The 72,089-nt window shown below is 36.0% G+C and overlaps 1 protein-coding gene across 1 annotated transcript; it reads left to right on the top strand.

Moving 5' to 3' along the window:
- The first annotated feature begins 16,215 nt into the window (after positions 1-16,215).
- On the top strand, positions 16,216-51,890 carry LOC149785716 (atrial natriuretic peptide receptor 1-like). The gene is made up of 11 exons (XM_089979586.1): positions 16,216-16,288; positions 21,497-21,659; positions 24,271-24,423; positions 26,745-26,913; positions 28,921-29,067; positions 29,906-30,029; positions 34,098-34,166; positions 37,802-37,976; positions 40,115-40,213; positions 40,508-40,599; positions 49,039-51,890. The coding sequence occupies exons 1-11, from the start codon at positions 16,226-16,228 to the stop codon at positions 49,087-49,089; spliced, it is 1,305 nt and encodes a 434-aa protein (XP_089835712.1). The 5' UTR covers positions 16,216-16,225; the 3' UTR covers positions 49,090-51,890.
- Positions 51,891-72,089: the final 20,199 nt, after the last annotated feature.

Raw genomic sequence — 72,089 nt, 5'->3', positions numbered from 1 at the left:
ATATTTTATTTATCTATATAACGATGCGTTATCATGTTGTTATAAATTAGGCATGCAAAATTATCTTTGCCGGCGGCATTAAGACCAATCCGCACTTGACAAAACCGTATTTTTCGGCATATAAGTCTATGCGGATTATATGTCGAATTTACTAATTTTGTAAATTTTCCATCCTTCGTCCATATATAAGCCGATTCGGAGTATAAGACGAGGCCAGGTCAATAACTTGGCTTCGTATTTTACATTAATAACTTCCAGTTTAATGAATATTAATGTTATCACTGTATGATGTTCCATATTACCAGCAATTGTGAAATTGCATCACCGATGATAACATGCTTGTGATTTTACTCCTGTACAAGGCACTGCTATATTCCAATATCAATTGACACAGCTGAATAAACAGTCAATGCTTGTTTTAATTATGCCATCCATTGCAATAAGAGCCACATGGCTGTGCATGCTATGTACATGTTAATTAAAAGTCTAAAGCTTTAACCTGATTATTCCAGTTGAAACCAGTCTTGAGTGCAAGATTCAACGGATGACATACACTCAGTGAGGCTAACAACAGGGAAATGAGGCTATCCATAGAGAAATCAGAAATGTAAAGAAAATTAAGAGACATCATCATCATCTTTATTTCCTTCCATGGAAGATTACATGATATAAGAATAAATCATCTGAATACAATCAATAAATATTTAAAAAAAAAATTCTATATTAGAATACAAATTCTTACACAATATCAATCAACAAAGTGTTCGTCAACTCATAAGTTGCAAGTTTCAGTACCTTATTTACAGAAGATAGCTGCACACTGCATGACAAAGTATGCTGCATACAGGACGAATAGCTTGGAGTTTTCTTTGTCGATTACTCCTGATGATAACCTTTTACCTAAAAGATATTGTAGTTGCAGCTCATCTTCTGCATTAAATAACGTAATGTGCAGGCTCAGGGGAAATTTATCAGTAAGGAAATCCCAGAAAGAATTTCGAAAGTTCGACATATAAGGACAACTAACACAACAATGAAGTATCAAGTCTGTATAAACATTCCCACATCTAATACACATATCAAGCTGTGTTTGTGGAACAGCAGCCCATAGTTTAGCTACATATGTAAATGCCTTAGTGTATTGTCTGGTTTTAGCCGACTGCCACACTGAGGCAGGTCGTAAGTATTCGTGTATCGAAGAGAATCTATCAAAATCTGCTTGATTAGACATACGAACTCTCCAGAGGCTATTTTCAAGACCAACAATTTTTTACCTTACAATTTCTTTCCAATTATGTTTATCTGGAATTTCAGAATGATGTAAATAATCAGTTAGATACCCGATCAAGTCAAACTTCTTTGAGGTATAATAAAAATTTGAAATTAACCCGCAGCTTGACATGCATCCGCTCAAAATGAAGTGAAATAACGCAACGTTAAACACACGTTTAGTATGTACATCGTTAGGCATCAAACACAATCTGCGCTGATGTCCATCCTAGCATTCCCAGGGCAATGTCTGATCTTGTATGTATTGGAAAACCTTGTAAATGTTTGGCAAAATACCTCAGAGTTTTATCCAATAAAGCGAGGTCACTTTTTGAAATGTGACACCATAATTCACTTCCATAAAACATTGAAGGGAAAATTACCTTTTTAATTACATTTGCAGCAACCAAAGGATTTAAACCATTCGGTTTAATGCCAATACCAAACAGACCGTGAAAAGATTTTTTCTCTTTCTTGCATGCATCGAGTATTGCGTCAGGCGACGTCAGCTTTGAGTTAATCCGGTGACCGGCAAACATGACGGGCCAAGATACCATTTCATATTGGTATAATTCTTGTATTGGGGTACGAAAATGACAATGTATGACTTTGTGACACTAAGCTCGAATCGCCACTTATTACTGTAGTCGTATGCTATATCTAACAGCTTTTGTAGATTGCTAGGATATATAGCCAAAAGTGAAATATCATCAGCTAGGGTTGGATTTCCCACAGCTAAGGATCCAATCTTTGCTACAAATCCACTATTTTCTAACTGTAGCAGCAAGTCATTCATTTATAAATATTGTGTACATCAAGGTTGACAAAACACCCCGTTGTCTCACTCCTTGGCCAATTGAGAACCAATCTGAAAATTGCCCATTTACAAGAACTTTACTCTGTAAATTTGTATACATGTTAAAAAATATCAAAAGGGATTTACCCGTAATTCCCAACGTGAATAATTTAAAAAGCAGTCCTTCGTGCCACACGGTATCAAATGCCTTTTTTGTATCAAGAAAATCAGCAAAACCCCGTGAACCCATGTTTACATTATATTTTACTGATTGCAACAGCACAAAACTCGCTGTTGTGCAGCCTAAACCTTTTTGGTAACCATGTTGTTGTGAACTGGGTATACTAGAATTAGTATCTTTGAGCCAAGTTACCAAACGTTCATGAATAATTTTCTCAAAGGTTTTGTAGATAACAGGCAGTAAAGTAACAGGCCTGTAACTTTCGAGGGAGTTCTTTGATTTTCTGTTACCTTTGTACAGTGGTATTACTAACCCTTTTTTGCAATCTACAGGTATGTAAGATTGATCAATCATCCGAGTAAATAAAATTGTCATACAAACGATGAGGTAGTCGCTGCCATAGATCAAATGTTCATTGCAAATTTGATCATGGCCCGATGCTTTTGATTTCTTTAGACCTTTAATGATTTCTCTTACTTCGTTTAAACTGATACTGGTCTGTAAGGCCTCGATATGGCTTACTTCGTCCTGTAGACCCCGATTTAATTCTCTCTCTATAAATTCATAAAAGTTTCCGTCAAAACTATGGTTTAAATTCGGCCTGTGAATGTCCTCATAGTATCTGGCAAAGCCATTTGCGATGGAATCATCATCACGGACACAAACTCCATCAGTTGATAGTTCCTGACAAAAATTTATATTGTTCCCTCTCTTAATGTTGATCATTTTCCAAAAGTGTCTTACATCGCATTCATGTGCTTTTTCAATTTCTTCATACACCTCCCCCATATATTTTTCCACAGCCAGTTTTTGAACGTTTCTAAAGTCTCTCTTCTTATCTTTATATTCTCTGTAAGAATTAAATTGACTACCCCTCGGTCTTCCCTCATTTATCCAAGTATACCTAGCATGTCTTTGAAGTTTATGTGCTTCTTTGAGTTCATTTGACCAATATGGTTTGGCATGATAATTGAATTTAGACTTTGGAAGCGCGATGTCGCTTGACTGCTGTATTGCATTAACAATGTGCTGGTAAAAGCTATCAACATTGTCCGAAATAGTATCTATATCTAAAGTTTTCAGGCGAAGGTCCAGCTCAGATTGATAGTTTTTCAAGATATCAGCGTTTAATTTATTCCAGGCTATGTTGTTTCTCTTCATAGACTGTCTGAAGTCTCTCCCACAGGTCACTGTACGAAGGGAAGTAAGGATAGGGAGGTGGTCAGATATCACGTGCTCTTCATGATCTGAAACAATGTGCACACTTCGTAATCTACCTATGCATTGATCCGACAGTACAAAATGATCAATCATCGTTCTTGCTGGGGTGAACGTATAACGGGAACCAGTGCATATTATTAAATGCCCAGCACTCACTAGATTATTATATCGCAAGAACTCATGAAATACTCTATCTTTGTAATCTCTGAAAGTGTCTGGTTCAGCTACTGCACTGAAATCACCAGTAAAATACACGTCCCCCAGCTGTGAGTACTGATCATAGAGATTTTGAATCAACTCAATTTGCGCTTTGTAACAATCTATGCCATATAATAGGGTCGGCATATATACACAAAACATATATACATTTTGCATATCGGGAAATTTGAATTCTATGCCAACAACTCTGTCACTATTAACTTCATCTATAATAGGGTCGGCATATATACACAAAAAATATATACATTTTGCATATCGGGAAATTTGAATTCTATGCCAACAACTCTGTCACTATTAACTTCATCTATAAAGGTAGCATATCTCATGACAAACGTTTTGCAGAAGATTGCAACTCCTCCTTTACCACATTTTATTAACGTACTATTAGAGGAAATATCCTCTGCCTTAGCAGTGCATTTATAATCAGAACGAATAGTATCGCTAAATGGAAGTATGTGCTGTAATAGTTTATGTTCAGTTACGCAAGCTACATCAACATTATATTTATCCAGCATTGCACTAAAGCTAAGAGCAGAGGACATAATTCCTCTAACATTCCAGGTCAGTATATTAAGATTCATATTAACTTGCAATATAGGCATATTAATACTTATGCATCGTGAAAGCAGGACTAAAATGACAAAGATGACAAAACACATTAACTTACGACAGAACATAATGGCAAATTTATGAACAATTAACTGTCACCCTAGTCACGGAATATCGCATCCTGCACTTTCATTTGCCTCCTGATCGCGATTGCTAAACCTGTCTCGCCAAGATTGATTCCCATACCACCTTCTTACATAAACACCTTTTGGCCATGTCACATCATTTCCAACAGTGTTGCAGTCTGAATTATATACAGTCAGCTTGGCCGATAGACAATTACGTCTACTGTGGATAAACTTCATGGATAACGGATCTATATCGTATTCTTTCAAGAATTTACCGAGGCCTTCAGCAGTAGATTTGACGCCAATGCCACCCACATAAAAGCGCCTTGTTCTACGTCTAACTACACCTTCAAATACAACATTCTCATTATTGTCATCAACATCCTCATGTCCAACAATAATCTCTGAACCTATTTCTAAACCTGATTTACCAAATGATCTAGGTCTTTCTACCTGATTCCCAATAACGGTAGGTATCTTGCTAGGAGGGGTTTTCAAGTCAATACCTTTCACATTACTGTTGCTAGTAATCGGATGCCTAACGTTCTCTATCCTGGTCGAAGTCGAAGTCCCCTGTTCAGAAAGCCGTTCGGTGTGGGTTAACAGTTTATTTTGATTCCGAATGGGTGTGCGTACAACATTTGTCACATTAGGATGAACATTGGCTTTTTAAATCTGTGGGATATTTCCATCGAAGGGGGCGATATGTCTTCTATCGAAAGTCTGTGAAATTATATCCGAACTTTTTGAAACCAGAGTTTGCAGAGCACTGACCCCACTCTTTTCCAAAGTTGGTTGGGCCGTTACGCCGGTTCGTGACTCCACTGCCATTGTACCTGGTGTAGAGTCGTCAGCCTCAACCGACACGGGAGACAAACAGTTGGACACTGCAGTTCTGTTCTGAGATTCACTTGATAGGCAGCAGTGTGTATCGCAACCAGTTTTGTTAGAGTTGATCAAGACGGGAGATGAACAGTTAGACACATGAATCTTGTTCTGAGCAGCAATTGATGGAGAGCGTTGATTACCACATCCATTGGGACTACATGATAGGTTACTTACAGCTGGACTATTCGTGCGAACGACATCCGCATAAGACATGGGTTTACTCAAAGATTTCATCAGCTTAACTCTAAGTTGCTCGGTGATGGTGTGGAGAGTTTCATTTTCTTTCATCAACACGCTTTGAGTAGTTTTCAGTGACTTAATCTCATTACGGAGCAGTTCTATTGTTTGAGATTGTGCCTGTACCTTATTGTTTACATCAGCACGGAATGCATTAAGGTCATTCATAGTCACCAATGTGATTTGGGTTGCCTTCAGAGATATAATCTCTTCTCTGAGCGAAACAACAGTTTGTTGTAGATGACCGCAATCACTCTTGATTTCCGCTAGCGAGAGTGTTGCTGAATTAATCACTTGTTCTGCTTACCCTGAGCTATGTTCATCGTCATGTTCACAATGTTCAGCTTGTACATTAGGGTTTGATTTCTTCTTGCTAAAAATAGAATCGATCTCGCAAGGATCCCCTTTTGTAAATATAGCTAAAGAATAACAATCCCTTGCATATTTTATTAAACTACTTACACCATTTCTGTTCTTTCTAACAACCAAATATCCAGACGGACAGCCAGGAAAACCTCGTGCTCTACTAAATAAAACTGACCTATACCAGGTTACAATATCTTCACCGTCGTGTAAAACCTCTAGCAATTTCTCAATATACATGTCTCTGGGTAGATTATCTAGTTCCTGATCAAGTCTTCTAATATAGTCCTGATTGGGAACCTGAGATATGACATCTTGATATGTTGGGCTGTTACAACGGTGATTCGAATCTTGGGCATCTCTGTCAAAACATGTATTGTCAACATTCTGTGTACTCGTGTACTGAGGTTGCGAGCATAGATCTGCCTTGTTTGCATTGTCAGGCTCATCACTCACCAAATCTGCATCATAAAAAGCATTTAAACCACAATTCCCATGTACAGTAGTACAATCACCTTCATTTTCTGTTTCCAGTTCAGTATATTTCTTCCTGGAGCGAGTCTCATAAACAGAATTATCCATGATTTGCACATAAGCACTGCAACGTCCATCTGACCAGTCTTCTTGGTATTATTTCTTTGCTTTTGTTTTCCTGTTCCTTTATTCTATTTTAATTGGTGATGGTGGTGGCCGCACTCGGTAGAACTTTTAAAATTATACACCAAGCCGGTTTTACACAGTAAACAAATCAAGCAAACTGAGAGATAGTTTTCAAACTTGACGTTATGGGAATGACGTGACTAAAATAAACAACGTTAGTTTACATATGACAGTTTGTCATTCTATGTAATTCTGAATATATTTAAAGGATATTGAAACAATCGTCACAAAAACCTTACACAATTCTCTCTCGGCAACATGGTGTAATATTCGATAACAACACTGTATCCATTTCCGAAGGAACTTCAGTAAAATTTGCAATAATATCAGAGCTAAAAAAAGTACGTTTGTTCGCTGTGACGTCAGGAAGATGGCCATAGAGAAATCAGAAATGTGAAGAAAATTAAGAGACAGAAAACAGAAAAGTTACAAACGAAAAATAAATAAAAATTATTTTTATTATACTTTAACATATCTATGAAGTGCTGTATCAAATTTACACAAATGAAGAGTTTTATAATACATATTATTTAACATGTCAATTATAATTGAAAGCACATCGATGTTGTAATTCATTTTATTACCTGTAGTAGAACTGTTCCACATTCTAATTAAGAAAATAATGATTAAGAGTTCGCTTAATCATCTCCAGTATCTGAAAATCCCTCGAAGTCTTCGTTTTCTATATTGGAATGGAAAATTGCGGCTGTCTTAGGGCTCATATCATTGGAAATGTTCTCATTATCGTCTGTCTCCATCTCATCATTCTCGTCTGGTTTCTCTATCCCGCTGACAATTTCTGCTTTAGAAAAGCCATTCACAATAGCCGATTTAGGAACCCTGTCCCATGCATCCTTATCCTAATGTGAAACCTGAGAATATGTAGCGCGCCGTATACGTCCCGTGTTTCTGAAGCTGTGCTCGCCTGCCGTCATCCAGTGTTCCCACAACTTCCGTTCCTCAGCTTTGAAACAGCGATTAATGGAAATGTCTAATGGTAGTAATAACTTTGTCATGCCATCTGGTATGATGCCTAACGATGTCTTCTTGTTTTCAACCTTCATCTTTGTATCGGCACTGATGTGTGCATGCATATAATCCATAATGAGGAAAGACTTCTTAGTGAGGAAAAATGCAAAAAAGAGCAATAATATCGTATTGCCATTTTGTTTTTGTTTTTTACAAAAATTAATAATTAATTGTTGGTGAAAAAATACAACGATTGATGCGTAAGCTCTCTTATTGTCATTACAATATCTACTGGTGTTTATTAACAAATGGACAAAGATTCGGAAGCCCCTCGATGTTTTCTTATACAACAAAAATTACATATCAGTACATGCTAAAGTGAAGACCACAGACCCTTGGTCAAGTAGTCTTATTGTTTCATTATAGTCATACAAACGTAAAATATCAAATCCTTGCCATTTTCTATCGTAAATCTGAAAGTCACGGACTCCGTTAAATCGATTCGTACATATACATATACTATATTTTAAGTGTTTGTTCAGTTTTGACTTGGATATAATTAACGTTTTATTGCAAATATATTCTACGATATACCCCTCTATTATCTTTATTGGTGAATTAGAATAACAAGTAATGCGTATGACCGCTTGTCCTTATAACAAATTCTGTATGGACAATGGCTTCAAAAGCACATTAACATATTTTCATTTCCCTAAAGAGAGCCTCATTTTCCTATTGTCTGCCTCGCTAATTTGACTTATTCTGTCGATTCTTGCCCTCATTCTGGTTTCAACTGGAATAACGAAAGTGCTAAACATGTTTAATTAACTAGCAATAACAACGTAACTAGAGGGCGCTTCATTCGGACCAAGTGCCACCATCATGCTATTTTTATACAGAGAGGGTACCCCTCTTTACAGGGCTCCCATTCTTTTAACTTTGATTGGATAATTTCATGAATAGCGGGAACATTTTACTTGATAACCTGTGTAAAGGAAACCATTTGGCTTTTCTTTAAACTATACGTTATTAGTAAGAAATTGATACGGCTCTGAGAATATTTTCATGAAAAATCCGCAAAACGTGTGGATCATGGAGGGTTTCACGCGGGAGAGGTTTTATGTATGCATCTAAATATAGAATGTGCCAATAATATTGTGGTACTTATCTTCATTTCGTGCGAGTAGGGTTGTATTATAACATACTCTCCGTCTCATCTTCAACCGGAAATGTGTGTCAGTTCTCTCCCATAAGCACCTGGTAGAGGTAGCAACCAGTCTGACGTATTATCAGTAAAGTACAACGAAATATGTCACAACATTAAATCACCTTATCAGTATAACCGCTACCTGTAACCAGCAGTTTGTTTTTATTATTACTGCTACAAAAAAGTATAAAATCTGCTTGATAGCTTTGGATATGAAAGTAACATAGTAGTAAAAAAAGATTAATACAAATGTACTGGTTAGAGACCAATTCTCGCTGCGTACCAATTATCGCCATAGTAATAATGACTGGCGACCGCACGCGAAGTTTCGGTTCCTGTTTAGAAAATAAGAAGATTGATTTAAGCTGACAAGTCCGAGCGAAAATAAGCATTAGTTAAGTGCATTAAGTAAAGAAACTAACCTAAATCCCCACTTTAGCCCCTTACGCCTCCATTTTCTGACGTGAGGAGTCACGTGGTGCAATTAGCATAAATAGGTCACAAGAACTACGTCATAAAACCATACGCTTTTATAGCAGACGCTGTAAATGAGAATTACAACATTTCTACAATAAAGCATTCTCAATTAAGCGTTTTTCTTTTTCCATACGTATCCAAAAATTCAACAAATAGTATGGCTGCAGCATTCATCTCTAATTTATTATCAGATCTTGTTAACACAATTCCACTACCAGTCCACTACCAGTCTCTAGACTCCATATTTTGCTTGCAAAGAAAGATCACGGTCCAATAGCCAGGGAGCATTGATTTTATTTGTTTTAGAAAATATTACACTGAAAAACAATTGTTACACTTCTATGGAACCGCTTGCATTATTACTATCAGCACGAAAGCAACTATCAATTATCCCAGGCCAAATCAATTAATTTATAAACTATTGAAACTAAATATTTACTATTTTGGGATAATTAAAAAATAACCAACCTCTAAATTGGAATTTAATATATGTTTTATTTATCTTTCTTTTGCTTATCAAAAATGTATATGAAACAGCTAAGAAAATAAAAACAACCAGTCAGCTGACAAATAATCCTTAGTCAACATATTAAGGCGTCTAGAAGGTGTTTTCCACGGCACATTGTTTTATTGGATTTTACTTTGAGATGTATTACATTTTTGTGCTTCATTATACTTCATTGCCGCAGTTTGAATAATTCATGAGAAAGAGAAATGATAATTTTTTTTCTCAAATAAATCAAACAAGCAACATGAAAACTGTCAAGAAAAATAACATTTTCTGGTGAATGTTACCTACAATAGTAAAGACAAGAAATAAATGACTCAATTTTTTTTAGCAATGCTAAAGAGGTATAGAATGGAAGAACTTCAATCTGCTGTGTCATCTGTAAAGCAGAAGAGGCTCACTATTTCACAAGCATTTAAGGAATTCCAAGTCCTTAGAGAAAACTGTAGAAGACCATGTCAAGGGGAAGGTACAAGAAAAGGCCCCTGGAAGACGTCTGATGTTAACAAGAAATGAAGAAACGTCCATGGTCAGTTATATGAAGTATTCGACACAACAAGGTTTTCCACAGACCAGAAAAATTACCAGGCAATATGTAATTACCATCATGAAGCCAAATGGGCGCCATTCTCTATTTAACACGAATAAATGTCCCAGCGACAAATGGTTCTGAAAATTGTTTAAGAGACATCCTGAATTATCAGAGAAACCTGCTGAACCACAGGACCGAGGCAGGAACAAGATGTCAAACATGCATGTGATGAATCAATACTTCACTCTTCTTGAAGAAACACTACACATATTAGGAATAGACAAGAAATCGGATCAGAATTTCAACTGCGATGAAACAGGATTTAGTGGAAAAGAAAAAAGTAGTCAGAAAGTTATTGGTATCAAAGGCCAACACAGTTACCACCAATCTGTCACAACATCCGGTCACATCATTGCACATTTATGCATATATGCAAGTGGAAAAATCGTCCATCCTTTTTAGATTAGAGAAGAAAGCACAGCTTAAAGATAAAAAAGAGAAGAATAAATCAAGAAAATGTTTGGAAGGAAAGAAAAAGAAATCTAGCTCTGATTTAGCTATATGTGGTGTGTGCAAGTCTTCTGATTCACCAGTGGAAGAGTCTGATGATGAGAATGTTGAAGATGAAGCTAAGGATTTATTCTGAGTTCAGTGTTGCAAGTGTCCACAGTGGAACCACCAGTCCTGTATTGGAATATATGCTCATGAAGAGGATAACCTAAGCAAAGATGACACGGACTTCATCTGCAGTCTCTGCCTGAACAATGAAGAATAGTTATATTAGTGTTAATAAATAAATCAGTAATTATAGATTACTGCATTTGTATGGGAAAATATGAACGAGTTTTTCGGATGTAAATACTGCACGACCTTGGGAGTACAGTATATCCTTCCGACAAAACGAGTTCATATTTTCCCATACAAATGCAGTAACCTTTTCATTATATGCTCATTTTCTTATTCTACCTAATGCTTATTATATTAACAAAACACACTACAAGAAACAAAGTAACTGAATGTATGTCATATTCCAAACTAATTACACAAGCGCAGTATCATCATTACACAACAGTATTACTGCGCACATAACTTCGCCCAGATAAATTTGAACTTAGTCGCGCGCTCGACATAACTTTCGGAAAAAAATGGCGTGTCTAGTTAAAATTGAAATTTGGAGTCATGTTGTGAATAAATGCGCATTACAACAACATTTCCATTTGATCTGGAATGAATACACTTTGGTAATTTGTTCGATTCTACGAAATTGTGTGGTTATGGACTGGATTTATATGTGACAATACCACATGAAATCCATCGGACTGAAGAAGCGAGGGAGAAGCGTGTTGACAAATATGTTTCTGTTTCTGTCATTGAATATTTGAAGTCATAATGTGGGGAAAATATGAAGTCTTTCAATTGCAATTATCAAAAATACGCTATGGATTTTAATGCTTATTTCATGTTGAGTGCAGTAAGGAGGATGTAATTGCACTTATATTCGAAATTACAGTACAATTTTGAAATGTGTAATCAAGATTGAGAACCTATGGCATGACTCATGTAATTCGGATTTGAAGAACTAAGAAAGTACGTTTTGAGGAAATTCAGGATGTAAAACTGTAAGTATATTTTTTGCCATTCTTATTAACAGCTAAAGAAGACATTTTATGCCCTGTAACTTGTATGCTATTTATAAGGACCCTTTCTTGCGTCCGTTGTATACTGTAGCTAGCCTAAATGCGAAACATTGTATCAACAAAGTTAACGCATAATGTGCCAAAGCTGTTGGTATGTGGCAGTCCACGAAACTTCTGTTTTAGTTCATTCAGAAACAAATTTAAACAACCACAACGTAAAACGCCTCTTACGCGAGTGTACATGATTTGTTTACAAAACAAAAGTGCTGGCGTCTGCGTCCATTGTTTGTTCACAATAGAAAGTAGTTCCTTTATGCACGTGAATGCAATATGAACGTGTGCAATTTCATAAAATACTGAACGATTCTGACAATGTCAAGTTAACGGAGAAAAAAATGAGCATATAATAATACATTTTTATGCTACAATAATGACAATTTATAATTTCTTTAATGTTGTGTAGCTTTCATATTTTTTTCCAAAATTAGATGACACAGAATTCATCAGTATCCTGTGCTTAAACAATTAAAAATGATTTTATTATTGACAATAACAAAATCAGTAATACATTATTTATGAGGCAATAATGACAATTCGTAATAATTGGTTTGCTGGCGTTTTGTTGTTATACATTTTCTCCAGGTTATTATGTAAATATTCAAATAATTTTATTCTCCTTAAGTTTATAATTGTGTATTTACTTTCGTGGTTTCCTTGTTAATATTTGTTATAATTATTTATAATTAATCAGACAGCTAATTACACAAAACTGGGTCAAAAATGATGCGACTGCTTACCTCGCTGTTCACCGTGAAATGATAACAGACGAATTCTCGGCAGAAAAAACGCGTGTTACATACGTAATTATACGTGAAATTAAATATCTTCGAATCCTTAAAATTCATTATTTCGAGATATTTATTAAAAATGCAGAGAAGTAGACATTATTGTAACCTTTATATGTCACACAATGTTAAAAAAAATATCCATTTTTTTTCAACCGGTTAATAAGTATAATTACATGCATTCCTGTCAAAATTCGTAACAGGTAAAGAACATTAATTCTGAATTACAAAGCAACACAAAGTAAAAATTAATTAATGAGAAATAACTATATTTTCATTTAATGAAAGAGAAAACATAATCTAATAATCATGTGTGAGTAGATCATTAATTTTCAACATGTGGTGACAGTTGGTACTCCTCTCTGGTAAAGTTCATCACCAACACCGTGTTAATTAATGGTCCCCACAAACCATTCATGTTGCTGATTTCACATTTAACACAGGAAAAATAGTGTTAAAGGCCATGCTTTTATGTATTCTACTGCCAAGGAGCAAGTTCATGTCGGTAGTGGATGATTAAAAAAAAATATAAAAAATGGAATAAGTGGCGAGAATTGGTCTCCAACCAGTATACTTGTATCTTCAGAGATGAGATGTGATTGTTTTCTGTTTGAAGAATAAGACACCCCACCCTGTAATAATTTAAATGAAACATCCATACCCCCTGTATAAACATCTTCATTTGTCTGTGATTTTATTGTTATTTTACACTGTTGAAAAATAAAAGCAACTGTAAAATAAATAAATAAATAAATAAATAAATAAATAAATAAATAAATTTGCAAAGCATATGCATTATTGTATTTAACTTTTCAAAGGAAATATTAGAGAAAAATAAATATTTTATGTAAAACTTTTAGTCATAAAAACAATATTTTTAGATGAATTAGTTTAAAAAACTTCTAATACAGATAGGCATTTAAAAGGAACAAATACCTGGATTGTCTTGTTACATTGTCCTTATAGATTTTTTTGAACAGTAAGGAGGAAGATGTTACCAATCCCTTTTGTTTTTCACTTTCACATGAATAAAATAAGAATAAAAACAAGTGTTTACACACAATATGGCTTTTGAATTGGAAATACACTCATAATTGTTTGTGAGGAATTAAAGCTGCAAATTCTGGATTGGCCGAGGCACATTTCCCCAAATTTCCTTTTATATATCACACACATTTGTAAATAATGCCTCAAGAACAGTCTGGTTATATTCTCTAGTGACTGCTTCATTAATTAACCCCAAAAACTTTCCATCACTGGATTTGTTTTCAGTATATACACTTTACAAAAAATGCTCACTTTTTGGAGAATTCATTTTTGCAAGCAATAAAATAAGTTGTTTGCATTTGCGATGAGCAAAAGCTATGAAAAGGAGTATACTTTATTTGCTAATTTGTTATTTCTGATGTTTTGACCTTCTCAAAAATACCATATTTATTAACCTGAGATGACATTTTAAATTTGACCTGTTATCCCTATATTACCGTATAAATAACACTGCATAGCCATGTGGTTGTTGTGACAATGTACATCGTAATTAAAACAAGAATTAATTGTTGATTTAGAGGTGTTTATTGATAATGGAATATAGTAAGGTCGTAATACATGAGGATTATCACAATCGTCAAGTAACTCGAAATACCGTCTTTTCTCTTTTCAGAAGCTGAAAATAAAATCCGCCCTGAATAAATACAGTCTTGCACACAGAAAATTTTTCATCTCTCTCTCTCTCTCTCTCGCACACACACACACACACACACACACGCAATAAATAAAACGTATTTTTAAGTTCTTTATTTGATAATAAGATTATTGCTGCTGTAAAAATACTAGTTGCACTTAATTTCTTGAGAATATGGACTCGTATCGTTGCGTACAATTTACCAATAAATAACACCCTTAACTAATACATGTTCAAACCATCTTAATCATTCTGCTAGTCCTTCATGTAAGACCTCGACGCTGATATTTATGTTTTGACTTTTGTGCGCACTAAAACATAATAATATGTTATACGTCTTACATGTAGGACTATCATTTTGCCAACATTACACAACATAACAGCTACATATACTCTAAATACAGATAATTCTCCCTCTCTCTCTCTCTCATAACAACAAAAATCTTTTTTTTGAGTACTTTTATTTTTATTGTAATTAGATTCTTGAGTTGAGAGCAGAATGAAACAGAAAATATACGTTTACTTTATACGTTTGTACCGTTAGATTATTTGTCGAGTAGCGTGTGATCCGTAGAATTTGTTCAGGTACGATCCCTTTATTTTCCGTACACAGTCAGAACCGCAGGATGATAATTATTTATTTAACATATAATATTTCATACACTGAAATTAATATTTATTTCATAAACTTTGTCAAATACAATTATAAACAGATTCAGTAGAAAGCATAATCTACGGTATTTTATAAATAATCATATAACGCTCCAGTTAATATGGATTACATCCCTTAGTAGGATTGATTAGATCAATGAAAAAGCTATACCGGTAATCGCTCGCGTGTCTCCACTGGAAAATCAAATATCAATGGACCAGTTGCTAAAATGTGATCAGGAAGAATGAGGCAAGGTTAAAAAAGATGAATAAAACAAAATAATTTCATTTTTTTTTATAGGAACAAACAATTTTTTGAATTAGTACAGTGCACTATAGAGTATAGACCATAAGTGTGCCATGTGAATATTTTACCGGTAATTGTTTTCTTTTATTTCATGTTTGAGAAATAAGAAAATACACGCAGAATGCAAACTAAATGATGACGAAACTTATAAATATAAAAGCAGTCATATTAGTTTATAACAATTTACTGACATAGTAATTTAACAAGAATTTGAACTGCTATGTGACCTGTTTTCGATTATGCCGATTATAGAGCAATTTTAATAGCATACTAGGTACCGTAATCCATATATAAGTCGATACAGTTTCAATGACATAATCTGTATATAAGTCGATTCGGAGCATAAGACGAAGACCTGACTTTAAAGTAAAAAAAAGTATCGACTTATAGGCCGTAAAAACGTATACAGTAACCTTGGAAATGGTATACAGTATACAGACACTTTCAGAGGTAAAGATTTCTAGAGGTTCGCATATGGTCGTGGGTGGGAGTGCTATCAAATTTGTCTTTTTGGGATAGTCGGGCTGTAGTTGGGGGTTACATGTTCCCATCGCAGCTACAGTTCATTTGTATATTGGATCTTATATCATTAATTACAATCAATTCAAAGGCAAACGATCGATTTATATTATCTTTCCAAATGCACCTGATCTTTTGAAGATCATGTTTATCAATTAAGGATTACAGAAGACACGATAATACGGAGGAGTAAGTCTGAGAATTTATTAATGACAAAGTTTATTAGATGTACATGTATGCACAGAGCTATAGGTATGGTTAATTTTAACTTACTAATGTAGAATATGTTTCCATAATAATGACAGCAGATTTAATGTCTGCTTTGTTTGTATGACTTTTACAAGGTTTGACCAAAAACATGTTTCTTTTCAGCATATCTTGATGAATGAGCACATTAAACTAGACTGGTCCTTCAAAATTTCCCTTCTAATTGACATCGCCAAGGTAACAACAGTTTTTATTTTGGTACTTGTTTAATTTTTGCCTAAAGCTCCAAACTGGTATGTTATTTTCGGGTCATACTGTCTGAAAATTAATAGTAGGACAAATATTTACAACTTCAAGATATTGTTAAGCTAAATTGTAACGATGTTTTATGACACACGATGTTTCACACTAAATTGAAAGACGACACTAGTTGAATGCCTTACGTAGTGATGCTGGCAACCAGTCTCATGCGATAGATGGATTGATAGATATAAGACTGCCTTTAATCCAAGATGACCCGAGATGTGCTTCTTGTGCAGTTTAAATAATGCGATCTTCAAGAACAACTGAATTTGAAAATAGGAGACAATTTGTAACCACTTAGGCTATCAGGACCCTTTCTTTGGTCCTGTATGATAAATAAATATTTGAGCAATGTTTTAACAATGATAGCATCATAGGAATCTTTATGTCATTCTTAATGCTACATAGATGTTGCAACAGTGCAAAGGATAGCATAACAGGATTCTCTATTTGGTTCTTTTATGATATATATGGGTCTAACAGGAATTTAATATTACTCCTCCATTTTGATAACATAACCCATTTTGAAATGGCCATTTTGGGTCTGTATGGCTACAAGGGAAACGTAAAGTTAAAAACATCCATAGCTTTTTGCACTTTGACCAATAGACATTGCTGCACAGACACAGACACACACACACACACACAATCAAAAAACCCCACATTTACTATACAACAACACAATATTACACCTTTAGTTAAAGAAGAGAAAATAATAGGAGAGCTCAAACAGAAAATAATAGCAGTGCTCCCAAAGAAAAAACTTCAAAACTATTATACTTGTAGCAAAAGAATAGAAAAGAATAGGCGTGCTCACACAGAAAAGAATAGGAGTGCTCACACAGAAAAACACATTTATAATCTATTATACATGTAGTTAAAGAAGAGAAAAGAGGAGAGTGTGTGTGTGATTTGAATTTTTAACATAGCTTTAAAAAAATTCAGTCATATTGCTACGATGTCTGCCGTGTGGCAATTTATAGTAATGTCTAGCACGGGAGCATCTTGCTGCAGACATGTAGCATGATGTCACACCCGGTCACATTATCCTGACACCAGGCTGACCAGTCCTAACACTAACCTCATAATGCTGAGCACCTAGCGAGGCAGCAGTTAGTACCATTTTTTAAATAAGTCTTTGGTATGACTTGGCCGGGGTTTGAACCCATGACCTCCCATCTGAAAAGAGGAGTGCTTACAAACATGCAAAATCATAGCCTTGTATAGACATTAAACTGAAAAGAGAGAAGAACAAATATACACTTTAAGATAGGCATTAATTTACTTTCACGATCCAAGAACTGTGTTAAAACATATACGACACTGACTGTATGGAATCAAGTGGCGTTTAGAATTTTTAATACTGTTTTTAATTTTAACCATTCTAGATTTAATTCTCTATCTAAACTGTTAACCACTGTCACTTGCTTGACACTGGCAGAAAGTCTTGTTGTAAAAAATATCCAGTCTCAAATGAGTCAGATTTGGTTCTTCAGTTTGATATAAAGTTGCATTTCACCACCCAACATTTAGTACACTGACTGATCTTTGTTTACCCAATGTCCGTTGATTCAGTTATATTTTTTTTTTTTGCACGATGAGTGGAACGTGACGCATGAGCTCATTGAGCATTAAATTTGCCACACTGTCAAACTAAGTCAGACTTTGGCTTGAAGATGAGTTTTTTTTTGTACTGTAAGGTTGAGATATTTGTTGTTTGTTTTTTGGAAACAGCTAAACTACTATACATTGAAGATGTGCATCATACGTGGAGTGTTTGTACTTGTTAGGAAAAATGTTTTTATCCTTAAATATGCAGTGTGATCCCCTAAGTCACCTTATAAGTTTCGTATAACCCCTTTTATACAAAAGTGTCACCTTCTATAACTGTCATAATTCCTATAATCCCACCAGTGTAGTGAAAGGTGAACTAAAGTAATAGAAATCCACAAATGGTACCACAATTACAGGAGTTGTGGCTTCAAGATATCGTATATCCACATAGAGTTTTGTATCTGGCATAGTCTTTCCCGAATCTTATGTTATTCAGATAGCAACAGGTTAACACTGTTCAAATCATCGGTCATGTGCGTTTCATTTGTGTTACCTGAACAGCGACTTTTCCATCGGTCATGTGCGTTTCATTTGTGTTACCTGAACAGCGACTTTTCCATTGGTCATGTGCGTTTCATTTGTGTTACCTGAACAGCGACTTTTCCATTGGTCATGTGCGTTTCATTTGTCTTACCTGAACAGCGACTTTTCCATTGGTCATGTGCGTTTCATTTGTCTTACCTGAACAGCGACTTTTCCATCGGTCATGGCAAACACAGCATTAGATTCTTGAATGTGTTGAATTTTGTAAAAAGATCTGGGAAGAAGGTAATTCTTCACGTGTACTAAACTCGATCCAGGCAAGAGATTTAAAACTGTTGTTAGTGATGGATATTCTCAGATGATCTTGATCTTTTGATTTTGCTTGGCACCGTCTTTTCAATCACTCTATTATTGACTCTTACAGCTTCTTAATAAAAACAGCTGCTTTTTCTGCCTGGACTTGAGACTTGAACTCTTTATATTTGACCTTGTATCTACAGGGATGTAGAGAGCAATCACAGGCCCTGGGGTAAGAAACATCCGGGCCTCTCCTAGTTCTTGCTCAAACAAAATTTGTCTTTTATAAAATGAAAAAGTGTTCTTCGTCCCATGCCCCCTTATGGGCCCGAGCCCCGGGGATGTATTCCTGGTTGTTTCCCTCTCCTGTCAGCCCTGTGTATCTATAGGTTGTAGCTCTAAGTTCTTTGTAAGTGAAATTGTTGGGACTAATATGAAAATAATCTTCAGGACCTGCCGGAGTGTCTTTCTTGGCTGATCTTGATCGGTCCTTTGAAGGAGTAGATGATGTTGGAATAGGATCAGTAATATCCTCTTGAGAATCACTCAACTGAACTTCTGGCAATACTTTTCAGGCTATGTGATTGATGATTTAAGCGTTATACATATACATATATATATATATATATATATATATATATATATATATATATATATATACATACACACACACACACACACATACAGAGAGTGTGTGAGGGAGTGAGAGAGAATTACAAATACACAACAAGCAGAACTAAAGTGCTCTCCCTGGATTCTATGCTTGATAATATTATGCAGAATTAATATTTAATACAAATAATACTATAATACAGGTTTTTAATTTGTACTCTATGAGATTTGAACCCAGTTACATGGTTAATGACATCCATTGCCTTACCACACCTGTCTGTGTATCATCAGGACTATGGACAAATCACTTTGAAGTGATGCTACAAAGTCTGTGGTATACACGCTTCTGGGTAGCAGACACAGTAACATATTGTCCAAGTAATTAATTCTCATTTAACTACACAGTCATTCTGGATTTGTATGACAAAGTAAAGATACATGTCATAATATCAAGAAAAAGAACATTGGTCAATGGCGTGTCCCCCCTTCCCCCAAAAAAGAGAACATGGAGAGGAATTGTCCAGAAGCATAAGCAAAAGAAGAATCCAATTTAGTAAAAAAAAATCAAAAGACAAGTCTTGCAAGAAGAACCAACAAGAAGAAGACACCATACCAGTGATGTAATCAAAAGGCAAGACTTGCAAGAAGAGCCAATGAGAAGAAGACACCATACCAGTGAAGAAATCAAAAGGCAAGACTTGCAAGAAGATCCAACAAGAAGACACCATACCAGTGAAGAAATCAAAACGCAAGACTTGCAAGACAAACCAACAAGAAGAAGACACCATACCAGTGATGAAATCAAAAGGCAAGACTTGCAAGAAGAGCCAACGAGAACAAGACACGATACCAGTGAAGAATTCAAAAGGCAAGACTTGCAAGACCAACAAACAAGAAGAAGACACCATACCAGTGAAGAAATCAAAATGCAAGACTTGCAAGAAGATCAAAGAAGAAGAAGACACCATACCAGTGATGAAATCAAAAGGCAAGACTTGCAAGAAGATCCAAGAAGTAGACACCATACCAGTGATGAAATCAAAAGGCAGGACTTGCAAAACAAACCAACAAGAAAAAGACCCCATACAAGTGAAGAAATCAAAAGGCAAGATTTGCAAGAAGATCCAAGAAGAAGAAGACACCATACCAGTGATGAAATCAAAAGGCAAGACTTGCAAGAAGATCCAAGAAGAAGAAGACACCATACCAGTGATGAAATCAAAAGGCAAAACTTGCAAGACAAACCAACAAGAAAAAGACCCCATACAAATGAAGAAATCAAAAGGCAAGACTTTCAGGAAGAACCAACAAGAAGAAGACCCCATACCAGTGAAGAAATCAAAAGGCAAGACACACAGAAGAATGTACAGGAGACAAACCAGTGCCAGTATATCAGCCTTAAAGAAGGAAAAAGAAGAAGATTTAAATTTTGAAATTTCAATGTGATGCTTGTTCACGACAATATAGAAAAAAGTGTTAAATCTCTTTGTCTTCATTTGTTTCTTGGTATGAATAACACATACACACGTTGTATAACAGAAGGATTTGTGCGGGATTGTTTTGTTTAATTAGGCAATCATTTCAATAGCATCTCTTTTCCAAGAGATCTATACAGGCTCTGAAAAGAGCTTTTGGATTTTGAAACAATTATGGACTTCATATCATCTGCTGTAACTGTCTTACACTTTTTCCACATCCAGGTTGCTGTAGCAGAACTGATGGCATAATATAAATTCTTTTTAGAGACCATAGCGTTCTAATTGAGGCCATATACACCAAACAGTATATTTGAGCCTCACTTTAAATTCACGTTAGGGGTCAAAATGCCCCATTCGAGGCATTATAACTCCAAGAATATGTAACCTCAATGTTAAATTCCCACCATAGGTCGTATTTGAGGTCAACAACTTCTAACAGTGTATACAGTGTGCTTAGTCATAAGCTGTCCCAAGAAGGTAATGAAAATTTTTACTTTTTTGTTTAGTTTTAATTAATTTTTGTAGAGATAATTCTCCACTGCATATATTCTTATTTAATTTTTGTTTTTATTTTTAATGCATTGTTTGTGTTCCAGTTAATTGTTGCGCGCCATAAACATACTGAGAAATGCTTTGAATAGTAATTTTTGTTTTCCAGGGACTTCATTACCTCCATGAATCGGACATACGGTTCCATGGGAAACTAAAATCGTCAAATTGTGTAGTTGATAGCCGATTTGCAGTGAAATTAACTGATTTTGGGCTGCGTTCTGTTCATTTTAGTGTGAAAAAGGATGCTACATGCGAAACTGTCCAGTACGGTACGTTAATTCTGAAATGTGTTGTCAGGAAATATTATGCAGTTTTATGTCGAGTGGTACAGGTATGAAGCTGTACCTCTTCATCAAGGTATTTACTGAATGTTAAACTTTCCAAAAATTGCTGTGCATAGCCAAAATAGATTGTCAGTATTCACATGTATTAGAAATTTGAAGTGTTGTATGCAGAGATAAATGAGTTTAAATAGCTTTTAGAAATTAATAATTGATCCAGTCTACTGCGTTATGATATAAGTAATGTCATTTTGTGTCTGAAATGGAATTTAATTTACTTGCTTTGTTATATGTCCATTACAATGAATAACCTTGTTCTCTGGAATAGACTGATACTGACCTCTTGATCTCTGGAATAGACTGATACAAACTTCTTGTTTTCTGGAATAGACTGATACAAACTTCTTGTTCTCTGGAATAGACTGACACAAACTTCTTGTTCTCTGGAATAGACTGATACTAACCTCTTGTTCTCTGGAATAGACTGATACAAACTTCTTGTTCTCTGGAATAGACTGACACAGACTTCTTGTTCTCTGGAATAGACTGATACAAACTTCTTAAGTGAGAAAGAGGTAGCAACTGCCAGGTTACAGTGAGCAGTCTCATAAGGACATACGCAGATGTTACGTCATCAGTATTTCCCTGAAGTGGGAATATAAAGGATCCTTCAGATACGTTCAAAGATATGAATACTTAGGATTAGTGAAGGCATGTCAAACAGTTAATAGCAGCATTAGTCTTCCACTGAAGAGTCCGCAAAATTAATGGGAAGGGCAGTTTATCATTGTTCCAATTTCTTTAACTTTTTAGCAAATTGTCCCATTCTACTGTACGTCAGACAGTCCCACACCATCACAAACATTTTCCCTTGTAGTTGATGTGTGCTGTATACTCCAAGAAACTCGGTAGGTTGATGTTGTCATTGTGGGCTTAGTGCCATCTTTCAGCACAAGATAGACTGTACATGGCAGCTAGTATAACTGGTGTTGGAAGAACTCTGGAAACCCATGAGAAGAACCGCTGACTCACAGGAAGCTACTGGCAAGCTTTCTCACATATCCACATTGCCCGAGCCTGAAGCTCAGTGCAATGCGGGCAAAGGCGAAATGGCACTGATCAGTAAAGGCGAGTGCTTCAGACCATAGTTAGACTTAATTTGGTAGGTAAGATCCAACGAATGACTGTCCAGAATCTGGACATATTTATCATCGCTCAAATAGTCACCATTTTCATCATGGTCCCATACCATAGCACATCAAGTAGCCTCACACCATCACAGACTCATTTCCTTCGATACACATTAACATTTATGAGATATCTGCTGTAGGTAGCATTCTTCAGACGTTTGTTACCATAACCAACCAACACCTGACATCCGTCATTAAATACCACTATATTTCATCCATTCTACAAGGAACATCCTGAAGTTTCCCTACAACAATGAACTCATGGAATTTGGTTCACTTTGGAGACAAGTAGCTTGGCTTGTTCATTACAACATGCTTACAATATCCGTCAATGCAAATGCCCCTTGGCTGTTCTTTTACATAATAGTTTGAAGACTGACATGGGCAGGGGGGAAGCCAAAACAGGACCAAGCCATCATGAACACCAAGATTGCGTGACGAGACACTTTAATGGAGAGTTTCTGCAGACCAAACAGTGCTGAATTTTTTTCAAAAGTGTCCACTGTCAATTCAGTTTTTCCCACAATTGTAGCAATACCTCAAGTACTCATACTGTGTTACTCCACCAGGTGATAAACAGAACAGAATATATTGTTACTTGTAACCAGATAGTACTATTTACTTATCTCTAAATTTAGACTCACACACACACAGAGACACACAGACACACACACACACATTGGACGGGCCAATCTAGTATTCCTGTTTTGATAAAAATACAGGGATATGATAATAACTGCAAGACATTTCCTGCTTAAGTGTGTACCTGTTTTTGCCTTTATATTAATTCTTGTATCATGAACAGATAATTTATTTTAAATCCTTAAAATGGTGCTTAATGATATTTAATATTTTACAAGACATTTTGTGTCGATTATTTTTGGTAAAGGCATAATGGAGTCTGCCAAACAGTGTGCTATTACATAGAGTTTGCACAGTATTTCTGTAGCTACATGGATTTTAGTAATGTCATTTGTAGTCAAAACTATCATTGTAGAAGATCCCGCATCCCTCGGAATTTGCTTGTCAGGTAATGGTGAAGCACTTTTTTAATTAATTATTAATGAGCATGTTCATTTTTGTGCAAGCCTGCATGCCGTGCCAGTTTATATGAAAACACGCTCGTCTTTATACGGCATCGCCTTCGTTATTAGATAGTATCCGCTTCCTGGATACTGGTGAAATAAACTATTTAATTATTTTAATTAAAATTTTATCATGTTATATTTTTGTGCAAGCATACAAACATTTAGAGTTAATATGAGACCACTCACAACAGCAGATGACCCTTTCTTCATAGCTAAGTAACTGTGTTTTGTGATGATGATACACTTTTTGAACAGAGATGTGGAAAAGGATGTTTTTCTTTCTTTCTGATACAAAGGCATAGTTTGTACTTAATGTTTCAGATTTATTGTGGAAAGCACCGGAGTTTCTCAGAGGGGAGGATGCATCAGATGGCAGTCCTAAAGGCGATGTGTACAGCTTCGCAATAATTACAGAAGAAGTTGCCCTCAGAAATGGTCCTTACAGCGCCTATACAGATTACATGGAAGTTAAAGGTAATTAACTACTATGCTACTGTATATGCTGCCATTGTTTTGTTTTGTTTTTTGTTGTTTTTTCTGGGCTTTTTTCTTCTAAGATTACAATATAAAAATTGATTTTTTAAATACAATCTATTTGTTGAATGCAGAAATCATACAACAATTAAAATGGATGAATTGAAGAAAGTAAGTGAACTTTTCATACAACAATGTTGCCAAAAATGATACACTTTTTAAAAAAAATATTGATTTGATAAAATTACTACCATTTTAATTAAATACAGGTATATAATGATAAGATGTAGAAATTCAAAGTTGATGTCATAAATATAGGTTGAATACAGAAATTATTTTCATTCAAGATGGATAAATTAAAAAAAGTACTTGTATTTTTTCATTGAACTAAAATACTTTTAACTTTGTCATATAAAGAACTCAATCATTACCAGAAATACAGGTTAGTGCAGAAACATTTCCTCAGATGTTAAAACTGTAACAGTGGGTTATGGAATTTATGCAGTCGCTTAAATAAAATGACAGATAAATTTTGAAAATAAAACACACATGATAGACATTTCTGATGAATACAGCAAAACAAACTGAAACACAAATGAGTAAAATAAAAGTTTTTTAAAACCTTTGTGATTTGAAATTTTCACCAATATAGCAAATTGAAAAAATAATTTTCGCATTGACATGGAAGCCATATGTAGAGAGAAACTAAAGGGGAATTATGTTTCATAATATCCACAAATGATATTGATCAACAATACATATTAAAATATTTATTAAACATTGAAAATAACATGGATGAGTATAACCATGAGAACTTTTGTTCACTTGTTTGAATACAAAGTATGCGAGATAACAAAAATGCAGTTGTGCAATATGAATATATAAGAAATTATCAAAGGACACAAAAGTATTTTTTGGCATTATTTTTTATCGGCTTGGAAACTTTTTAATAGAAAGAATTTACCTAAAACAGGTGAAGATCACATGACAGCGAACTTGTAGATGAACACACTAATTAGAGTAAACAAGGTACCCAAAGTGTACAAGAAATGGATTAACATGCTATTATGTATAGTAGTAAAAAGCTTACATAGCGGTGTTGTGTTTCCTGAATTTGAAAGCTTTAGAGCAATATACTGCATCAGTAAAAATATTCATGCCTTCCAGACTATAAGGTCATTATGTAGAAAATTCAACCTAAAAGTAAATAGGTACAAATGCCAGACCTTTTTATCCCTCACCAATTAAAACTTATGTAAATTTATGTAAGCGCAGATTATATCCTGGATATTTCTTTGTTATAGTAGTCATAGGCTATTAAGCAAATTTAGAAATTATTTAAAAGAAAATGTGTTTTGCAGCTGACACATTTGTTTAAAGTAACACGAAAAGCCTCACAATAACTGGTTTCACTGTTTCTACAAGAATTCTTCCAATGAATATATTTTTGTGTCAAATGAATGCTTATGATATTGATAAATGTATCTTTTTTAATTGTTTACTTGAAATAAAAGTGTATAAGCATTGGGAACGCATGTGATTACTTGGTTACAGTGTAATGTTTCCCACGGGATTTGAGATGGACTTCAAGTAGCAGTTACTCCAAACGCTAGAATGATTTAATTTGTACGTATAAACAAGTATAGCATTGACATGAAAACGTTTCTATTTTTTATTCTTCTTGCCAAATACTACACACATTCATGCAAGACATATGACATGGTCTTATATGTTTTCTTCAAGAAAATTATATATTAGGTAAAGATATTGCAGTCAAATCGGACAACAAAGAAAGTTTCATAATATTTTGGGAACACTGGGAACTATTATGTATATGTAAATTTTCTTAAGTGAGCAATTGTAACAAAAGTTTTTTAAAATATGATTACCATAGGCACAAATAACAATATCTCTCTCTCTCTCTCTCTCTCTCCATAAGTGAAATAGATGAAATATTTAGAATCTGTGTTGGTGATTGTAAGTGTATTAACTGTAAGAGAGAGGACTCTATTGTTGTGGTAACGTAAGGCCAGATCTCATTTCTAGCCTGCACATAAAAAAAAAGAAAACCGAAATACAGGTTAACTAACATAATGAAAATATTAAACAATTGATGTACCAAAGAAAATACTTTACGAAATTAAACAGTGCCAATATGGATTTTCTTTATTAGTTTCTTCATGGATGTTCAGCCCTATCCTTGTATGACGTCACGAATGGTAGGGGAAATTGCACCTACATATATAAAGTGCAACTTACTGACAGCGTCCGTAATCTTGAAATAATATAGGGTTGAAATGCAATATATGTTTTTATGGTAGACATCCTTTCGAGGATTTCGTCTCATGAGACCCCGCCATTTAGACCCAAGATAGACAGCGCAGACTGCCCCGAAGGTTTGTTGGCTCTTGCTGAGAAGTGCTGGGAAGATGATCCTTTTAATAGGCCTAATGATTTCTTCATTGTTAGCCAGCTTAGACACATTCATGGGTAAGATTTTATTCTGGAAACGTTGTGCCTAAAATTATTGCATACTTTATTTTGCATACATCCAAGAAATGTATTGGTGTATTGTGAAGCATAACCAGCCATTAAGAGGTAGATTACCAAGTATTACCAAGTATCTATTGGATGCTTCATTTTGAGACATAACCTTATACTTGATACAGATATATGGCTGAACTCGTATCTCTCTCAAAAAAGTAAAAGTACTGAAGTAATTAAACTCTTGGTAATTTTAGTATTAATTAAAGTATTTAATTTTGGACCCAGTATATGAAAAATGCAAAATAAATTTAATAGATGCAAAAACATACATGATTTGAAAAAAATAATTTATCGTATTTTTATGTAGATGCTTTAGGTAGGGTGATGTTTTATCCCCTGAGCTATTGTTGTTTGTGTGCTTAAATATGAGTCATTCTGATAAATATGATATGTATATTCAGGGTATAAAATTATTATTACAGAATTTAAACTTTTGCAAAATCAAGTTGATGACTCGAACTGTATTCGTAGCTGTTAGCTTCCCTTTCAGGAAACTATATAATATATTGCCTGTTTTCTGTCTAAAATTGCATGTCAAAAACCTCATGTTGAATAAATTTGATGCAAGGTAGGCAATTATGTAACCAAAAACACCTCGTCTCTGTTTCACGAAACATCTCAAACGTTCTACTTGAAATTGATATTTTGAATATCTTCCTGCTTGTTCTGATTTTTTTGTTGGTCCCTACAGAACATTCAGCAGGCTGAGGATTAAAAACTGTCTGAAAATATTGAATTTTTGGTTCAGTAGTCAAGACTTTATCTTATCTTATGAGAAAATTTTGAGGGTGTAGATATAATTCTGTGTAAATGCAAAGGACATTGGGGAATTGAACATCACTCCAAACGTACACAAACTGAACAGTGCATAACACAGGCAGTACAATATTTAACTTTATCAGGAAGCATGATAATTAATCAAACATGGTGTTGTCAGAGGTATCCATCTTTTCATAACAACTTCAATGTATAAATTGTTGTGGAATGATAACCCTATAATAATCACAGAAGCGCATGTAGTTATCTCACAGTATCTCTAACTTCAGCATATGGGTTGTCATTCTGTTTCTGGGATAAAAACAGTTTGGTTAATTTGGAATTTATACCCAGTTTCCAGACTCTAGTAATCTACTTTCTATTTGATATAAATCTTAGAAACTTTGCTTAATAGACTTTTTAAACAGATACATTGTAATTTAATGCTTCGATATAATTTCAGAGTTAAAGAAGCTATAAGGACAAATGCCGAGTTAGTCACCTAGTAGAATCAATGAATAACAACTTCGGATTATTTGAAACCTTGGATAATGTTAATGACAAAGATATGAATAGATTTTGATGTCAATACTCGGTTTAAGACCTACTGGTAACAAACACAGTAGATGGAGATGTACAGCTGATGGACTTCTGAGTAGTTAAAATATCACATAGTTGTTCCAGGTGATATACAGTACTGAATCTACTTAGTGCAGTGTGCAGACCATTCCATTGCCAATTTTTCATGTTAAAATCAAAATGATGACTTATTTAATAGGTAATTTATCCTTCTATGCGTCGGTCTGCATTTGATCTTTAGACACCAAAAGCTCTCCCAAAGAGCCTGGCTCTCTTGCCATATTTCTATTTTTGGAATGTAGTAAACAGGTTATGTTTATGTCTAGCCAATAGGCAAATCAGATTGCAGTATACATATTGGTTTGTATTCAAGTGAACAGTTATATGTGAAGTAATGCAAAGGTCATTATCCAAAAAAAGCTTGTTATCAAACGAACACTAATGCTATGTGCATATAGTTTAATTCCATCAGAAATGATAGTATTACTACATTAGCAATATTCTGCACAAAAATAGAATTGAAACAAAAATGAAAGTGAAGTATCCTTTACAGTGTCATCAAAGCATCACGTGAAAATAGTTCCACCTATCATGTGAATGAGGCTTTCTTTGCAGAGAAAAGTCTGAGAACCTAATGGACAAATTACTCAAAAGGCTGGAACGTCATACAAGTAATTTGGAACAGCTTGTTCACGAGCGCACACAGATGCTGGAGGTAGAAAAGAAAAAATCAGAAGAGCTGCTCTATCAAATTCTCCCCAGGTATGACATAATGTAAGAATTGCATACCTATTCATGTAATCATGACATAATGTAAGAATTGCATACCTATTTATGTAATCATGACGTAATGTAAGAATTGCATATCTATTAATATGACCGTGACATAATGTAAGAATTGCATACCTATTTATATAGGCATGACATAATGTTAGAATTCCATAGCTATTATGTAACCATGATGTGAAGTATGCAATGTATACTCAGTTAATGTCATGATAACTACTGTATCCTCCCTTAAACCTATGAATGTCAATACCAGGATGATATTCTTAAAGACCTAATAATGTTTCCTACCTTAAATATTCTCAGCATGTTTTTGTTTTTTATGTTTTCTAATTTCATGTTGTTTGTTTTTGTAATCATATTATGTTTTTTATCTTATAGGTGTTGTCTAATGTTTGTAAAGCGCTAAGAGCTTCTAAAGATTAGGCGCTATATAAAGTCCACATTATTATTATTATTATTATTATTATTATTATTATTATAAATTAACTATTATTATTCCATTCAATCCTCCCTTAAACCTATTAATATCAATACCAGCACTTTATACCAAGAGACTAAACCCACGTTCTTTCAGTTTCCTAGATAGAGCTCTGCCCAATTAAAAGTATTTCTAGTGACATTGAGATAAGTACACGTTTTTGTTATCATTGTAATGACAACATGGAAAAATGTCGTCACCATAATAGTGCATGCTATAAAAATATAATATATCACCCCAAGCTGGATAAAATCCACAAGAAATATAAATTACTGTTTCTTTTCATTATCAAAAGCTGGGTCCACTCACCATCGCTGCATTTATCTATTTCAGACCTGTGGCTAACCAGTTGCGAAAAGGTCTTCATGTTGTACCTGAAGCATTTGATTCTGTGACCATTTACTTCAGCGACATTGTGGAATTCACAACACTTTCCTCTGAGAGTACACCTTTTCAGGTATCATATCATACACACACACACACACACACACACACACACACACACACACAGAGGGAGAGAGAATATTTGTATAGTATGAGTATGTACGTTGTATTGATGATGTACCACGAGATGCATAAATTTTTCATTAATGAGTGGTATATCGTTGATACAGCATACATACTGTATATTTATTTTATTTATATCACATACAAATACATATATTAACCCTTTGAATGGAGTTAAGATTTACCACAGGCAGCTGTGTATTGATTGAGTGAATGAACTCCTCACATCCCCTAGTGTGTCCGCTACAAAATGTAGTTCTATGCCTTTTGTGGCTATTCACATTCACCTTTGCATATTGATAAGCTGATTGTTTTCTTTTTTTTAGTTTCTATTTGTCTTCACATTGATTAAATCAATATAATACACACTTATGATTTAAACATGAAAGATGGTTTTAATGATAAACGTAGAGCTGTACAAACACTTGGTTAGTTACGCCATTTATATGAATGCTTTGCCATTAATGTACTGGTGTATGAAAATTAATGTGGAATAGAAACTAGGCAAAATGAAAAACCAACAAGAGGTAATTAAAATAATTTTTAATATATTTACAGTTGATATAAACACACTCTCTCTCTCTCTCCTTGGTTTGACTTTAAAACTCTCTTTCTCTGGTCGGTTTGACTTTAAAACTCCCCCCCCCTCTCTCCTTCTTTCTCGTGCATCCTTTGGTTGGTTTGACTAAACTCGTACCATCATTCAGAAGTCCAGAGACATCATGTGATGCCACAAACAAAAATTCTCTGCGCTCATAGATTTAGCCTGTATCTTGTTACAATGGTCCAGAGAGAGAGAGAGAGAGATAGCTGCCTTTAGACATTTTAATATTTAATAATAATCAATTTTTAGAACATTATAGTATGTTTAAGAAACAACAACAACAAACATTAAATACATCACAATATGTAACCGAGAAATTTACCGTATAATGTCGACATGGTTTGCAGCTTGTATCAATGTACTATCGTTGAAAATCAGTGTAGATAAATCCCAAGGAAAGTGCACACATATCATTACGATTAAATATATTCTTGTAGGTTACCTGGTGTAATTTCTATTTCAAGGTTTTAATCCAGCCCAAATTCATTTTCTCTCTCACTCCACATTTCTGAATAGTTTGTTCGTTATGCATGAGAGGGGAGGGGAACAGAAAGCAGAACCGGAAATAATATTCTGCACAATAATGTTGACAGAGTGGTGGAATTCTGATTTGAAATTTTACTACCCATCACCCTTCAGTAAAATGTTGCATCTTGCTAGGGCAGATATATACGTATTAGAAAGCTCTGTAATCGGTCATAAAAAATACTGGCATGGGGGTGGACAAGTCAGAAAGAATGTGATGGGAATGGGGGCGGGGGGTGAAGGTGGAACTGGCACCCCTCCCCCAACATGTTTTCTATACCACGTTTTTCTGTACAATTTGATGGTTGAAATTATTCACTGGAAACTCTTACATGCAGGAGCTACAGCACCAGGGTTTCCATCTAAAGACCCCTTACCAACCAATTTATGCCTCTTTCCCCCAACAATACTCCTTGCAAGCAGATAGTACAAAATAATGAACCTAGATGGTATAAACATAATGTATTATATATATATATATATATATATATATATATATATATATATATATATATATATATATATATATATATATATATATATGATCCTTAAATTGACAAAAGATATCACAGTAGGATTACAACCTTCCTGATAGGTAAAAATTAAACCAAGCAAGCAAATTTATAACTGATTTTGTATCATAGTTTTTCATAATTCGCTAATTCAGATGCTTTGTGAATATCTAAATAAATTAAATCAGATTACTTTTCTGTGGTCTGTATCTGCTTGCCACGTCTCAACCATCTTTATGAGGGCAGTTTGGCATTAGAGCTTTCCTCTGAAACCTGATTGTGAGTTATTTTTAAACAATTCCAGAGAGATGAAAGGCGGTTTTTTTCAGCAGTGTTAGTTAAGGTTGATAAAATTGATACAGGTCGATAATTGTTTGCTAACGTTTTATCATCTTGTTAAAAGCTGGACACACTTTGGTTGATCTCAGTTTACTTGGAAAGATTGTATTTAACACGCTGGCAAATAAAGGGCAGCAACTTGAGCTGTTAGCATGACGAGCATTTTTGGTTAGATTTCATCTAGTCCTGTTGTTTGGTGCCATCATTTGTATTAAAATATGAATAACATCTTGAACATGTGTGTAAAGGATTTGGAATGATATAGGAGAATTGGACTTTTATTCTATAAAACTGAAAAAAGAGAAAAATTGAGATATGAAAGAACGTTTTCCAATTATTGAAGCTAATGATTTGAAAATGGTATGTACTTAGATCGTTTGAAATTTCTGATGGTTATTGACTAGTATAGCTACGGGGAGAAGGGAAATCACATCTTATGAAACTGAATTTGAATTACGAAACTTTTTCAGTATTTCTTCTGCAGTTGCTCTCATTTTCAATTAATCTTAAAAAAATATATCTGTTTGCCTTTGGTGATCAATTTTTTTACTAAATGTAAGTGGTTGGTTGTAATGTTGTCACGTTGTTTGTGATAGAAATCATGCAAATTCATGACTTCCCTAATTTCTGAGTTAGGATTGCTCCGTTGGCCTAGTGGTTAGAGCGACCGCCTCAGATGCTGGAGGTCGCAGGTTCAAATCCTAGCTGAGTCATACCAAAGACTGATAAAAATGGTACTAACAGCTACCTTGCTAGGCTGACAGTTTTAAGAGGTTAGTGTTCGGACTAGTCGGTGTCAGGATAATGTGAATAGGTGGTACATCATGCTACTTGTCTGCAGCATGATGCCACACTGCAGACATCATAGCAATATGACTGAAAAATTGTTTAAGCTACTTCAGAAATCCAAATAACACACACACGCATGCACACACATATTTCAGAGTTAAACCAGTAAGGTTGCATTAATCTCCTTATCCTTTTGCTTTTAATTGAAGCAAGTTGATTTAGAACTCTGGTAAATTGTGCAGTCCAACGTTGAACATCAGTGTTCTGGATTTATAACATTATGGTGATAATTACTTAGAACATATTTTAAGTTGGTTGAAAATTGGCCTTTCTGGAAATAGGCATAGGATCGGATCTATATACCAGTGCAGGCTTTCTGTATGGTGTCTAGAATTGTCATCTTGTGGCACAGATAAGACAGAATATATTCAGACGAGTGTACTACTAAACATTCAGGATGCGAACAGTAAGTGTGATCAATTGACGTCATCACCTTGTCCGAGACTGAAGTAGGGAAATGTTTCATTTAAGTGAGATTATATACTAAATCTCTCAGACCAAGACAATAGGGAATTTGAAAGACGACAGAGACAGCACTGAAGGATGAACATTGACGATGTTTGTTTCAGTTCAAGCCAGTTTCCATCTCAGATGACTCTGTATCCTTTTCTGTTCTTCTTGTTCTTCCAACTCCTCCTCCTCTTCTTCTCAGCAGGATTTCGGTAGTCATGTGACTAGCAATGCAAATTGCGAGTTCCGGGTCAAATTTTTTTCAATGCTGTAGTTTTGTCTTGTCTCTCAGCGGATTAAAGAAATGACTAATGTTATACTCACAATTTCTGTGAAAATGAATCATTTTCCTATCGATTTCATACAGGTATGGATCGATGTAAGGTCATTCAAGTTTCCGAGGCTGTCTAGCAAGCGGCTACCCCATGCCGACACCACACGGTGTCAGCCAATTCCAAATTGTTGATAGGCAAAGGACTCTGACCCTATATCCCAACATAAATGTCCAAATATCAAAAATGGAGTGGGAAGGGTCAGAGAAAACATGGATTATCTCTGATTTTGGTTACTGAACACGAGATACCATAACAGTATGTTTATGTGGCATATAGTTGCAAAAATTAAAAATGATATTTTAACACAAAACACAATTCATACCTGTACAACATACCAATGCTTTGCAAGACGTTTGTTTAACCAGGTAAAATAGAATTTATGTATAATTCTTTTTCTTTTTCAGATTGTTACATTGCTGAATGACCTGTACACTTTATTTGATGGCATTATAGATAGTTACAATGTGTACAAGGCAAGTTAAAATATTTTCACTTTTAAACAAAATTATATTTTCATTCCTTAGGAGATACACAAATACAATTTAAATAATTTAAAGACAGAAGTACATATATATTTTAGAATGTTATTCTGGCAACTTTTTTATTGTCATTGCAAAGACAGAAAAGAGAGACAGACAAACATATGAATAACCTCAGTATTATATATATATATATATATATATATATATATATATATATATATATATATATACAGTCAACTCCGGTTAACTGCACAGCCTCGGGCCCGTCACGAGACTGTGCAGTTAAACAGAGTGTGCAGTTAACCGAAGTATGGTACAGTACAGCTTTAAATCAGCACGGCACGAATATAGGTGAAGAATAACGTATAAAGATGATTAGAATCCACTCTTTCAACGTTTATTTAAATGAAACAAGAGTCTACAATGAACAGCACTAACGTAATATTGTTAAATCAAACACAATGAAATTGACGATTTCTGAAAGAAATCGGCAACTGATGTCTGCACACAAGTTTTACTAATAAGTTGGTGAATTGCCGACTCTATTTTGTAAAACGGTTCAAACAGCTCACATTCTCTCTGTTCCATGAATCTGCATAAATTCTGGAGTGAATGAATAGCGACTTTAGATGAAACCTGGTCATCTACTGCGTCGTCGTCATCACTTCTTTCGTCATTTTCTACTGAGTCGTCGATTCACCTTCTGTCTGAAGACCGTCATCTATTGCAACATGTGATTGTTCCCACGCTATTGCTCCCGGGTGGGCGGGAATATACCTACCTAATATATCTACCACCTATGGTGTCCTTTACATGTCAATCATTTACAAAGTCGCATTTACCGGCTTAATTGTCGGCTTATTTGAAGCGCTACAGCAGTGGACTGGCAATAACTGATCCTGACTATACATTGTGCAGTTAACCGGAGTAAAACTGTAATGAATAATGTGCTACAGGCAGAACATTTATCGTGCTATTATCCGGAGTGTGCATTTAAGCGAAGTGCAGTTATCTGAAGTTTGTTCCCATTGAAAAGCATTGGGAAAAAACGGGACCGGCATGACTATGTGCAGTTATCCGGAGTTTGCAGTTAACCGATGTGCAGTTAAGTGGAGTCGACTGTATATATATATATATATATATATATATATATATATATATATATATATATATATATATATATATATATATATATATACATTTAAACTAAAGGAAACTTTCTAATAAAGGTAGCTCTCCAAAGGACTAGAAGTTTCTTGAAGAGGCTTCGACATTTTTTGTATATTACTCAATTGGTTTTGATGAAAACCTTTGATTTTCTAAATTTTCACACAAATCATATAGAACAGATTGAATGGCATCAATAGAAGGAAATTGATTGCAAAGATGTATGCATAAATACATGGTTTGTCCAATACTAATATGAAAGTATTAAATTCTTCATCATTAATTTTGACTCCAAAGAAAATGCCAAAATATTGGCATTAAAATCTATATTATGAATCAGTAGATCACGTTATGTTCTTTCATTGCACTCGATGCAACTTGTTTTATTGCTAAAATATGCACGAGATTTGAAAGATTCTAAATTTAGTATCCAGTTCAAAGTTTGTGATTAATAGAAAAAACATCATTTCTACTGTCATGCATCTATAAGAATATTGACTAACGTTGAATCGAATCACAGTTCTGCCACATTGTGTTCCTAAAAGGGAGATTCATTTGATTAAATCATTTTAAATGGAAATGTTTAATTAAAAAAATTGTCTCCTTAGTAGTATAACAGTAAATAAACTTCTTTGTCCACATGTAATATAATAGATCCTACAGTATGACCTGTTCAGATGTATCCAGATTTACTTTATTACTGTCTGCAAAATCCATAACTCATGCAAAGATTTATATATACTATTTCAATAAAGTGGGGACATTTTCAAGTTCTCAGACAATGATGACTACTACATTTCACTTCAGTTTAATGATAATGACTTACCTTCAGGATTACTATTGCCAAGACGATTGGTGGTAATAAAGACTTACCTTCAGGATTACTGTTGCCAAGATGATTGCTGATGATAAAGACAACAAAAAAGAACTGATTTTTGTCACATTGTGACACACTAATGAACTTTTAAGAACTATATACTACTTGTGTGGAATGAAAAGGTTTAGAAATAGTAAAACATTTGTAACAAAAAAATGTTTACAAGCAATACCCTCATTCACTTCTATTTGCAGGGCACAGAAATAAAGAAAATATTACTCATTCATTGAGACAAGAAAGAGCCTAAAAGTCATAAAACAGTTATAAAGAGCAATCTGTCTAAAATTTTAATGCGGACGTACTAGTAAATTTGTATATGTACTCAAGGTCATCATTTTTTAACATTTGCTAAGCATTAAGTATACCATATGCTTCAAATCTATTATCACTTTCAACTCTTGCAAACTAGATTTACCTGTTAACATGATGTATATCTTGGCAACGGGGACAATTCAGTATGGTATCTCAAGTGGCGACTTAAGCGTACAGTTTGAGAAACCACCACTTTTATCTGTGAAAGTTGGCAAAATATCTTCATACAACATGCTTTTTTGTTCAATGTATTGTTTGCTTTGATATATTAAAGACGTTGAAGTTTCAGATTTTGTTTATTTTCACAAATTTGAGTAGTAATTTTTTTGAAATTCTAGTTAGATTCCATTATTTTCTTCTTTACTGTGGAATCATTCTTTGCGACATCATACTCAAAATATCTTACTGATGTGCACCACGGAAGCTTCATATAAAAGACTTGTACATGCTTTTCTGTGTCCTAACTTCTCATGTGCATGCACACGGGCTATACAATAAATTGAAAACCATGTGAGAATAACCTGCCATAACAAAGACAACAAACAAAATATATAGTCATTAATATGGCTACTTGACCACTGAATAAAGATTCTAAACAGCCAAGTCAGCCAAAACAGTCTTCATATTACTGTCAAGTTACGTATTTTTGTTGTAAATTATTTGGGATAATGAAATCTAGTTGTGTCTAATTGTTTACCATGTGAAACTAGTTGACGTTGTTTCAGACTCCCTTGTGACATTCAGATTAGAAGTTATAAACAGATGAATAAAATGACTACCTTTTGTGCATTTTGTATGTCCCTTGTGCCTTTTTGTTTTTAAATCAGTAGAAAGGAAGTACAATAGAGAGGGTGTGCAAATACTATAAATATTTGTCATACTTTAACGTTGATTTTACAAGGGAATTGATCTGGAAGAATAATTTTTTGGTTCATGAAAAGAGAGGTGAAATAACATATTTATATTAGACTCGTATCTAATTTAATTCTTACCAGAGGATGTTTCTATTAGAAGTTGTCCTTCTACAGACCATAAAGTCCTGAATTAGCTGCAGTGGTCTTCCAAGAAAGTCATTTAGAAACCACGGATGGATAATTCACGGAAATACCTTTCACTTTCAAAGTATATAACGATATATTTATTTGGAACAAATGAGAAATCACTCACACATATTGAAGCTACAAGCGCAATCATTGTGAAATTCAGATGCATACGTCTTATTATCAAAATATTATCTATCTTAATGTTAAGATTATTTTGTCTCGTTCAGGTGGAGACTATAGGTGACGCATATATGGTAGTTTCCGGATTACCCATTAAAAATGGTACATTGCATGCATCAGAAATTTCCAAAATGGCTCTCCATCTGATTTCGGACATCCGCACGTTTAAGATCAGACACAGACCAGAGCGCGCCTTAGAACTAAGGATCGGAATTCATTCGGGTAATCTTTTGCTTTATTGTATTATATTATTTTCTCCAGAGCTATGAGAATGTAAAGTGGTTGATAAGCACTCAATTATCAGACTCTCAAAATGGCTACAGACCTAGGTAACAAACAATAAATTAGGCTAAACACTGTGCCTGAAAGGAAAAATAGGTGAAAAATGTTTGCAATTTTATCATTAAAAATTGTCACCACATTGCAAATTTAAAGTGAGCTGAGCTATTTCCTAGCTGACCTACTGTCATATGTTCATCAGTCTGTAGCTTATGCCAATACTGATGGGCCTCTGAGCAAATATTGTCCCTGGCATGGTGTAAGGTATTTCGTGAAAGCATGCACATTGACGGCTTGTCAATGCATTTAAATTTGATCCCCTGAAAATGTAAGCAAATGTCACTATATGTCATATACAACACCAAATAGTCTCAAGTAAAACAGTTACTTTTGTTTCCGGAATCATTCCAGTATGTACCCACTGGTTTTAGAAATTCAACAGTCAAAGTCGTTGTCAAAAGAAATATTGTAGTTTGATTTTATATCATGTTAACTTATAAGTGGACTTCTTTACCTACTTTTTTGGTAGGCCACTTTTTGACATGTGACAGTGTAACTACATTCCTATGCATAATTATCTACATTAAAATAAATTACCTGGATTAGATATCTAACGATATCGTTGTGAAGTAGTCAGACTCTTATAACTACACAGTGAAGGAGAAAACATTTCCTTTACAGAATTTCTTTTCAGAAGGCCTGGTTATACCTTGGGATACCATTGTTTGTTATGGCTTCATTCCTATTCTTTCTCACACAGTTTACAAGAAAAGCATGGTCAAAAGTACAATGAATCAATAAATATATTCTGCCAACACTGTTCCATTCATCTTCTTTTATTTAATGTTCTCATACATCAAATTAAGAAATTACGAAGCCTGCAAGACATTCGGTTGTTTTGGAAATCAAAGTTAATAAATTATTGGACCATAGATTAATTTCTTGATAGTAAAATAAATTTTTAAAAATAATTGAGCAGCAAGGCATAGGGATTTTCTATAGATCAAAATAAAAACTTTGGCAGTGCAGATTAATTTTGTGACTTAATTTAAACTACCGGGTATGTATGTACATATATATGCATGCATATATGTAACCTATTTCAGCTTTGATGATGAAATGAAACAGTTATAAAAAAAATTTCTTTATATACAATATGCACAAAGCGCATACAAATACGATTCATCACTCAAGGTGACAGTCGTCAAGGATTCATAAATTCTACCATTAAATAGACTACTCATATACCATAATCCTTCCTACAGAGAGATCCAGATCTAAACATATTACAATACATTCGCTTCTTCCCAAGAACATTATCCACTGGAACGCTTTTCCTGCTGACCTAGGTAGCTTGCCAGATGTTGGTGAATTTGAAATATCAGTAAGCCACATCCACTAGAAATTAGGCAGTGGTATAGTTAATTTTCATTAATTTTCAAAAACAAAATCCTAATCTGGCTGCTCTAGTTATTTTCAATTTATTTAGAGTAAAAAATAGCTTGCAATCCACTATTTTTGTTTTACATTTATATTTTCATGAAATTCGTATATGTCGCAGCAATATTTAAATTTTGATTTTCAGAAGACCCTAGAGTCATGATGCTCTTGTAATTGGTAAATTGGATTTTAATGTTATCGTACCCATCCTGCGAGAACAAAAGATTAGAAATACATGTAGTCTAGTATTGATTTAATTAGTTTTCTTGCATAGTTCAAATCAACCTTGTACTAAAAAATGCCAACACTTTTATTCTAATCACATATAGCTACAGACTCGAAATGCACACGCTTGCTAAATTCAATTCGGTCTATTAATTTCATGTTTTATTGCACGATCAGTAACTATGGATAACATTTCAAATATGCCATTACATGCCTTATTGTCAATCACACACATTTTGACTTGCCTTTTTATCACATCATTGTGCAAGAAAATATGCCATTAAATGATTTTCTGTCAATCACATGCATTTTGTCTTGCTTCTTTGTCACATCATTGTGCAGAAAAGTATGTCATTACATGTCTTTCTGTCAATCACATGCATACTGACTTGCCTCTTTGTCACATCATTATTCAGGACCCTGTGCCACCGGTGTTGTTGGATGTAAAATGCCACGATATTGTCTTTTCGGTGACACAGTGAACACAGCGTCAAGGATGGAATCAAACGGAGAAGGTATAACTATTTAAATTATATTCCCTCATTAAAGCATGACAGATATATATTCAATATTTTATTCCCATTACAATGTCTACAACCGTCAAGTGCATACGATGTACGTATTCTAACAATGCTCGTTCTATGTTGCAAAGGTATAGTATTGATCTACTTGTGGAATTGACATAAAGAGGATAACAAATTTTTAAAATAATATTTTGCCCTAAGAAACTACATTTTCGATTATTGGATATATTTCATTTTCATTTGAATGCATTTTGGATTTTTAATATTTAACTGATTCTTTTTAAGCCATGAAAATTCACCTTACGAAAGATACTAAAGCTATTCTGGACACCTTTGGAACATTTAGAACAGAATACAGAGGCAGGATTCATATCAAAGTAAGTATGTCAATTACTGTCTTTCTTTATAATTTTGTTTTAACCAGACTATATTTGGTATCATTCTTAACGTGCAGCGTCTTTTAGCAACTAATCGAACATAACACGATAAAATAAGAAAAAACCCTGATTAAGGAATCTTTTCCTTCAATGATCTCTGGGTATTTAATAAAATATTCTTCAAATTTCCTTCGCAGAAAAACTTTGAGTTAACTTGGCAATGAAATGGCGGAAACACAGCCTTGTTTACAGTTATTTATAGTTATCAAAGACCATAAATAACTGAGAAAATTAACTAGAACCAATAAAACTTTGGGCCTCTTCTAAGGTAGCACTCTACAGTTTCATATTTTGCATAACATTAGATTTTTAAAGAAAGAGATTTTGCCAGGTTGTTCTCACTTGTTTTACTGGCTATCAATAAAACGACCTTGTATATCTTTGGTATCGTTACAAGAACTTTTAATTCCCTTTATTTTGATGTATGATTGATAGATGTAATTTGGGTTATAGAGTATATGGCTTTGCCTTATATTAGATGTGTACATATAAAGAAAATCTGCTGGTTCATAATATCTGTATGGCAACCCCCCATAAATACCACGTAGGTATAATTTTTGGTTGATTGAAGTTTGGTTGTATAGCTGAAACATTTAAGTTGCAAGCTTCAAAAACATCTGTTTGAATAAGTCATGTTTTTCCCCACAGAAGAGTATTCATTAGCAGTAAGGTCCAACACAAGACATGCCTACCCCTCCCATGAAAACAAGGGAGCCATTTTAAAAATGCGCATTGCAATTTCGCAACAAAGCAGCCAATGAACAACAGAAACAAAACATGCCACAATTGTTCCTAAGAAGTCACTAATCAATTTTGAAGCTTGAAAAGGGCTGGAACAGATCAGGTTCATTGAGGTCAAAGGTCAAAGGATAAAGTGTTTGCTTATTCTTCCTACACTTGTATATTGAAGAAACGGAATCTGATTTGTCATCATTTTCTCCCTTTTTACATTACAAATGAATGCAAAGATATATTCTTGCTATATTTTTCATTCAATTAATACAATAATTTTAAATTTAAGTTGATTTCACTCGTGTGTTCTTAAACTTCTGATTTCCCCATAATTAAGGTCATTGCTCACACAATAATGTCACCACAAATAATGTGTAAGCAAGAGCAAAATATATGACGATATGAAAATAAGAAAACAAAATGTACAAATTTTCAAATTTGCTTTAAGGTTTCATTCTATAGTTTCATAATTTGCGTATGGTTAGATTTTTTTAAAGAAATAATTTCCTAAGCATTCCTCACTAGTTATACTGGCTATTTGAAAAAAGACCTTATATATCTTAGGTATTATTATATGAACTTTTAATTCTATTTATTTGGATATATGATTGTTGGTGCAATTAGGGTATAGAGTAAATAATTTAGCCTTAATTCAGATGTGCATCTATTAATAAAACTGCTAGCTCTGCTTGGCCATTTTCACTTCCTTGACTTCAGATGTAAGTTGTAAAAGAAAAAGAACCGATTACTTTTACTTTTTTATTTTAATATATTTTTTAATAATTTATTGCACTTTCATTTGCTTGTATTATCTCATCTGGCAAAATTTGTTTTCCATGTTTTAATAACTGCTAAAGATAGTGTACTTTAGACTAATTCAGGATAATTTTTCGAGCACGTGGGGACATTTATTTTGGTTAATCATGTGCTAAGATGATGCGCAATTTCCACAAGTACAATATCCAAAAGGGGCCCCGAGTGGCCAAGTGGTCTAAAGCACTCACCATTCTGGATCACTGCCATCTCACCTCTGTCTGCGTATATTCTAGTCCAAGGCTCGGCTAGCATGGGTACGTGGGAAAGCCTGCCAGTAGCTTCTCGTGGGTCGGTGGTTCTTTCCTGGGTTTTCCAGGGTTCTTCCTCCACCAGTTATACTGGCCGCCATATATGGCCTATCTTGTGCTGAAAAATGGCGTTAAACCCTAGAACAACAACAACAACAACAATATCCAAAGAAACTTAAGTCAAAATACATGAGAGTAAACATAAAACTATGCCAACATTCTCTCCAATTCACATGTTGCTAATGTAAAACAACTTCAGCTTACACCTGTCACTCTTTCAGAAGTTCATAATATTTGCAAGGTGCTCCCTAAGCGGCACTTCATCAGTAAAACTCCTCTTTAATATCTCAAGGTCCCTCTGCAAAAAAATCCACAATAACAAAGAAACAAACAATAAAAGAAATAAAAAATTAGAAAGTGAAAGGACCAATACTAAATACCCAGAGATTATTGAAGATCAACATTTCTTCAAAGTTTTTTTCTTATTTCCATCTGTTATGTTTTGTCAAAATGCTTAAATACAATGAATGATAGTTACTTTATTAAAAAACAGTCAGACCTAGAAATAGAATATCTCAGTTTATGCACCAAATATTCAAGCATAGCTCTCCTGACCTTTTATTCAAAACATTTATGTGTTATGTGTGTTTGAGATACAGTGTTCTGTAATGAACAAACCAGTTTATAAACACAAAGTTTACCTAATATTTTTTCACAGGTCAGCTGTGGCTGTCCAAAAGCAATGATTGTGGTCACTTAGGTTTCGTCGGCTACCTCAGTTAGGGAATTTATCTTTTATATTATGTTTGATATGTATCAAGCTTATTCTCTCTCTCTCTCTCTCTCTCTCTCTCTCTCACACACACACACACATGCACACACAACACACACACAAGTACACTAGCAGTTAATAATGTTGGAAATGGGGAAGAGGAATCTTTAAAAATTACTTAATTGTCAATTCTTGAAGGTACAAATGAAACCACTTTCTAGTGTCTCACCATAACAGTAATAGAGCAGATTATGTTACAGTTGTGCGTCCGTATGCAAGTCCTGTTACGATCTTCATTTAGGTCAGTGTTTAGGCAATGTGGTGGGGCATCTGCATTCCATGAACACGAATCTATTTTGTGTGTGTGTTCAGCAAATCAAGAGAGGCACATGGAATAATCTGATTTTGCAATGTCGATACTAAAGCTTATATAATTTTCTTGTTATAGCAACTGGTAAGTGTCAGTAACAAATAGGACAAAGATTTGTATTTTATTGACTAAATTCCCACAATTAAAGTTGTGTAGCTTACCTGAATGTGTCAGATGGTTACTGCTATAGAGTTTGTTTCACACTGGACTTAAGCATTTCACGAGATGCTTTCATCTTCAAAAAGCACCATTAACTCACTAATTAAAAAATATAACAAATGTATACTATTCCATATATAACACTGTACAAATTATAATCAGTACTTGCATCATTATGATGATATTTCCAAAACACACACATTCAAATCTGCCTGGCATGCATGTCTTCCCAACCTACCTACATTTTTGCTATGTTAAATTCCAGTTAAGTTTTAAACTGCAGTTATACATGTAGCAATTTTAAACTGCATTTACACAATGATCAATTTTAAACTGCATTTACACATAGAGCAATTTTAAACTCCATTACACAATGACCAATTTCAAACTGTATTTATAAATAGACCAATTTTAAACTGCATTTATACACAGACCAGTTTTAAACTGCATTTATACACAGACCAGTTTTAAACTGCATTTTCACAAGGACCAATTTTTAACTGCATTTATACATAGACCAATTTTAAGCTGCATTTACACACAGACAAATTTTAAACTGCACATGGACCAATTTTAAACTGCATTTACACATGGACCAATTTTAAACCATTTACACATGGACCAATTTTAAACCATTTATACATGGACCAATCTTAAACTGCATTTATACATGGACCAATCTTAAACTGCATTTACACATGGACCAATTTTAAACTGCATTTACACATGGACCAATTTTAAACCATTTACACATGGACCAATCTTAAACTGCATTTACACATGGACCAATCTTAAACTGCATTTACACATAAACCATTTTTAAACTGCATTTACACATATACCAATTTTAAACCATTTACACATGGACCAATCTTAAACTGCATTTACACATGGACCAATCTTAAACTGCATTTACACATGGACCAATTTTAAACTGCATTTACACATAAACCAATTTTAAACTGCATTTACACATATACCAATTTTAAACTGCATTTATACATAGACAAATTTTAAACTGCATTTACACAATGACCAATTTTAAACTGCATATACACATAAACCTATTTTAAACTGCATTTATACATAGACCAGTTTTAAATTGCATTTATACATAGACCAATTTTAGACTGGCATAGTCCAGATTTTATTTGTAGTATTGCGCTAGACTTGATTAAAATCCATTATCTGCCCTCAGAGTGTTAGGTACATGTATGTGCCAGTATGCTTTCAAATGCAGGTATGCAGACTGCTTATGTAACTTTTTTATTCGGAATCAGCATCATATGCTTTATTTGTCTAAATCAACCATCTGCAATATATATGTACTGGAAGGTGCTTGTTAGGGCACTTCAGTCACTTTTATTGACTGGAAGGCACTTGTTTCAGCCCTTCAGTCACATTATATGTTGTCTGGAGGGCACTTGTTACAACACTTGAGTCACTTATATATTGACTGGAAGGTGCTTGTTACATCACTTGAGTCATGTTATATATTGACTGGAATGCACTTGTTACAGCACTTCAGTCATGTTATATGTTGTCTGGAGGGCACTTGTTACAGCACTTCAGTCATGTTATATGTTGTCTGGACTGCACTTGTTACAGCACTTCAGTCATGTCATATGTTGTCTGGAATTCACTTGTTACAGCACTTCAGTCATGTTATATATTGACTGGAGGGCACTTGTTACATCACTTCAGTCATGTTATATATTGACTGGAATGCACTTGTTACAGCACTTCAGTCATGTTATATGTTGTCTGGAATGCATTTGTTACAACACTTCAGACATGTTTTATATTGAATGGAATGCACTTGTTACATCACTTCAGTCATGTTACATTGACTGGAATGCACTTGTTACAGCACTTCAGTCATGTTATATGTTGACTGGAATGCACTTGTGACAGCATGGAATGCACTTGTTACATCACTTCAGTCATGTTATATGTTGACTGGATTGCACCTGTTACATCACTTCAGTCGTGTTATATGTTGACTGGAATGCACTTGTTGCATCACTTCAGTCATGTTATATGTTGTCTGGAATGTACTTGTTACAGCACTTCAGTCATGTTATATGTTGACTGGAATGCACTTGTTACAGCACTTCAGTCATGGTATATGTTGACTGGAATGCACTTGTGACAGCATGGAATGCACTTGTTACATCACTTCAGTCATGTTATATGTTGACTGAAGTGTGTTACATCACTTCAGTCATGTTATATGTTGACTGGAATGTACTTGTTACAGCACTTCAGTCATGTTATATGTTGACTGGAATGCACTTGTTACATCACTTCAGTCATGTTATATGTTGACTGGAATGTACTTGTTACAGCATTTCAGTCATGTTATATTTTGACTGGAATAAACTTGTTACAGCATTTCAGTCATGTTATATGTTGACTGGAATGCACTTGTTACATGACTTCAGTCATGTTATATGTTGACTGGAATGTACTGTTACATCACTTCAGTGATGTTATATGTTGACTGGAATGCACTTGTTACATCACTTCAGTCATGTTATATGTTGACTGGAATGTACTTGTTACACCACTTCAGTGATGTTATATATTGAATAGAATGTACTTGTTACATCACTTCAGTCATGTTATATGTTGACTGGAATGCACTTGTTACAGCTTTTCAGTCATGTTATAGGTTGACTGGAATGCACTTGTTACAGCATTTCATTCATGTTATATGTTGCCTGGAATGCACTTGTTACATCACTTCAGTCATGTTATATGTTGACTGGAATGCACTTGTTACAGCATTTCAGTCATGTTATATGTTGACTGGAATGCACTTGTTACATCACTTCAGTCATGTTATATGTTGACTGGAATGCACTTGTTGCATCACTTCAATCATGTTATATGTTGTCTGGAATGTACTTGTTACAGCACTTCAGTCATGTTATATGTTGACTTGAATGCACTTGTTACAGCATTTCAGTCATGTTATATGTTGACTGGAATGCACTTGTTACATCACTTCAGTCATGTTATATGTTGACTGGAATGCTCTTGTTACATCACTTCAGTTATGTTATATGTTGACTGGAATGCACTTGTTACATGACTTCAGTCATGTTATATATTGACTGGAATGCACTTGTTACATCACTTCAGTCATGTTATATGTTGACTGGAATGCACTTGTTACAGCACTTCAGTCATGTTATATGTTGACTGGAATGCACTTGTGACAGCATGGAATGCACTTGTTACATCACTTCAGTCATGTTATATGTTGACTGGAATGCACTTGTTACATCACTTATGTCATGTTATATGTTGACTGGAATGCACTTGTTACATCACTTCAGTCATGTTATATGTTGACTGGAATGTACTTGTTTCAGCACTTCAGTCATGTTATATGTTGACTGGAATGCACTTGTTACATCACTTCAGTCATGTTATATGTTGACTGGAATGCACTTGTTACAGCACTTCAGTCATGTTATATGTTGACTGGAATGCACTTGTTACAGCACTTCAGTCATGTTATATGTTGACTGGAATGCACTTGTTACAGCACTTCAGTCATGTTATATGTTGACTGGAATGCACTTGTTACAGCACTTCAGTCATGTTATATATAGACTGGAATGCACTTGTTACATGACTTCAGTCATGTTATATGTTGTCTGGAATGCACTTGTTACATCACTTCAGTCATGTTATATATAGACTGGAATGCACTTGTTACATCACTTCAGTCATGTTATATATAGACTGGAATGCACTTGCTACATCACTTCAGTCATGTTATATGTTGACTGGAATGCACTTGTTACATCACTTCAGTCATGTTATATGTTGTCTGGAGGGCACTTGTTACATGACTTCAGTCATGTTATATGTTGACTGGAATGCACTTGTTACAGCACTTCAGTCATGTTATATGTTGTCTGGAGGGCACTTGGTACATCACTTCAGTCATGTTATATGTTGACTGGAATGCACTTGTTACAGCACTTCAGTCATGTTATATATTGACTGGAATGCACTTGTTACATCACTTCAGTCATGTTATATGTTGACTGGAATGCACTTGTTACAGCACTTCAGTCATGTTATATATAGACTGGAATGCACTTGTTACATGACTTCAGTCATGTTATATGTTGACTGGAATGCACTTGTTACAGCACTTCAGTCATGTTATATGTTGTCTGGAGGGCACTTGGTACAGCACTTCAGTCATGTTATATGTTGACTGGAATGCACTTGTTACAGCACTTCAGTCATGTTATATATTGACTGGAATGCACTTGTTACATCACTTCAGTCATGTTATATGTTGACTAGAATGTACTTGTTACATCACTTCATTAATGTTATATGTTGACTGGAATGTACTTGTTACAGCATTTCAGTCATGTTATATTTTGACTGGAATAAACTTGTTACAGCATTTCAGTTATGTTATATGTTGACTGGAATGCACTTGTTACAGCATTTCAGTCATGTTATATGTTGACTGGAATGCACTTGTTACATCACTTCAGTCACGTTATATGTTGACTGGAATGCACTTGTTACAGCATTTCAGTCATGTTATATGTTGACTGGAATGTACTTGTTACAGCACTTCAGTCATGTTATATGTTGTCTGGAAGGCACTTGTTACAGCACTTCAGTCATGTTATATGTTGTCTGAAGGGCACTTGTTACATCACTTCAGTCATGTTATATGTTGTCTTGAGGGCACTTGTTACATCATTTCAGTCATGTTATATGTTGTCTGGAATGCACTTGTTACAGCACTTCAGTCTTGTTATATGTTGTCTGTAGTACACTTGTTACATTACTTCAGTGATGTTATATATTGACTGGAGGGCACTTGTTACTGTGCTTCAGTCATGTTATATTTTGTCTGGCGGGCACTTGTTACATCACTTCAGCCATCTTATATATTGACTGGAGGGAACTTGTTACATCACTTCAGTCATGTTATATGTTGTTTGGAGGGCACTTGTTACATCATTTCAGTCATGTTATATATTGACTGGAGGGCACTTGTTACAGCACTTCTGTCATGTTATATATTCACTGGAGGGCACTTGTTACATCACTTCAGTCATGTTATATGTTGACTGGAATGCACTTGTTACAGCACTTAAGTTATGTTCCTGTACATTATCAATGCTCAGTGATACAGTAACTGTAAAATGAGTGTAGTACATTCATTTGATTTTATTATAAAGTTCACCAATTTATGGCCTTTACAGTCATCATTTTTAATATTCTTTTACCAGGGTAAAGGTGAGATGGAAACTTACTGGCTGTTATCTTGGACAGCAGAATAATCCCCTCCAGAGAACTGTGTCTGTAATTCACTCCAATAGAAGCTGTAACTTTCACAGAAATGGAATTTACTTATCAGGACAAAAAAATTATCAATTTACAAGGAAAGTAAAAGTTCATATTGACCCGATGGAAGCTTGACTTTCTTTGCAGAGAATGTAAATACCAAGTCTGTTGAAGGATTTATGTGTAATGCATAGGGTTGATCTGAATGTCGCTCTTTTTAGTCTTTTAAAGTCAAACCTGATCAAATCAGATTGCTGGTTAAAAAACAGAAATGTAAATCCAGACCAGAGTTTTTTTACTTAAATCCAAGTCAGAATGCTATTCTTCCATCGGTAAATTATCTGCTGACACATGTATGGCTGTTGTCTGCTGGTACATGTGTGGCTGTTGTCTGCTGGCATGTGTGGCTGTTATCTGCTGACACATGTATGGCTGTTAAGTGCTGGCACATGTATGGCTGTTGTCTGCTGGCACATGTATGGCTGTTATCTGCTGGCACATGTATAGGTGGTGCTCTACAGTTTCGTATTTTGCATAGGGTTAGAATTTTAGATAAAAGGAAGTTCCCTGGCTTTCCTCACTGGTTATTCTGGCTATTTAAAAAAGACCTTGTATATCTTAGGCATTGTTCAAAGAAGCTTTAATTCCCTTTATTTTGGTTTATGATTGATGGGTGTAATATGGGTTATAGAGTATACAGCTTGGTCTTACTCCAGATGTGCACCTTGCAAAAAGGTGCTTGCTCCAATTGGTCATTTTCACTTCCTGAACTTCAGAGGTCAGTTGTGTAAAAAAGAGCTGATAACTTTTTTTACATTTTATATATTTGGTAATTCATTCATTGCACTTTCAGAAGCTGGTATTGTCTAGTCTGGTAAATTCATTTTCCCTAATTTAATAGCTGCTATGGATAGTGTACTTTAGACGAATTCAGGCTGATTTTTTTTTGCACAAGGGAGCAGTCATTTTTAGTTAGCAGTGTGCTTAGATCATGTACAATTTCCAAAAGTACAATATCCAAAGAAATTTCAGCCACATTACATTAAAGTAGCAAGAAGTATGCCAACATTCTCTCCAGTGAGCATGTTTTAAAATACAAACAACTTCACCTCACATCACTCTCAAAAGTACATAATAACTGGTGAGCACCCCCATAGTTGTTGTCTGCTGGCACGTGTGGTTGTTATCTGCTGACACATGTGTGACTGTTATCTTCTGGCACATGTGGCTGTTATCTGTTGGCACATGTGTGGCTGTTATCTGCTGGCACATGTGTGGCTGTTATCTGCTGGCACATGTATGGCTGTTGTCTGCTGGCATGTGTGGTTATTATCTGCTGGTACATGTATGGCTGTTATCTGCTGGCACATGTATAGCTGTTGTCTGCTGGCACATGTGGCTGTTATCTGCTGGCACATGTATAGCTGTTTAAAATATACAAAGTTTTGCATACAAATCACTGTAGACAGTTTTTTTGGGGTTAGATACGTAAAGAATGTACATTTTTGATATGTTACTCCAAAATTACCACCAATAGGCAATTAGCAGTGATAAAATCCGGTTCGAATTTTCACACTGTACTTCAGATCAGGCTAATATTTGATATATTGGTCCTCATGATATAGTGATCTATCTCACAGATCAGCCTAATATCGGATACATTGGTCCTCATTTTGATGTAGTTGTGTATCTCTCAGATCAGCCTAATATTGGATACATTGGTCCTCATTTTGATGTAGTTGTGTATCTCACAGATCAACCTAATATCGGATACATTGGTCCTCATTTTGATGTAGTTGTGTATCTCTCAGATTGGGCTGTTTTCTCATACTTTGGTTCTCATGTTGATGTAGTGGTATATATCTCAGATCAGACAAATATCTGATACATTGGTCCTCATTTTGACCTAGTGTTGTATCTCTCAGATCAGGCTAATATCTGATATATTGGTCCATATATAATATTCACTGATAGACATTCTCTTCCACATGTCACAAAATTATGTCTTGGTTTACTTTTACTGGTTATTTTGTGTATTATATTTTGTATATTTTGATATTTTGCAATGTGAACTGTATACAAATGCTATCTACAGTATCTAGATCAGTGTTTGAGAAAGTTGTACCTTGTTTTAATTCATGTCTTAGTTTTAGTGGGGAAAATGTGGTGCTTCAGATAGGTTTCCTAATTTGCATTTTAACAAGCATACAATGGGATTCATACCACAGTCATGCACTGCACCACTAATGTACAATATGATGTAACACGCACTTGATGGGATTCATACCACAGTCATGCACTGCACCACTAATGTACAATATGATGTAACACGCACTTGATGGGATTGATGCCATACTCATGCACTGCTCCATTAGTTGACGATACAGTTGTTACTAATTGTCTGAAAAAACACATCTCTCTCTTGGTAACGTTATTTTTGGTGTAAATTCTAATGTTTAATTTACATCATCCTTTCTCAAAGAAGCGATTTTTTCATATGTCATTAAAAAAGTTTCTTTGGTCTTATCAAAAAATTAGCAATAATCTAAAAATTTGTTCCGTCTGACGCGATTAAAAGAGAGTTCATTCAATCAGAATTATAGCTCTAACACTTAAAGTCATAATTTATTTTAACCACCTTTGTAAATAAAGAATACAATAAACATTCTTGTTTCTTTTTTGTTAAAAGAATTGTCATGATTTATTTTATATTTCCTGATTTAACTTAGCCAACTTTTGTCCAGATTTGTTTATGTGTACTCGATTTCTGAATATATTTCTTCCTTATTATATTCAGGTTGCTAAGATACAACTTGTTTCCAGTTTTGAACATTATTGCTAATATGGAAAGCCTGATAATAAAGGAATGAGATCAAATAATTCAGTTAAGTTTTTCATCCTAGAATAATTGTGTAGTAAAACAAAAAAGTAAACATGGATGATCTTATATGGGTACTCGTTTCGAATAAATAATTTCGTGAGCACAAATAATAGATTATATATGACACTTGATGAAAACTAATGATTTTTCTTTCAGCAAACAGCAGAAAATTGTCGCTAAATGGCTTTGAAATATATTTGGATGCTTTGCCCCACATTTGTAGCATCATGAGATTTATGTTACACATGTTACTGATAAAGAGGATCTCAAATGGGTAATAATTTCATATTGAATTTATGAAACTAGTTGAATAACATACTGCTTTGGCGAGCAAAAGCTGGGCGTTATTCAGCAAGTTTCATAAAATCAATATTAAATCATTACCCATTTGAGATTCTTTTTATCACAGTTTTTATTTCAGTGGAAATTATTTTGACAGATAGAAGAATGAATAATTTTGTTCAATCCGACAGATGTTGCACCTTTCATTTGTTATGCGTAAAAATTAGTCTCAAACAAAGTTGAACTAGTATTAAATGTTTAAAAGCAGATTACACTGTTCTTACAAACTATAAGTCAAAGAATAAGTGTCCTGAATAAACAACATTTTACACAAACAAAATCATTTTTCAACAAAATGTCCATTGCTCGTTATGTCACATTGTTTGATGCAGTACCGGTTAGAATTCAGTTGACGGTCCAGGCTTATGTAACCTAACATGTTGCTTTCACAACTAAACATTACATTGTTGCAATATTCATTTGAAGAAGGTTATCTGAATGCAGTAATTCCCATATTTAATGTAATGCACTTGTGATCAGATATTTGCATTAACTGACTTGAAACAACAGACTACAGAATATGTAAACAAATTTCATTTTGAGTTGGCATTGCATCACATATTTACTATGTAAATATACAGTGGTTGGATGAACTTTTGTCAGTTTGGAGACTGGTTTATGTCCACATTCTTCTATGAACAGAGGTGAGTTTATTTACTTCTGTAACTTAACAATATGCTCATTATTCATTGGCTGTGATCATGGGAAATTTCCTTGCCCTGCCACCAATTAAATTTACTAATACTAAGAACAATATGGCGGTCATCTTTGCTATTGATTGTTGAATGGTCATTGGAAAGAAACGGGAAACTATCACAAACATGAACACTAGATGTTATATAGGTAGGAATATGGCCCATTTACCAAGCAGAATTCTCCGATAGCCAACTAAAACAAGAACATGGGTAAACCCTCCGACTATTCTTCCAGTTGAACTGAAAACGTGAGCATAAAGAAAGCCCACCACATTGTCCAGCATTAACAAACTGTGTATATGAAGAAAAAGGTACTGCAACCTATTGTAATGCAGACAGCCACCCCACCCCCGACATTGCTACTAAGACGCGGTATGGATCTTGCACCCCACCCACAGAACATGCATTAATTAAATGTCTGTGTATAGGAGTAAATAAATTCACCTCTCTTGTGAAAAGAATGTTGACAAATAATCTCCCAATTGACAATCAATGCCATTCTTCCAAATCAAATAATGCGGATATTAATTATGAGAATAACTTGAGTCTTATGAATGCCAATCAGCACCAGCTTATCTCTCCTATTCTTAGAAATGACTCCAGATTTGCTGTAATTTCTGCTACCAGTAGTCATTCAATCAGACAAATATCCAAAAATTGGAAATTTATTTCTTTTTTGGCATCCAATATTGCATCTGAGGTGACTGATCTTGGTGGAATGAACACTATTTTAGGTGGAAATATTGTAAACAGTCACATTGAAATTCATGTGTGTGCAACTCTACTATTCCAGCTGATCTGGCCAAGTACACTGTGACATCACAACATAAATTTTCTCAGAATCCATCATTGAAAAAATGAATATGTCCAAGTCAAAAGATCTGTTGATTATAGTATTTGCCTACCCTCCTCCCAGAAAGTTGTGATTTGAAAACAAAAGGGATGAAGGATGTAAAGAAAATGCGCAAAACTTAGTAACTTCATGTATTATAATTAGTAACCTAATTGTCGCCAGAGGACCCCTAACACTATGTTTTTTGTGTTTCAAACAAATCGAACGTTTTCTGTGCAAACAACCAGGCTGCTTGCTCTCTTTTCCCCTGAAAAGTGGCAATGTCATAATTTGCACTTGACATTTTTGTTGATAAGTAGTGTAAACGCCTTCTGTAGCAAATTACTATTTCCAATATGGTTTTTAAACATGCGTGCATCTCTTATTCCATTCGTGTGAACCCCAAGATGAAGTTACCATGGGAAGACTCAATGAGCTTGCAAGCCAATGGATATACACAGGTAAACATTTATTCTTTTTTTACTGAATGTAAATCAGTTACCTGTTTTAAGTCGCCAATGCCCCAATTCTGTATTTATTTATTAATTACTAGCAAGTGGCCAATAGTTCAACGCTATTAAGGCTGAAAACTCCGGCACAAATAGTGCCAAGCAGCGTTGGTCTCCACCACCAGTTATGTCAGAAAAAAGCATGAGAACTACTTGTTGGTCTAAGCCCTGGTGAATTCAGAGAAGATTTGTCTTTTGCCTCATGTGGTGTAGGTTGGGCTTGCAGACTTTTTGTCACAGTAGCTTCAGTCGTCTTGGAAGATGTCAATCTCAGACCCGTGTAGAATTGAATTGTTACATGTGTATTTTCCTTTTGGCTTGGAAGCTGTACATCTCAGCTCCATGTTGAATTTAGCTGGTACATGTGCATTTTCTTTCTGGCTTGGAAGATGTCAATCTCAGACCAGTGTAGAATTTAATGGGATTTATATGCTGACAAGCATATTTACAAGTGCGCTTGATGCCCTTGTATATTATGTTCAGACATTTCAAAGTCTTACACAGAACGATTATTAGTGACGTTCAGTTCATAGGATCTGCATTAGCTGTAACTTTAATCGTGAGGCAATCAGCTTGTCAGAATTGCTTCAGTTCAATATATATTCAGTAGGTGGGTATGGGATGTAAGATGCAGTAGTACTAACTTGTCTGGCCTTCTCAAGCGACTAATTCTGACAAATAAACGAATGATCACTAAGGCATGAAGAGTAGGTCTCTGTCTCCTCTTGACTGCAATGCGTAGTATTCCTAAAGTCAAATCCTATAAATGTTCAACAATTACAAGAAATGTCAGCTCTAATTAGATCACGTGACCTACTCTTCCTGCAGCAGACCACTTTTTAAATTTTAAAAAATCCTTTTTTCTTACTGTTACAATGAAATAAATATATCTGAGCTACCTCTAACATTATTGATAAATTATATCCACAATTTCTTTAAAATCAAAGATTTTGACATTATGCCTTTTCTACAAGCAAACTGTGATCTACATGAATGAGAATAATAAAATTTACAACAAGAAACCTTACAAAATGAAATTGTTATGTATATCTATATTGTGTTTCTTTTTTGTCCATGATTATAGATTGTATTTGAAGATAATAATAATCTGAAAGCTATAAATAGGTTGTTTCCTTGGATTTGAATTCTAAACCCAGCCTTGAGTATGAACTTAGAAAGGTCTAGATATTGAACCAATTACAGTTTGGGGTTGTATTGCGACATATGTCAGGTTGGGATATATTACAACATAGATCGGGGCCCCGAGTGGCCTAGTGGTCTAAAGCGCTCTCCGTTACGGATCACTACCATCTCACCTCTGTCTGTGTGGGTTCGAGTCTTGGATTCGGCCAATGTGGGTATGTGAGAAAGCTTGCCAGTAGCTTCTTGAGGGTCGGTGGTTCTTTCTGGGGATTTCCCGGGTTCTTACTCCACCATTAATACTGGCCGCCATGTATAGCCTATCGTGTGCTGAAAAATGGCATTAAAACCTATAACAACAACAACAACAACATAGATCAAGTAGGGATGTATTGCAACATATTTGTGGGGATGTATATAAAGAGAAAGAAGTTAACAATTATTTCCTCCTATTCCTATTCATGTTCCTATATTATTTTCAGTCTTGCATAAGTATTTACTGTTGTGTACAGATTTAATTTGAGAGGAACCATTTATTTAAATTCTTTATTGGGATTACAAAGTGCTCATATGGCTGTTTGGACTATAAAGCTGTTTGGGGATTATTGTGAATTGATTAAAAACAATATGGATTATATTATTGTGATATGGCAAGACTATTGCAGAGTCGAGGCTATTAGTACATCAGCACATTCAAGACAAGAAATTAATTTGGAACACTTTATTCTTTTGAATTTGTGATAAAACTATTATCTGGGATATAATTCACAATATTGCAAGTTCCTCTTAAGTTTTCATGTTATAACTTAGATACTTAAATTAAACTTGTTGGTTTTGCTTTTTCTGTTATTTGGTGTTAGAGCATAGATTAGTAACAGAGTCAAAGACGTATATATTATCAAATGAGACAGCCGTCGTAGTGCGATCGCTAGATTATCACCCGAGAAGCGTTCACGTTATATTTTATTAGTAATTTCATTTTAACACCATTGTCGTTCGGATTTAACAATACCTAAATAAAGGCAAATGCAGAAATATTTACAGCTAACTTGGTATAACATTAGAATTTCTTGTTAAGTTTATACCTCAAATATTGTAAAGGTTGGATAGATTAATAAAATACAATTGAGAGACAAATTCCAGTAGAATTAATTGCAAAGTATTTACTTTGCATTTAAAAATAATAAAATAACGTTCTCTTTGTTTTTTCAAGTACTGAATTATTTTCATAGCATTTTGGGGTTTAAGAGAAGTGCAGTTTTATTTAACTCAGGAGCGTTACGTTCAAACCTTGAGGCACATTCTTTGTACACATCTACATTTAATGACAATAATGAACATATCTTTATTCAATTAAATTCTTGTGTACATCCAAAGATACAGACGAGCATTTGTAGATGTTTCCTATGTCGAAAATCAAATGAAGTGATGGAAAGGGGGAATTTCGCCATAGTGTATTGTAAATAGTGTACAGATATCTTCACCTAGACATACAAGTTTATTTTTTTAACTACTTAAAAGTTCGAGTGTAAATTGATGATGTGTGAAAATAAAAACATTTTGACAGTCGCCAGGACATTTTTCCATAAAAAGCATCCTTTTTGCTCATTGCTAACGGGTGTATTTCATGTACAAGTTAATGCAAATGATTCTAGACCCTCGACGTCTTCAAAGGATCAAAACAACTGTATACTTAAGAAAAAAATGCTGCATGTTTTCGTTTTAACCGGCTGAATTATTCAAACGATTTTCTCTAATGCCACGTCTATTCTTCATAATATTGCAAGTATTAGAGTTTAGACACACTTTGTGGGTTGATTTTAAATGTTCTAGAATGTACACTCCTTTTTTCCTTTAATTGTGGTGCTAGTACATCACCGTATACAGATTGCTAAGTGTTAACGTAATTATCTTGTATCATATATGATTCCAACTCTTACGTTGACAAAGGACAAATCTTTTGACTGGCATCTAGATATTCACTGTTTCGAACTATAACTTGTCACACTGGAATATATATCTGTACTGACGACAATGTCATTTCCTCTTTCATGACCTTATTAGTACATGAAAAGGTCAATGACGTACGAATCAATCTTGCTTGCATACTCAGAGTCATTAAGAAGTTTTCAATCATCCGCAAATTAAACAATTCCTTTTCTAAATACATTTCTTGAATCAATAAAGCGTCATGAGATGCAAGCACCTGTGTGAAAGAAGCAGCTGTATTCTTACCATGTTTCAGGCACAACAAGACAAATATTAATTCAAACCGGTTGACCAACAGCAAGGAATTTGAAACGATTGGATTTTTTCAAATCTTGATTTGTTTGAACATTAAAAGGACACATAATATTCACTATCGTCGATTCATCGAAGCATTTTTCCCCAAAGATTCGAGTTGATAGCATTTGTGAATGGAAACATTTACCAGCATTTCATTTGAGAATGGGATTGTTGCATATTTAGCTTTTGACTCTGTTCGTAGAGTATGAATATGAAAAGGTACGTGTAAATTTGCAAAGTTAAAGATTGTGTAACTTAGGAACAGATCGTTCAAATTACGATTGCGAATACTCCTCCAGTGTTGCAATTCAAAATGGGATTAAAATAAGCCAAAAGGAATTGATAATGGACCTGAAATGTAAGTCTTTTAATTTTACATAAAATAAATCTTTTCGCGCTGATAATCATTAACTCAATGCGTTTTGAATCATTCAGTAAATGTTTATGTGCTACTGGCGGTTATCCTGGTTTAGCTTAATTATCCTTTAATATTCTCTGCGATCGTTTCAGTATCGAGAAGTTCAGAATATATAATTCAAGCAAAGTACTTTGCAGTCATCGTCTATCAAGGCTGTACATTGACTAATGTTAGTGGATCTCTCGGAATTAAGATTAAAAATTCGAATTTCACGTGTACAAAATAAAAACTAAAGAGGATATTTTCACCACGTACCTTGCAAGCGAGAAGATAACTGAGAAAACGTTAACGGACTCAAATGGAGGTGGACCATTCTAGACGTTCTCTCATGGCGCCAAAAATATCTTTGCTTCCCCATCTGATTTCGTCAGGCCTTGACAAGAAGAATAGTAATCGTATTGTATTAAATGTAGGTGGCGCTAGATACGAAACCTACAAGACAACACTGAAAAACATTCCTGACACTAGACTGTCTTGGCTGACCAACACATCAGGTTCAAACTCGGACTACGACCCGGTAACTGGAGAATACTTCTTTGACCGACATCCTGGTGTTTTTAACATGATATTAAATTATTATCGAACTGGGAAGTTACATGCACCAACAGATGTGTGTGGACCCCTATTTGAAGAGGAACTCGCCTTTTGGGGCATTGATGAGACGCAGATAGAGCCATGCTGCTGGTCAAACTATAGAGCACATAGGGATGCTCAAGTAACATTGGCCGAATACGATGGAGGTAGGTAGCGATGAACTCTTGACAATCTACCATCTTCCTCATTCTCCTCCACTTCATCCTCCAGCTACTAATTCTACTAATACCACCACTATAACCATTAGCAGAACCATCGTCACAACTCTACAACGACTGCTATTGTTACTGCAGATACATCTAGGATAGTTGATGCATCTCTTTCCTTTTCATGCTTCTTTCCTTCCCAAACATTTGTCCTCGACATTTTGCTATCCAGCAATACAAAACGGAAAGGAAGGAAGACATGGAAACTACTATCCGAAAACAATAAAACCATTACAACAGTTAAGGTCAGTATATAGATTTTGTCGTTCAGTGGGAGATATGGTAATGCCAGTATACAGACTTTGTCGTTCAGTGGGAGATATGGTCTTCAGTGAAACAGAAAAGTTCGGGTCATAATCATCCATTCAAAGCCTACGAACATTAAAAATTTAGTAACGTTGTTACCATAAGATTTTACATACAGGGCTCAGAAGATACTGAGTGACAATGTTGTTACCATAGGGTTTTAGGTACAGTGCTCAAAAGATACCGAGTGACAATGTTATTACCATAGGGTTTTAGGTACAGGGTTCAGAGGATACCAAGTGATAATGTTGTTCCATAAGATTTTACATACATGGCTCAGAAGATACTGAGTGACAATGTTGTTACCATACAACTTTAGGTACATGTCTCAGAAGATACCGAGTGACAATGTTGTTACCATACTACTTTAGGTACAGGGCTCAGAAGATACTGAGTGACAATGTTGTTACCATACAACTTTAGGTACATGTCTCAGAAGATACCGAGTGACAATGTTGTTACCATACTACTTTAGGTACAGGGCTCAGAAGATACTGAATGGCAATGTTGTTACCATAGGAGTTTAGGTACAGGGCTCAGAAGATATCGAGTAACAATGTTGTGACCATATGACTTTAGTACAGGAGAAAGAAGATACCGGGTGACTATGTTGTTACCATATTATTTTAGGTACAGGCTCAGAAGATACTGAATGACAATGTTGTTACCATATGAATTTAGGTACAGGGCTCAGAAAATATCGAGTGACAATGTTGTTACCATAGGAGTTTAGGTACAGGGCTCAGAAAATACCGAGTGACAATGTTGTTGCCATAGGAGTTTAGGTACAGGGCTCAGAAGATAGCGAGTGACAATGTTGTTACCATAGGAGTTTAGATACTGAGTGACAATGTTGTTACCATAGGAGTTTAGGTACAGGGCTCGGAAAATACCGAGTGACAATGTTGTTACCATAGGAGTTTAGGTACAGGGCTCAAAATATAGTGAGTGACAATGTTGTTACCATAGGAGTTTAGGTACATGTCTCAGAAGATATCGAGTAACAATGTGTTACCATATGACTTTAATACAGGAGAAAGAAGGTACCGAGTGGCTGTGTTGTTACCATAAGATATTAGGTACAGGGCTCAGAAGATACTGAGTGACAATGTTGTTGCCATATGAATTTAGGTACAGGGCTCAGAAAATACCGAGTGACAATGTTGTTACCATGCGACTTTAGGTACAGGGCTCAGAAGATACTGAGTGACCATGTTGTTACAATAGGAGTTTAGGTACAGGGCTCAGAAGATACTGAATGGCAATGTTGTTACCATAGGAGTTTAGGTACATGTCTCAGAAGATATCGAGTGACAGTGTTGTTACCATATGACTTTAGTACAGGGCTCAGAAGATACTGAGTGACAATGTTGTTACCATAGGAGTTTAGTACGATCTGTAACCCGCAGATTTCAAAGGGTAAAATTACAACTCTACGATAATAACTCAGTCATTTATTCTAATGCTAATACTTTCAACAACAACAACAACAACAACAAAACGACTTTGCAGTCCCACATAATTGCACAGTTATGGAGGAAGATGACAACTGGATAGACTTAAAGATGAACGAGTTACTTCAGTCCACCAAAAGTTATTTGCTTCATCATTTAACCTTTTCAAAGTTTGAAAAAATAAATAAATCGTCAAAGATGAAAGAACCGAAAGCTGCGATCTCCTTCACATGTTTAAAAATTGAATATTATGACATTGTCATTTCGCATTCACAGAACACAGTTCTGATTACAGAGAGAACAAATTTTGAATCTTGCATATAAAGCATTTCCAGTAATTGGAAAAGTGTCTGCTGTTTTGTTCGAGTTTTAGTTTTCATAATATGGTGATCTATATAATAATAATAATAATAATAATAATAATAATAATAATAATAATAATAATAATAATCCATATCCAAAGGAAGCTTATAATTAGAAGCAATCTGCATTTTGAAATTTAATTTACATCAGTTAACAATCTCGTTTTGATGATATCCGCTGATATCATTCAAACAAAATTTATATTTGTGTATCGATATCTTGCCATAAGCAATTAAACTTTTACGCGCGATTTACACTAGCAAGTTTTGACAGTGATCTCTTATGTACATGATATGAATGGAATACCCTTAATATCGGATTACACTGTTTATTAGTAGAACTATGTTCCTGCATTGTAATGATAGTAACGAGAAGCAGTGTGCTGTTATTAACTTTATGAGAGGTTTAAAGCTGAACACTAAATAGAAACTTCTTTGATGAGGAGATTTAAATTAAAGGTTAGCCAACAGCTGTACTCAAAATTGTGATTTAATTCATTTTTTTAATGAAACTCCAAGTAAACTCTACTCGTAGATTTATATCTTTTATACAATAAACTTAATGCCATATTAACTAACAGCGTCAGTGTCGTATATGAAAAATAGATATGTCCGATGTGGTCGAGAAACGATAGATACCCTTTGAAACACAGTCCATCAGTGTATCTGCTTATTTGAAGCACGGTCTATCAATGCATTTGCTTGTTGCATACTATTTCTACACAGCAAGGACCGCTACCGTGGCCTAGTGGTTAGAGCGTCCGCCTCGGATGCGGGAGGTCGCAGGTTCGAACCCCGATCGAGTCATATAAAAGACTTATAAAAATAGTACTAACAGCTGCCTCGTTTGGCGCTCAGCATTAAGAGGTTAGTGTTAGGACTGGTGGGCCTGGTGTCAGTACCATGTGACCGGGTGGGACATCATGCCGCAAGTCTGCGGCATCATGCCCCAGTGCGAGACATCACTATAAACTACCACACTGCAGACATCATAGTTACATGACTGAAAAATCGTTAAAGCTATATTACAAATCGAATTCACACACACACACACACACACACACACACACTACTTTGATTTCTTTCTCAAGACCTAATTCATCCAGGCATTTGATTTAAAAACATTTTTTTAAATTAAAAGATAAAAATACCAAGGTGACAGTTATGTAGATGATTGGGTCTGGAACTTGTTCGTCTTCTGAACTCGCTGCCATCAAATTGGTCTCGTTGGACAAGTCTACTGCCTCTTCTTGAGTCAAAAACTGGATCTGTTACTTCCCAAATTAATGGGAAAAGAACTTTATCAGTAGTTAAGGTGGCCACCATAGGGACAATGGGACTTACCATTAAAAACACCCCCTGGGCCACTATAGGGACTATGTAAATTTAACATGGGAAAAATTGCTGGGCCACTATAGGGACAAGGGAATTTAACATGGGAATAGATTTTGGGCTTGTTTAGGGACAAGGGGAATTTAACATGGGATTTTTTTAAAAAAATTTTTTAAAAAAGGGTAGGCAATTGAAAGTCAAGATCTTTTCGAGACCTATGAGTGGCCCTGAAAAGGGCCTTTGGGTTTATGTTAATATGCCCTTAACATAAAGGGCATCTGCGGCATCTTCTTGTCCTCAAGCTGCGTCTTAGTGTAGGGCCATAAATCAGAGTCCTCTTGAGGCATCCTTGTCTTTCCACATAGACTCTTCGTATCCACAGACTGGTGTCTGACTTGTGGACAACTGTCCACTTGGATCGGACATACATTAGCATGTCCGTCCTAAACATCATTGAAGACACAAGGGTGGATGATTCGACTGTGGTCCACATCTTGAGGCGCCAAGAACAGGTGAATCAATGCAGTGAACTGCGCTTATTTATAGGTAGAGGAAGGATTGAAACGGATTGAGTTCATTGACCAATCCAAACACGCGTTACAAAATTCAGTCAGTCCGCATCCAATCCGAAGAGAACAGTCTGTGACGTCACGTGGTCTATATAGATTCGCTAGCGCCTGTGCGGTGTCAATCCATGCGACAGTTATTCAACATGACGGAAACTCAGAAAACGATTCACTGGGGTGCACCAGCAGCGGAGACCACCCAAGGGAACCCGGACTTACTTTCAGAAGAGGTGAATTGGAATTTTGTGGATTTTCTTACCTCGCAAGAATTTGTTCCGGAACCTTCGTCACCTTCATTACCACACGTGGAGAATTTTAGACAGAGACAGAAAGAAGAATTGGAGAAATTTATACAACGAAAAAAGGAAGCGGAACAAGCTTTTCTTTTACAGCAACAACAGCAATAAGAGGTAAGAAGAAAACAAGAAGAAGAAGAAGAAGAAGAAGAAGCAGCAAAGAAACAAGAGGATGAAAATCAAACGGTCACGGTACTGTTAGACATTTTAGCGGAGTTAAGAAGTCTGAAACAAATGTATCAGACTTCTTTATCACGACCGAAGAGAATACGACCTTCCCGAGCTAAACACGCCAACCCTGTGACTAAGCCTACCGTACCACCCTTAGTGATTTCAATCCAATCATCATCATCATCAGAAGTAGGCCTCGGCCGTGGCAAAGGCTTAAGGCAGTTAAAGTTGATTGCTTAAACTCACCCCCACACCAAAAACCAAAGGCTCTTTTCAGGGCCACCCACTTCTCTCGAAAAGAGATACACTTTCAATTGCCAATAACTCAAAAAAACCATTTTACCCCTATAGTACGTGTATATGAGTGCGTGAGTGTACGTTCTTATTTTAAAATCAAAACCCAAAGACACTTACCTTATATAATTAATGTATTCTTTTATCAATAGTTACAATCCAATTCACAATTCACAACAGAGCACTTTAAAAAGTTCATAGACTTCTTCTGTCTCACTGTTTAGTCTCTGTTTTTTCAATTTCTTCACCGTCACAGTCTTTTCCTCCTCTTCCTCCTCACTTTCTTCCCTTCTTCTTTTCTTCTCCTGTTTTTTTTTTCTTTACCTGGCTGCTTTCTTCCTCTGAAGAATCCCTCTCTTCTCAAGAAGAATCCCTCTTTTCTTCTGACTCCTCTTGTTTCTTTTTTGGGCAATCTGGAGACCAATGTTCTTTTTCTTGACAATAATAACAGGTATCTTGACTTTTGTCTTTTCTAACCCCTTTTTTTCTTTTTTGATGGTCTGGACACTCTGAAGACCAATGCCCGTTCTTCTGACAGATATAGCAAGTATCTTGACTTTTATCTCGAAAGGAAGGAGAGTAGTCCGTCGGCTGGTCTGAAGACAATTTTCTAATGACCCCTCGCAAAGCTCTGATGAAACGTTCGATTTGTGTAGTCTCTTCCATCGTTGTGCTCGGTTTGAGAGTGAAATGAATAGTGAAAGGACAAGACACACACCCTTTTATATACGCTGGTCTGCCATGACTATAAATTAGTCTATGGTGTTTAAACTTTAGTCATTTGACGTTTTACACTCAAGATGAAACGATCCTATTCATATGAGAAGAAAGAAGAAAGTAAGAGGCAGAAACGTGATCTATCGCCTCGTACCAGAGCTGAAGTCTTGGCACAAATTCATGCCAGTGATTTTGAAGAGGACATGAGTGAACCAGAATCCAAACCCTCTAAACAAAGTTCGCCACCCTTAGTCAACCCTGAAAAATACTATTCCATTCGAGAGACGGAAAAGCGCTCGTCTAGAAAATTTAGAACCACGGCTTACAAATACACGGTGAAGTTTAAAGATTTCAAGGCTGAAGTACCGTTAGAGAAAGCAGAAGGGTTCATCACCGGAGTGTGGGATTCTTTACTCACCACACTCAAGCGACAATGTCAACCCAAAGAAGACGACCGCTTGAGACTTTCCATACAACACGACGGTTTGAAATCCCCTGTTTGGATCGAGTTTAGCACCCCTGCAGAATTGACCGCTTCCAAAGTCATGGACAAAATTCAACACGTACAACAATCCAATGACCAGTTTGACATCACCGATGGAAAAGCCACACTGGACATGACCCACGTCTCTCCTCCTCAAGGGACTGGACGCAAAAAGATGTTATTGGTGAACGAGCTTCGCAGCATTAAGCGTAGCCTCGTCCAAATTCACAACCCTCAAGACCAGATGTGTTTAGCCAGGGCTATCGTGGTGGGACGAACCTATGCCAACAAAAACGACATGGTAGAATGGAAAAGAGCCTGGGAGAATATTCGAAAATCGGACCGAGCCAAACAACGAAGTGAAGCAGAACTCCTGTTGCAACAAGCCGACTTGCCCAAAGACACATCCTGTGGCATTCCTGAAATGCAAACATTGCAAGATGTCCTAGCTCCACGATACACCTTGAAAGTGTACCATCAAGAAATGCGCGGGCCTCTGTTGTTTGGAGGGAAAGACTTTAAGGATGGAAAATACATTCATGTCTATTATCACGATGACCATTTCGATACCATTACCAGTATCACCGGATTCCTGGGATACAGATATTACTGTGAGAAATGTGACCATGGCTATAACAATCGAGAACAACACCAACATTGTGGATCGAATGCTCAGGATGTTTGGCCTCTCCCCCCTGTCTGAGCGAAGGACCAGTGCATTGTTCAAGTTGTCTGCGCACGTTTGTCAGCCCTACCTGTTACCAACAACATTTGAAGACGCAAGGTTCACAGCAGGAATGTCCTTGTCAACTCCTGAGATTGTGCCCTACCTGTGGACAAGGCATACGTACCAATAATGCCAAGGCACACGTATGTTCAGGAAAGAAAAAATGTCACATTTGTCACCACATCGTGGACTTGGAACACCAATGCTACGTGCAAAAATACCAAGCCCCACCAGAGAAAGAGGACGGTCACAAGAAGAAAGACAATGTCATCTTTTTTGATTTCGAATGCATGCAAGAGACCGGCATTCACATTCCTAATTTCTGCGTGGCTCATCGAGCGTGCGAGAAGTGCATTCAAGAACCTATCTTCAGTCATTGCCCTCACTGCAGCAAGATTCCTGGAGGGCGTGAAAAAATCTTTCGAGGACCGAACACGATAGCCGATTTCGCCCAATGGGTCTTAGACCCCATCGACAAGACGTGGAGCCAAGAGGACATCGAACGTTACGCAGATTGTCATCGTCATGCCACGGTGATGGCTCACAATTTTTCCGGATACGATGGACAGTTTCTTTTGAGATACTATACGGAACATGGCACCGAGCGTCCTAAAGTGACTTTGAACGGAGCCAAAATCATTTTCATGCAAGTGGGACAAGTACAGTTTAAAGATTCGATGAGTTACTTGGCCATGCCTTTGAGTCGAATGCCTAAAACGTTTGGAATGACAGAAATGGCTAAAGGGTACTTTCCACACTTTTTCAATACGGAAGCCAATCAACACGCCGTTCTACCCCATTTACCAGAGGCTGACTATTACGACCCCGACAACATGCGTACCGAACAACGAGAAGCTTTCTACGCTTGGTACCAGGCTCACGCCTCCGACCCTTTCGACTTTCAGGAAGAAATGCTAAAGTATTGTCGTTCCGACGTGGACATTTTACGGCGATGCTGTGGAAAATTTCGAGAACTGTTCATGGAACACGGAGGGGTCGATCCTTTGAAAGAAGCTTGCACCATTGCCAAAGCGTGTTCCTTAGTGTACAGGCAAGATTCATGCCTGAAAACACCGTGGCTGTCATCAGTCCTCAAACGACCAACTATGTCAAACGTCAATACTCGGTCAAAGCCCTACGCTGGTTACATTACTTGTGCGACAAGGAAGACAAATGGATTCAGCATGCCCGCAACGGAGGAGGCGAAAAGACCATCGGAACGCATTCGGTCGATGGCTGGGACTTAGAAAACCCCAAGATCGTGTACGAGTTTAAGGGTTGCTTATTTCACGGATGTCCAGTCTGTTACCCTGATCGTGACACTAAAAGTCAGTTTTTACAACGAACCATGGAAGACTTGTACCAGGCCACTTGTCAGCGACGCCTAAAGTTAGAACAGGAAGGATACCAAGTGGTGGAAATGTGGGAACACGAGTACGATCACCGTTTGAAAACCGATCCCGAGTTTAAACGCCTCGTGGAAAGTTACCAGTTCATGGACCCGCTGAACCCGAGGGATAGTTTGTACGGAGGAAGGACCAATGCCACCTGTTTGCTGTAGCAAGCCGACGAAGAGAAAGGAGAAGAAATGAAATACTTGGACGTGTGTTCGCTGTATCCCTACGTGTGCAAATATTGTCGCTTCCCTGTAGGGCACCCAGAATTGTTGACGGAACACATCGACCTGAAAAACATTCGACAATACGAAGGTCTGATCAAGTGTAAAGTTTTGCCTCCCACGTACTTGTACCATCCCGTGTTACCTCACCATTGCCAAGGCAAACTGATGTTTCCTTTGTGCCGTATTTGTGCCGAAACGTGCAACCAAGATCAGCCATGTCAGCACACCCAGGAAGAACGGGCCTTGACGGGAACCTGGGTAAGCGTAGAATTGTTCAAAGCTCTGGACATGGGATACCAACTGTTAGAAGTGTACGAAATTTGTCACTTTCCCAAGACACAACAATACCACAAGGGTGACCCCACGCAGAAAGGCATTTTCGCCCACTACGTGGATGCCTTTTTGAAACTGAAGCAAGAAGCCAGCGGCTATCCTTCCTGGTGTCACACTCCCGAAGACAAAAAGACATTCAAAGAGAAATACTATGAACAAGAAGGCATCACTTTAGATCACATCGAGAAAAACGAAGGCAGGCGATCGTTTGCCAAAGTGATGTTAAATTGCTTGTGGGGTAAAATGGCACAACGACCGTGTTTACCCAAGACGGAATATTTGACAGAACCTTCCCGCTACTTCCAGATGATTCACGACAAAACCAAATACATGAAACACGTGGACGTCGTTCGCGAGGATTTGATCTTGGTCAATTACGAAGAAGATTACGACCCTTTTGGAAATGTCATCATTGCGGCTTACGTGACAGCCCATGCTCGCTTAAAATTGTACGAAGCTTTAGAACTGTTAGGGGAAAGCGTCCTGTACTTTGACACGGACAGTTGCATTTACATCCATCACCCGAGTCAACAGCACCCTGACATCGAAGGAGACCGTTTAGGAGCCTGGACAGACGAGCATCCCGACGACAAGATTCTAAGTTTCGTCAGTGGTGGTCCTAAAAATTACGGTTACGAATACCGGGACAAACAAGGAGAAGTGCACACGCAGTGCAAAGTGAAAGGATTGACTCTGAATTATCGTACCATTCGTGTGGTCAACTTTGGGGTACTGAAAGAAGCCTTGCAGTCTGGAAAAGATCAACACTTTAAAGTGACCACCTATCAACCCAACAAGACTGTACATTTACCCACTCACCACATCGTCAGTCGACCCTTGGAAAAAGTCTATCAAATCGTGTACCAGAAGCGAGTGCGACTTCCCAATCATTTCACCTTATCATATGGACACGTCGGCATTGGTCTGTATATAAAAAGGAACCCTAGGCAAGATCGATAGTTCATTGTGACTACCAAGACCAAGCGAACAAGATGAATACTTTCAGAGAAACACAAAACAAGTTTAGAAAGGCACAATTCAAGTGTGGGGCTTCTGAAGTGGAATGCGATTGTGAGCCTTGCGATGGGAACGATGCTGTACGTTGTGACCTTAGCGATGCCGTAAAGCATCATGGGAACTTTGTTCTCACTATCCCTATCATGGAAAGTGATGCTGTGCGTGCCAAACCTGAAGGATGCGAAAGCGATGCCGCTCGTCCTCTTGGACACTTTACTGGGTTTCGTTTTAAAGGTGGACGTTCACCTTCACGTCTACCTCCCTACAGATGTCATCCAGCCCTGAGCAAACTCCTGTCCATGTCACCCAACCCTCATCGAAACGAACCTGTGAAAGACGAATATTCGTTTGCTGTGCGATTGTCGGAATATTGCGACTTTGAAAATCGTCTTCAATCGTTCAAAGGAAAATGGCCTAAGTATCTGGGAGGACCGACCCCCGAAGAATTAGCCAGAGCCGGATTGTTCTACTTGGGCGAAGGAGATAAAGTCAAGTGCTTCAGTTGCGGGGTGTCACTTCATCACTGGGAACCGCAAGATTCGGCCTACCTAGAACATGCTCGTTGGTCACCGAATTGTCATTACTTACCCTTAGTGGGACCGAGACATTGAAGTAACTTACCATGTCGTTGACGAAGAAGAAGAAACCAGATTGGCTAGGAGTCAAATGTTGGACATCACCGAGACCAGTATTTAAACTTCATTTCAAAAACGATATTGAATCATTACCTAAAGAACTGCAAGAGAAGATTTACAAGGAAGTTTGGCAGGGGTTTGCCAGAGTGAAATCTCAATGGGTAACTGTAGAACTTTTGTGTCGATAAATTCATAAGAGGAAAGTGAAAAAAGTCAACCAGTGTGTTAGATTTCTTTGAGTCAAGTGTGCATTCGTCCTATTATATTACTCTAGACCGTTTACATCAAAAGAGTTCAGTGACATTCTTGGACGTTACCCTGAATGGCAGTGGTCAGAAATTAGTCACTATGTGGATTACTTTTTGCTCCAGGAGAAGATTGTGAATTGTACGGACTGACCTATTCATGGATACTTTACAAGAGAACATTCGTGCTTTGCCTGTGGAGTTGAGAGAACGCATTTACCGAGAGCTGGTCAAAATACAAGTCAAACGTAAGGAACAGTTGCATCCGTTACGTCACCTTGTTCAATACTTCCAGGGCCCCGATGATCCACGTGTTGATCATTTTGGTTACTTCGAGATTCACCTAGTGCAACGCATTGAGGAAGACAAGTTAAAGGATTACCAACATATTTTACGTGGAATCTACTTAGCGGAAGAGGAAACTCCTAAACAAACTCTGAAGTTTAGGTTACAGTATGCAAGATTTAGATTCCCCACTGGAGAACGAAGATCTCTGGCTAGAAAGTACGTGTATTGTTTCCGAAACAAAGAGACTATAAAAACAGGCTGCCATGCCACGACTTATGTCGCATGTCATTGAACAGATTCCGTGGAAGGAACTCAATGACCATATTCAAACCGTGGATCATTACCATCGATTATTACAAGAACTGTATCCATTCAATTTGGGTCGACAAGTGGTTTGTGTCTTAGTGACTTGTTTTCTGGGATTTCGGTTACCAGCCGATTCCTTGTGGACTCTTTACGAACAGTATTTACCACCCCATTCAACATGAAAGTGGTGCCTTTAAATGTTCACGAGAGACTCCTTTTGCTCAAAGCCTTACGTTTTCATCTGCTTACTTCTCGACCTCTACGGGAACAAAATATTCGTCAACTTTTAGCTACCGAAGACGTGTATGACGATGTGTGTGTAGCTTGTGACTTACACCCCCATTGGACAGATGTCCGTGCCTGGAAAAGATGGAATTTTGAGACTTGGACCCGAGAAGTGGCCCAGTATGCACGAGAGTTGTTCAAGGAAAAAAGTCACTTTTCAACCTGTGTTAGTGACGGTGCCAGAAGAAGCCGTCACCCAGGACAGGACTGTCGTAGACAGGCCTGAAAGACCCTTTCGGGAGGACACTTGTGTGACATTACCCCCTATAGAACTGGTCAGAACATTACCCAAAACATGTTGTACAGACACTTGTGTTTATTCCACGTTAAATGATTTTCATGTGCCTTTTATCGTTGTACTTAAGCCTTTGGGTTTTATGTATTTTTGTCTTTTGTATTCATGTTTAAAACATTCAATAAACGTGTTCTGAAAAAAGTATATAAACTCTCGTCTTCTTTGTTTTCGTGTCACAAGTGACATTCCTGACACTATGGCTACTTCTGCTGTCTCTGCTCCCTCTTCCTCCACTGTCAAAGTCATCGACGAACACTTAGATCGTGCCAGTTCGGAGGCTTTGTATCTTCGCCATCCCTTTAACATGCTCATTGCTGGACCTAGCGGTTCAGGCAAAACCGAATTCGTCAAACGTTTGATCGAACATAAACATCATTTGATCGATCGACCACCTCAGCGGATCGTGTGGTGTTACAAAGAGTGGCAATCGGCGTACAGCCTCTTGCGAGAAAGTCAAGGCGATTCCATCGTGTTTGTGGAAGGCATTCCTAAAGAAGACGACGGCATCGTCTCTGACTCCCGTCAAACCCATTTGGTCATTTTTGACGACATATTAGGAGAAGACGAAGAAGAAATTAAACTGGTTCACGCGCAAAGGGCATCACCGTAATGCCAGTGTCGTTTACATCACCCAAAATTTGTTTCAACAAAGTAAAGCCCATCGCACCATCAGTCTCAATGCGCATTACGTGGTCTTGTTTAAAAGCCCTCGAGATAAATCGCAAGTGCAAGTCTTAGCCAAACAGTTAGGAACGCCTTGGCTGACTCAGGCGTACGACGATGCCACTCAAACTCCACACGCCTATTTACTCGTCGATTTGAAACCTACGACCCCCGAGGATTTGCGATTTCGTACCCACTTGTTTCACCACTGGTGCCAAGACGGAGGGCCTGTCCTGTACACGTCTCCGTCCTCGACTTAATTTCACTCCACAAAAAAATCTATAAAAACATCAGACCCTTTTCGTCTGTCTCACACAACGTCAACATGACGTCCCTTCAGTCGCATCTTCCCGTCAAATTGATTCGTGCCTTGTATGGCATCAGTCGAGAAAAAAACCCACAAACACGAGCTCGTGTCGTAGAAGCTAGTCTCAGAGAAGTCTTACGATGGTTCACGGTGACAGCACGTCAATTACTCCAAGGGATCATTCAGATTCCTCATCAAACCAAACGCTTTTTTGATCGAAACAAAGTCGCTTTCACCCAACTGGCCGATCCCCGCATCGACACTCAAACCAAAAAACAAATCATTTTGAAACCTGCAGGGAGCGGTACTCTAGGAGGGGTCATCATTCGCTCTCTCTCTTAAGATGGGATCCTAATGCCCCCAAACTTCTCCCCAAGAAACAAGTCAAA

The sequence above is a fragment of the Sinohyriopsis cumingii genome, chromosome 13, assembly GCF_028554795.1.
Source record: "Sinohyriopsis cumingii isolate HCF-2022 chromosome 13, ASM2855479v2, whole genome shotgun sequence".
Taxonomy (NCBI): Eukaryota; Metazoa; Mollusca; class Bivalvia; order Unionida; family Unionidae; genus Sinohyriopsis; species Sinohyriopsis cumingii.
Note: the sequence above shows the minus strand (reverse complement) of the source record. Positions and strands in the feature narration are given on the sequence as shown.

What these genes read in the sequence shown, in the direction of transcription:
- LOC149785716 (XM_089979586.1), top strand. Translation starts at nt 16,226, where the DNA reads ATGAATGAGCACATTAAACTAGACTGGTCCTTCAAAATTTCCCTTCTA. An exon ending in ATGCGAAACTGTCCAGTACG is followed by an intron (nt 21,660 to 24,270) that starts GTACGTTAATTC and finishes TTAATGTTTCAG; the next exon opens with ATTTATTGTGGAAAGCACCG. An exon ending in AGATTACATGGAAGTTAAAG is followed by an intron (nt 24,424 to 26,744) that starts GTAATTAACTAC and finishes TTTTTATGGTAG; the next exon opens with ACATCCTTTCGAGGATTTCG.